Source organism: Rhinoderma darwinii, unplaced genomic scaffold (genome assembly GCF_050947455.1).
Source record: "Rhinoderma darwinii isolate aRhiDar2 unplaced genomic scaffold, aRhiDar2.hap1 Scaffold_705, whole genome shotgun sequence".
Classification (NCBI taxonomy): domain Eukaryota; kingdom Metazoa; phylum Chordata; class Amphibia; order Anura; family Rhinodermatidae; genus Rhinoderma; species Rhinoderma darwinii.
The window spans coordinates 102370-174458 of NW_027464266.1; the positions used below are offsets into that span (position 1 = coordinate 102370).

Genomic DNA, 72089 nt, shown 5'->3' on the forward strand with positions numbered 1-72089 from the left:
ACCTCTACTGGAAGAGCAGTCACACTATGGAACCTCTACTGTAAGAGCAGTCACACTATGGAGCCTCTACTGTAAGAGCAGTCACACTATGGAACCTCTACTGTAAGTGCAGTCACACTATGGAGCCTCTACTGTAAGAGCAGTCACACTATGGAACCTCTACTGTAAGAGCAGTCACACTATGGAGCCTCTACTGTAAGAGCAGTCACACTATGGAACCTCTACTGTAAGAGCAGTCACACTATGGACCCTCTACTGTAAGAGCAGTCACACTATGGACCCTCTACTGTAAGAGCAGTCACACTATGGACCCTCTACTGTAAGAGCAGTCACACTATGGAACCTCTACTGTAAGAGAGGTCACACTATGGATCCTCTACTGTAAGAGCAGTCACACTATGGACCCTCTACTGTAAGAGCGGTCACACTATGGAGCCTCTACTGTAAGAGCAGTCACACTATGGAACCTCTACTGTAAGATCAGTCACACTATGGAACCTCTACTGTAAGAGCAGTCACACTATGGAGCCTCTACTGTAAGAGCAGTCACACTATGGAGCCTCTACTGTAAGAGCAGTCACACTATGGAACCTCTACTGTAAGAGCAGTCACACTATGGAACCTCTACTGTAAGAGCGGTCACACTATGGACCCTCTACTATAAGAGCAGTCACACTATGGAACCTCTACTGTAAGAGCAGTCACACTATGGAGCCTCTACTGTAAGAGCAGCAACACTTTGGAACCTCTACTGTAAGATCAGTCACACTATGGAACCTCTACTGTAAGAGCAGTCACACTATGGAACCTCTACTGTAAGAGCAGTCACACTATGGAGCCTCTACTGTAAAAGCAGTCACACTATGGAGCCTCTACTGTAAGAGCAGTCACACTATGGAGCCTCTACTGTAAGAGCAGTCACACTATGGAACCTCTACTGTAAGAGCGGTCACACTATGGAACCTCTACTGTAAGATCAGTCACACTATGGAGTCTCTACTGTAAGATCAGTCACACTATGGAGCCTCTACTGTAAGAGCAGTCACACTATGGACCCTCTACTGTAAGAGCGGTCACACTATGGAGCCTCTACTGTAAGAGCGGTCACACTATGGAACCTCTACTGTAAGAGCAGTCACACTATGGAACCTCTACTGTAAGAGCGGTCACACTATGGAACTTCTACTGTAAGAGCGGTCACACTATGGAGCCTCTACTGTAAGAGCGGTCACACTATGGAGCCTCTACTGTAAGAGCGGTCACACTATGGAGCCTCTACTGTAAGAGCAGTCACACTACGGAACCTCTACTGTAAGAGCGGTCACACTACGGAGCCTCTACTGTAACAGCGGTCACACTATGGAGCCTCTACTGTAAGAGCGGTCACACTATGGAGCCTCTACTGTAAGAGCAGTCACACTACGGAACCTCTACTGTAAGAGCAGTCACACTACGGAGCCTCTACTGTAAGAGCAGCAACACTATGGAACCTCTACTGTAAGAGCAGCAACACTATGGAACCTCTACTGTAAGATCAGTCACACTATGGAACCTCTACTGTAAGAGCAGTCACACTATGGAGCCTCTACTGTAAGGGCAGTCACACTATGGAGCCTCTACTGTAAGAGCAGTCACACTATGGAGCCTCTACTGTAAGAGCAGTCACACTATGGAACCTCTACTGTAAGAGCGGTCACACTATGGAGCCTCTACTGTAAGAGCGGTCACACTATGGAGCCTCTACTGTAAGAGCAGTCACACTATGGAACCTCTACTGTAAGAGCGGTCACACTATGGAACCTCTACTGTAAGAGCCGTCACACTATGGAGCCTCTACTGTAAGAGCAGTCACACTATGGAGTCTCTACTGTAAGATCAGTCACACTATGGACCCTCTACTGTAAGAGCGGTCACACTATGGAGCCTCTACTGTAAGAGCGGTCACACTATGGAACCTCTACTGTAAGAGCAGTCACACTATGGAACCTCTACTGTAAGAGCGGTCACACTATGGAACTTCTACTGTAAGAGCGGTCACACTATGGAGCCTCTACTGTAAGAGCGGTCACACTACGGAACCTCTACTGTAAGAGCAGTCACACTACGGAGCCTCTACTGTAAGAGCGGTCACACTATGGAACCTCTACTGTAAGAGCAGTCACACTGTGGAGCCTCTACTGTAAGAGCGGTCACACTATGGAGCCTCTACTGTAAGAGCAGTCACACTATGGAACCTCTACTGTAAGAGCGGTCACACTATGGAGCCTCTACTGTAAGATCAGTCACACTATGGAACCTCTACTGCAAGAGCGGTCATACTATGGAACCTCTACTGCAAGAGCGGTCACACTATGGAACCTCTACTGTAAGATCAGTCACACTATGGAACCACTACTGTAAGAGCAGTCACACTATGGAACCTCTACTGTAAGATCAGTCACACTATGGAGCCTCTACTGTAAAAGCAGTCACACTATGGAGCCTCTACTGTAAGAGCAGTCACACTATGGAGCCTCTACTGTAAGAGCAGTCACACTATGGAACCTCTACTGTAAGAGCAGTCACACTATGGAGCCTCTTCTGTAAGAGCAGTCACACTATGGAGCCTCTACTGTAAGAGCAGTCACACTATGGAACCTCTACTGTAAGAGCAGTCACACTATGGAACCTCTACTGTAAGAGCAGTCACACTATGGACCCTCTACTGTAAGAGCAGTCACACTATGGAGCCTCTACTGTAAGAGCAGTCACACTATGGAACCTCTACTGTAAGATCAGTCACACTATGGAGCCTCTACTGTAAGATCAGTCACACTATGGAACCTCTACTGCAAGAGCGGTCATACTATGGAACCTCTACTGCAAGAGCGGTCACACTATGGAACCTCTACTGTAAGATCAGTCACACTATGGAACCACTACTGTAAGAGCAGTCACACTATGGAACCTCTACTGTAAGATCAGTCACACTATGGAGCCTCTACTGTAAAAGCAGTCACACTATGGAGCCTCTACTGTAAGAGCAGTCACACTATGGAGCCTCTACTGTAAGAGCAGTCACACTATGGAACCTCTACTGTAAGAGCAGTCACACTATGGAACCTCTACTGTAAGAGCAGTCACACTATGGAGCCTCTTCTGTAAGAGCAGTCACACTATGGAACCTCTACTGTAAGAGCAGTCACACTATGGAACCTCTTCTGTAAGAGCAGTCACACTATGGAACCTCTACTGTAAGAGCAGTCACAGTATGGAGCCTCTACTGTAAGAGCAGTCACACTATGGAGCCTCTACTGTAATAGCAGTCACACTATGGAACCTCTACTGTAAGATCAGTCACACTATGGACCCTCTACTGTAAGATCAGTCACACTATGGACCCTCTACTGTAAGAGCAGTCACACTATGGACCCTCTACTGTAAGATCAGTCAAACTATGGACCCTCTACTGTAAGATCAGTCACACTATGGAACTTCTACTGTAAGAGCGGTCACACTATGGAACCTCTACTGTAAGAGCGGTCACACTATGGAGCCTGTACTGTAAGAGCGGTCACACTATGGAGCCTCTACTGTAAGAGCGGTCACACTATGGAGCCTCTACTGTAAGAGCAGTCACACTATGGAACCTCTACTGTAAGAGCAGTCACACTATGGAACCTCTACTGCAAGAGCGGTCATACTATGGAACCTCTACTGTAAGAGCAGTCACACTATGGAACCTCTACTGTAAGATCAGTCACACTATGGAGCCTCTACTGTAAGATCAGTCACACTATGGAGCCTCTACTGTAAGAGCGGTCACACTATGGAACCTCTACTGTAAGATCAGTCACACTATGGAGCCTCTACTGTAAGATCAGTCACACTATGGAGTCTCTACTGTAAGAGCAGTCACACTATGGAGTCTCTACTGTAAGAGCAGCCACACTATGGAGCCTCTACTGTAAGATCAGTCACACTATGGAGCCTCTACTGTAAGAGCGGTCACACTATGGAACCTCTACTGTAAGATCAGTCACACTATGGAGCCTCTACTGTAAGATCAGTCACACTATGGAGCCTCTACTGTAAGAGCGGTCACACTATGGAGCCTCTACTGTAAGAGCAGTCACACTATGGAACCTCTGCTGTAAGAGCGGTCACACTATGGAACCTCTACTGTAAGATCAGTCACACTATGGAACCTCTACTGTAAGATCAGTCACACTATGGTCTCTACTGTAAGAGCAGTCACACTATGGAACCTCTACTGTAAGAGCGGTCACACTATGGAACCTCTACTGTAAGAGCAGTCACACTATGGAGCCTCTACTGTAAGAGCAGTCACACTATGGAGCCTCTACTGTAAGAGCAGTCACACTATGGAACCACTACTGTAAGAGCAGTCACACTATGGAACCTCTACTGTAAGAGCAGTCACACTATGGAGCCTCTACTGTAAGAGCAGTCACACTATGGAGCCTCTACTGTAAGAGCAGTCACACTATGGAACCTCTACTGTAAGAGCAGTCACACTATGGAACCACTACTGTAAGAGCAGTCACACTATGGAACCTCTACTGTAAGAGCAGTCACACTATGGAGCCTCTACTGTAAGAGCAGTCACACTATGGAGCCTCTACTGTAAGAGCAGTCACACTATGGAACCTCTACTGTAAGAGCAGTCACACTATGGAACCACTACTGTAAGAGCAGTCACACTATGGAACCTCTACTGTAAGATCAGTCACACTATGGAGCCTCTACTGTAAGAGCAGTCACACTATGGAGCCTCTACTGTAAGAGCAGTCACACTATGGAGCCTCTACTGTAAGAGCAGTCACACTATGGACCCTCTACTGTAAGAGCAGTCACACTATGGAGCCTCTACTGTAAGAGCGGTCACACTATGGACCCTCTACTATAAGGTCAGTCACACTATGGAACTTCTACTGTAAGAGCGGTCACACTATGGACCCTCTACTATAAGGTCAGTCACACTATGGAACCTCTACTGTAAGATCAGTCACACTATGGAACCTCTACTGTAAGAGCGGTCACACTATGGAGCCTCTACTGTAAGAGCGGTCACACTATGGAGCCTCTACTGTAAGAGCGGTCACACTATGGAACCTCTACTGTAAGAGCAGTCACACTATGGAACCTCTACTGCAAGAGCGGTCATACTATGGAACCTCTACTGTAAGAGCAGTCACACTATGGAACCTCTACTGTAAGATCAGACACACTATGGAACCTCTACTGTAAGATCAGTCACACTATGGTCTCTACTGTAAGAGCAGTCACACTATGGAACCTCTACTGTAAGAGCGGTCACACTATGGAACCTCTACTGTAAGATCAGTCACACTATGGAACCTCTACTGTAAGAGCAGTCACACTATGGAACCTCTACTGTAAGAGCAGTCACACTATGGAGCCACTACTGTAAGAGCAGTCACACTATGGAGCCTCTACTGTAAGAGCAGTCACACTATGGAACCTCTACTGTAAGAGCAGTCACACTATGGAGCCTCTACTGTAAGAGCGGTCACACTATGGAACCTCTACTGTAAGAGCGGTCACACTATGGAGCCTCTACTGTAAGAGCAGTCACACTATGGAGCCTCTACTGTAATAGCAGTCACACTATGGAACCTCTACTGTAAGAGCGGTCACACTATGGAACCTCTACTGTAAGATCAGTCACACTATGGACCCTCTACTGTAAGATCAGTCACACTATGGAACCTCTACTGTAAGAGCAGTCACACTATGGACCCTCTACTGTAAGAGCAGTCACACTATGGACCCTCTACTGTAAGAGCAGTCACACTATGGAGCCTCTACTGTAAGAGCAGCCACACTATGGAGCCTCTACTGTAAGATCAGTCACACTATGGAACCTCTACTGTAAGAGCAGTCACACTATGGAACCTCTACTGTAAGAGCAGTCACACTATGGAACCTCTACTGTAAGAGCAGCCACACTATGGAGCCTCTACTGTAAGAGCAGTCACACTATGGAGCCTCTACTGTAAGAGCAGCCACACTATGGAGCCTCTACTGTAAGAGCGGTCACACTATGGACCCTCTACTATAAGGTCAGTCACACTATGGAACCTCTACTGTAAGAGCGGTCACACTATGGAGCCTCTACTGTAAGAGCGGTCACACTATGGAGCCTCTACTGTAAGAGCGGTCACACTATGGAGCCTCTACTGTAAGAGCAGTCACACTATGGAACCTCTACTGTAAGAGCAGTCACACTATGGAACCTCTACTGCAAGAGCGGTCATACTATGGAACCTCTACTGTAAGAGCAGTCACACTATGGAACCTCTACTGTAAGATCGGTCACACTATGGAGCCTCTACTGTAAGATCAGTCACACTATGGAACCTCTGCTGTAAGAGCGGTCACACTATGGAACCTCTACTGTAAGATCAGTCACATTATGGAACCTCTACTGTAAGATCAGTCACACTATGGTCTCTACTGTAAGAGCAGTCACACTATGGAACCTTTACGGTAAGAGCGGTCACACTATGGAACCTCTACTGTAAGATCAGTCACACTATGGAACCACTACTGTAAGAGCAGTCACACTATGGAACCTCTACTGTAAGAGCAGTCACACTATGGAACCTCTACTGTAAGATCAGTCACACTATGGAACCTCTACTGTAAGAGCAGTCACACTATGGAACCTCTACTGTAAGAGCAGTCACACTATGGAACCTCTACTGTAAGATCAGTCACACTATGGACCCTCTACTGTAAGAGCAGTCACACTATGGAGCCTCTACTGTAAGAGCGGTCACACTATGGACCCTCTACTATAAGGTCAGTCACACTATGGAACTTCTACTGTAAGAGCGGTCACACTATGGAACCTCTACTGTAAGAGCGGTCACACTATGGAGCCTCTACTGTAAGAGCGGTCACACTATGGAGCCTCTACTGTAAGAGCGGTCACACTATGGAGCCTCTACTGTAAGAGCAGTCACACTATGGAACCTCTACTGTAAGAGCAGTCACACTATGGAACCTCTACTGCAAGAGCGGTCATACTATGGAACCTCTACTGTAAGAGCAGTCACACTATGGAACCTCTACTGTAAGATCAGTCACACTATGGAGCCTCTACTGTAAGATCAGTCACACTATGGAGCCTCTACTGTAAGAGCGGTCACACTATGGAACCTCTACTGTAAGATCAGTCACACTATGGAGCCTCTACTGTAAGATCAGTCACACTATGGAGCCTCTACTGTAAGAGCGGTCACACTATGGAGCCTCTACTGTAAGAGCAGTCACACTATGGAACCTCTGCTGTAAGAGCGGTCACACTATGGAACCTCTACTGTAAGATCAGTCACACTATGGAACCTCTACTGTAAGATCAGTCACACTATGGTCTCTACTGTAAGAGCAGTCACACTATGGAACCTCTACTGTAAGAGCGGTCACACTATGGAACCTCTACTGTAAGATCAGTCACACTATGGAACCACTACTGTAAGAGCAGTCACACTATGGAACCTCTACTGTAAGAGCAGTCACACTATGGAGCCTCTACTGTAAGAGCAGTCACACTATGGAGCCTCTACTGTAAGAGCAGTCACACTATGGACCCTCTACTGTAAGAGCAGTCACACTATGGAGCCTCTACTGTAAGAGCGGTCACACTATGGAGCCTCTACTGTAAGAGCGGTCACACTATGGAACTTCTACTGTAAGAGCGGTCACACTATGGACCCTCTACTATAAGGTCAGTCACACTATGGACCCTCTACTGTAAGAGCAGTCACACTATGGAGCCTCTACTGTAAGAGCGGTCACACTATGGAGCCTCTACTGTAAGAGCGGTCACACTATGGAGCCTCTACTGTAAGAGCGGTCACACTATGGAGCCTCTACTGTAAGAGCAGTCACACTATGGAACCTCTACTGTAAGAGCAGTCACACTATGGAGCCTCTACTGTAAGAGCAGTCACACTATGGAACCTCTACTGTAAGATCAGTCACACTATGGAACCTCTACTGTAAGATCAGTCACACTATGGAACCTCTACTGTAAGATCAGTCACACTATGGAACCTCTACTGTAAGAGCAGTCACACTATGGAGCCTCTACTGTAAGATCAGTCACACTATGGAACCTCTACTGTAAGATCAGTCACACTATGGAGCCTCTACTGTAAGATCAGTCACACTATGGAACCTCTACTGTAAGATCAGTCACACTATGGAGCCTCTACTGTAAAAGCAGTCACACTATGGAGTCTCTACTGCAAGAGCGGTCATACTATGGAACCTCTACTGCAAGAGCGGTCACTCTATGGAACCTCTACTGTAAGATCAGTCACACTATGGAACCACTACTGTAAGAGCAGTCACACTATGGAACCTCTACTGTAAGATCAGTCACACTATGGAGCCTCTACTGTAAAAGCAGTCACACTATGGAGCCTCTACTGTAAGAGCAGTCACACTATGGAGCCTCTACTGTAAGAGCAGTCACACTATGGAACCTCTACTGTAAGAGCAGTCACACTATGGAGCCTCTTCTGTAAGAGCAGTCACACTATGGAACCTCTACTGTAAGAGCAGTCACACTATGGAGCCTCTTCTGTAAGAGCAGTCACACTATGGAACCTCTACTGTAAGAGCAGTCACACTATGGAGCCTCTACTGTAAGAGCAGTCACACTATGGAACCTCTACTGTAAGAGCAGTCACACTATGGAACCTCTACTGTAAGAGCAGTCACACTATGGAGCCTCTACTGTAAGAGCGGTCACACTATGGAACCTCTACTGTAAGAGCAGTCACAGTATGGAGCCTCTACTGTAAGAGCAGTCACACTATGGAGCCTCTACTGTAATAGCAGTCACACTATGGAACCTCTACTGTAAGAGCGGTCACACTATGGAACCTCTACTGTAAGAGCGGTCACACTATGGAACCTCTACTGTAAGATCAGTCACACTATGGACCCTCTACTGTAAGATCAGTCACACTATGGACCCTCTACTGTAAGAGCAGTCACACTATGGACCCTCTACTGTAAGAGCAGTCACACTATGGAGCCTCTATTGTAAGAGCAGCCACACTATGGAGCCTCTACTGTAAGAGCGGCCACACTATGGAGCCTCTACTGTAAGAGCGGTCACACTATGGAACCTCTACTGTAAGAGCAGTCACACTATGGACCCTCTACTGTAAGATCAGTCACACTATGGACCCTCTACTGTAAGAGCAGTCACACTATGGACCCTCTACTGTAAGAGCAGTCACACTATGGAGCCTCTATTGTAAGAGCAGCCACACTATGGAGCCTCTACTGTAAGAGCAGCCACACTATGGAGCCTCTACTGTAAGAGCGGTCACACTATGGAACCTCTACTGTAAGAGCAGTCACACTATGGAACCTCTACTGTAAGTACGGTCACACTATGGACCCTCTACTGTAAGAGCAGTCACACTATGGAGCCTCTAGTGTAAGAGCAGTCACACTATGGAGCCTCTACTGTAAGAGCAGTCACACTATGGAACCTCTACTGTAAGAGCAGTCACACTATGGAGCCTCTACTGTAAGAGCAGTCACACTATGGAACCTCTACTGTAAGAGCAGTCACACTATGGAGCCTCTACTGTAAGATCAGTCACACTATGGAGCCTCTACTGTAAGATCAGTCACACTATGGAGCCTCTACTGTAAGAGCGGTCACACTATGGACCCTCTACTATAAGGTCAGTCACACTATGGAGCCTCTACTGTAAGATCAGTCACACTATGGAGCCTCTACTGTAAGAGCAGTCACACTATGGAACCTCTACTGTAAGAGCGGTCACACTATGGACCCTCTACTATAAGGTCAGTCACACTATGGAACCTCTACTGTAAGATCAGTCACACTATGGAACCTCTACTGTAAGAGCGGTCACACTATGGAACCTCTACTGTAAGAGCGGTCACACTATGGAGCCTCTACTGTAAGAGCGGTCACACTATGGAGCCTCTACTGTAAGAGCGGTCACACTATGGAGCCTCTACTGTAAGAGCAGTCACACTATGGAACCTCTACTGTAAGAGCGGTCACACTATGGACCCTCTACTATAAGGTCAGTCACACTATGGAACTTCTACTGTAAGAGCGGTCACACTATGGAACCTCTACTGTAAGAGCGGTCACACTATGGAGCCTGTACTGTAAGAGCGGTCACACTATGGAGCCTCTACTGTAAGAGCGGTCACACTATGGAGCCTCTACTGTAAGAGCAGTCACACTATGGAACCTCTACTGTAAGAGCAGTCACACTATGGAACCTCTACTGCAAGAGCGGTCATACTATGGAACCTCTACTGTAAGAGCAGTCACACTATGGAACCTCTACTGTAAGATCAGTCACACTATGGAGCCTCTACTGTAAGATCAGTCACACTATGGAGCCTCTACTGTAAGAGCGGTCACACTATGGAACCTCTACTGTAAGATCAGTCACACTATGGAGCCTCTACTGTAAGATCAGTCACACTATGGAGTCTCTACTGTAAGAGCAGTCACACTATGGAGTCTCTACTGTAAGAGCAGCCACACTATGGAGCCTCTACTGTAAGATCAGTCACACTATGGAGCCTCTACTGTAAGAGCGGTCACACTATGGAACCTCTACTGTAAGATCAGTCACACTATGGAGCCTCTACTGTAAGATCAGTCACACTATGGAGCCTCTACTGTAAGAGCGGTCACACTATGGAGCCTCTACTGTAAGAGCAGTCACACTATGGAACCTCTACTGTAAGAGCAGTCACACTATGGAACCTCTACTGTAAGAGCAGTCACACTATGGAACCTCTACTGTAAGAGCAGCCACACTATGGAGCCTCTACTGTAAGAGCAGTCACACTATGGAGCCTCTACTGTAAGAGCAGCCACACTATGGAGCCTCTACTGTAAGAGCGGTCACACTATGGAGCCTCTACTGTAAGAGCAGTCACACTACGGAACCTCTACTGTAAGATCAGTCACACTACGGAGCCTCTACTGTAAGATCAGTCACACTATGGACCCTCTACTGTAAGAGCAGTCACACTATGGAGCCTCTACTGTAAGAGCGGTCACACTATGGACCCTCTACTATAAGGTCAGTCACACTATGGAACCTCTACTGTAAGAGCGGTCACACTATGGAGCCTCTACTGTAAGAGCGGTCACACTATGGAGCCTCTACTGTAAGAGCGGTCACACTATGGAGCCTCTACTGTAAGAGCAGTCACACTATGGAACCTCTACTGTAAGAGCAGTCACACTATGGAACCTCTACTGCAAGAGCGGTCATACTATGGAACCTCTACTGTAAGAGCAGTCACACTATGGAACCTCTACTGTAAGATCAGTCACACTATGGAGCCTCTACTGTAAGATCAGTCACACTATGGAACCTCTGCTGTAAGAGCAGTCACACTATGGAACCTCTACTGTAAGAGCAGTCACACTATGGAACCTCTACTGTAAGAGCAGTCACACTATGGAACCTCTACTGTAAGATCAGTCACACTATGGAACCTCTGCTGTAAGAGCAGTCACACTATGGAACCTCTACTGTAAGAGCAGTCACACTATGGAACCTCTACTGTAAGAGCGGTCACACTATGGAACCTCTACTGTAAGATCAGTCACATTATGGAACCTCTACTGTAAGATCAGTCACACTATGGTCTCTACTGTAAGAGCAGTCACACTATGGAACCTTTACGGTAAGAGCGGTCACACTATGGAACCTCTACTGTAAGATCAGTCACACTATGGAACCACTACTGTAAGAGCAGTCACACTATGGAACCTCTACTGTAAGAGCAGTCACACTATGGAACCTCTACTGTAAGATCAGTCACACTATGGAACCTCTACTGTAAGAGCAGTCACACTATGGAACCTCTACTGTAAGATCAGTCACACTATGGACCCTCTACTGTAAGAGCAGTCACACTATGGAGCCTCTACTGTAAGAGCGGTCACACTATGGACCCTCTACTATAAGGTCAGTCACACTATGGAACTTCTACTGTAAGAGCGGTCACACTATGGAACCTCTACTGTAAGAGCGGTCACACTATGGAGCCTCTACTGTAAGAGCGGTCACACTATGGAGCCTCTACTGTAAGAGCGGTCACACTATGGAGCCTCTACTGTAAGAGCAGTCACACTATGGAACCTCTACTGTAAGAGCAGTCACACTATGGAACCTCTACTGCAAGAGCGGTCATACTATGGAACCTCTACTGTAAGAGCAGTCACACTATGGAACCTCTACTGTAAGATCAGTCACACTATGGAGCCTCTACTGTAAGATCAGTCACACTATGGAGCCTCTACTGTAAGAGCGGTCACACTATGGAACCTCTACTGTAAGATCAGTCACACTATGGAGCCTCTACTGTAAGATCAGTCACACTATGGAGCCTCTACTGTAAGAGCGGTCACACTATGGAGCCTCTACTGTAAGAGCAGTCACACTATGGAACCTCTGCTGTAAGAGCGGTCACACTATGGAACCTCTACTGTAAGATCAGTCACACTATGGAACCTCTACTGTAAGATCAGTCACACTATGGTCTCTACTGTAAGAGCAGTCACACTATGGAACCTCTACTGTAAGAGCGGTCACACTATGGAACCTCTACTGTAAGATCAGTCACACTATGGAACCACTACTGTAAGAGCAGTCACACTATGGAACCTCTACTGTAAGAGCAGTCACACTATGGAGCCTCTACTGTAAGAGCAGTCACACTATGGAGCCTCTACTGTAAGAGCAGTCACACTATGGACCCTCTACTGTAAGAGCAGTCACACTATGGAGCCTCTACTGTAAGAGCGGTCACACTATGGACCCTCTACTATAAGGTCAGTCACACTATGGAACTTCTACTGTAAGAGCAGTCACACTATGGACCCTCTACTATAAGGTCAGTCACACTATGGAACCTCTACTGTAAGATCAGTCACACTATGGAACCTCTACTGTAAGAGCGGTCACACTATGGAGCCTCTACTGTAAGAGCGGTCACACTATGGAGCCTCTACTGTAAGAGCGGTCACACTATGGAGCCTCTACTGTAAGAGCAGTCAAACTATGGAACCTCTACTGTAAGAGCAGTCACACTATGGAACCTCTACTGCAAGAGCGGTCACACTATGGAACCTCTACTGTAAGAGCAGTCACACTATGGAACCTCTACTGTAAGATCAGTCACACTATGGAGCCTCTACTGTAAGATCAGTCACACTATGGAACCTCTGCTGTAAGAGCAGTCACACTATGGAACCTCTACTGTAAGATCAGTCACACTATGGAACCTCTACTGTAAGATCAGTCACACTATGGTCTCTACTGTAAGAGCAGTCACACTATGGAACCTCTACTGTAAGAGCGGTCACACTATGGAACCTCTACTGTAAGATCAGTCACACTATGGAACCTCTACTGTAAGAGCAGTCACACTATGGAACCTCTACTGTAAGAGCAGTCACACTATGGAGCCTCTACTGTAAGAGCAGTCACACTATGGAGCCTCTACTGTAAGAGCAGTCACACTATGGAACCTCTACTGTAAGAGCAGTCACACTATGGAGCCTCTACTGTAAGAGCGGTCACACTATGGAACCTCTACTGTAAGAGCGGTCACACTATGGAGCCTCTACTGTAATAGCAGTCACACTATGGAACCTCTACTGTAAGAGCGGTCACACTATGGAACCTCTACTGTAAGATCAGTCACACTATGGACCCTCTACTGTAAGATCAGTCACACTATGGAACCTCTACTGTAAGAGCAGTCACACTATGGACCCTCTACTGTAAGAGCAGTCACACTATGGAGCCTCTACTGTAAGAGCAGCCACACTATGGAGCCTCTACTGTAAGAGCGGTCACACTATGGAACTTCTACTGTAAGAGCAGTCACACTACGGAACCTCTACTGTAAGAGCAGTCACACTACGGAGCCTCTACTGTAAGAGCAGTCACACTATGGAACCTCTACTGTAAGAGCAGTCACACTATGGAGCCTCTACTGTAAGAGCAGTCACACTATGGAGCCTCTACTGTAAGAGCAGTCACACTATGGAGCCTCTACTGTAAGATCAGTCACACTATGGAACCTCTACTGTAAGAGCAGTCACACTATGGAGCCTCTACTGTAAGAGCAGCCACACTATGGAGCCTCTACTGTAAGAGCGGTCACACTACGGAACTTCTACTGTAAGAGCGGTCACACTACGGAACCTCTACTGTAAGAGCAGTCACACTATGGAGCCTCTACTGTAAGAGCAGTCACACTATGGAGCCTCTACTGTAAGAGCAGTCACACTATGGAGCCTCTACTGTAAGATCAGTCACACTATGGAACCTCTACTGTAAGAGCAGTCACACTATGGAGCCTCTACTGTAAGAGCAGCCACACTATGGAGCCTCTACTGTAAGAGCGGTCACACTATGGAACTTCTACTGTAAGAGCAGTCACACTATGGAGCCTCTACTGTAAGAGCAGTCACACTATGGAACCTCTACTGTAAGAGCAGTCACACTATGGAGCCTCTACTGTAAGAGCAGTCACACTATGGAGCCTCTACTGTAAGAGCAGTCACACTATGGAGCCTCTACTGTAAGAGCAGTCACACTATGGAGCCTCTACTGTAAGAGCAGTCACACTATGGAGCCTCTACTGTAAGATCAGTCACACTATGGAACCTCTACTGTAAGATCAGTCACACTATGGAACCTCTACTGTAAGAGCGGTCACACTATGGAACCTCTACTGTAAGATCAGTTACACTATGGAGCCTCTACTGTAAGAGCAGTCACACTATGGAGCCTCTACTGTAAGAGCAGTCACACTATGGAACCTCTACTGTAAGAGCAGTCACACTATGGAACCTCTACTGTAAGAGCAGTCACACTATGGAACCTCTACTGTAAGAGCAGTCACACTATGGAACCTCTACTGTAAGAGCAGTCACACTATGGAGCCTCTACTGTAAGAGCAGTCACACTATGGAGCCTCTACTGTAAGAGGTCACACTATGGAGCCTCTACTGTAAGAGCAGTCACACTATGGAGCCTCTACTGTAAGATCAGTCACACTATGGAGCCTCTACTGTAAGAGCAGTCACACTATGGAACCTCTACTGTAAGATCAGTCACACTATGGAGCCTCTACTGTAAGAGCGGTCACACTATGTTCTCTGTACTAGATCGCTAAATATGAAGTCTGGGGGGGGGCGTGGCTTAGCAGCGCATGTGAAAGGAAGCATAAACCGGAGCTCCCGCTGCCGATATCCTACAGAACCATCCTAAAGACTCACTTCTCCTACCGGAGACATACCTGAGGAGAGAGGGGAAATCGTGGTGATCAGGGAGACAAAATTCTGGACGCATCGGAGGCTGTGATGACCCGATCCAGGACGGCAGAGGACGGTGAGCTGGGGGCGCAAGATGGCGCTGACATGTGCTCATATGCAGTGAACAGGGATGTGAGAGGGGCGGCGGCATCACGGCTGGAACGCTTTGCCAGAAAAACCCCTGTGAACAGTGATAAGAGGGAAAGGATGGCGGATGGAGGGAAGGAGCAGGCTGGCCGTTCTGGCTCTAGATTTGAACCGCTGCGAGCGCAAATGGAGGCAGAGGAGGAAGAGAATGGGGAGACTGTTGCAGATGACTTAGGAGGAGGATTGGATCGAGGTGTACAGACCCTGGACAAACCGGGCCCAACGCTGGCAGATGTTTTCTCGGCGGTAAGCCTGAGCAATAGCACGCTAGCTAAACTTACCTGCCAGGTGGGGGCAATTAAGGAAGATTTGTCCATAATACGGCATGATCTTCAAAAAGTGTCGGAACGCACGACAGCGGTGGAGGGTCGAGTCAGCGAAATAGAAGACAGTATGCTGCCTATGAGAAGAGACGTGAATGCTGTGGCGGTGGATGTTACGTATCTTTTAGCAAAAACCGATGACCTGGAGAACCGCTTGCGTCGAAATAACGTCAGGATGGTGGGCATCCCTGAAAAAGTTGAGGGGTCCAATCCAGATGCTTTCTTCGAAAAATGGCTACTGGAGGTTTTTGGCAAGGAATCGCTGACCCCACTGTTTGCGGTGGAAAGAGCTCATAGAGTGCCCACACGACCGGGCCCACCTGGGAGGCCACCGAGACCGGTGCTAGTGAAATTGCTTCATTATAAGGACAGAGATCTGATTCTTCGACAGGCTCGAGAAAGGCAAGATATAAGAGTGAACGGGGTGAAAGTGTCGTTCTATCCAGATTTCTCTGCGGAGATACAGAAACGGAGGATGCAATTTCTGGACATTAAAAGACGACTGAGGAATCTTCGAGTTCAGTACTCCATGTTGTATCCGGCTAAGCTCCGAGTGGCGGCATTAGGATCCGTACAGTTCTTTGAAAATCCGAAAGATGCGTTACGGTGGTTGGATAGTCACGAGGCTCGACTACGACATGATCCGGAGGAAGCGGCGGCGTGATCAACAAATGGATGGATGAAGTCGGGACTCTGCTATGGTGGAAGGAAGAGGACTTGCGCAAGAATATAAGGCATTATTTTCTGCATTTATATGTTGATTTTTGTTAAGATGATGTCTATATCTCATTGTTGGCGGGAGGAGAGGAAAGATGCTGTCAGTCTAAAGGCAGAATTGAATGTAGGAGTCATAAAAATGTTACTTGTTTATTGAGGAGAAGGTGGCGGGAGGTTCTTGGTTTTGGAGGTTAAATTGTGGAAACAGATGGATTTCTACAATGTGAAAGGGAAGCTGTATGGTCATGGTGGTGAAGTTTTCTTCATCAGCCCAGGCCCTCTGAGGAGGGTAGGTTTATGGAAAGTTGAGTGGGAGGGGGTGGGGGGAGGGGGGATGTTTGGGAGGGAAAGGGAGTTTGAAACGCAGTACGCTCTGATTGTCATTGGGAGTAATGGAAATAGCCACTGTCAAATGCAAAAAAGATTCAGATGGGGGGTAGGGTAAATCTTCTGTCCTGGAATGTGAGAGGTAACAAAAAGGCGAGCTATCTTTGAATACCTGAAAGGACAGTCTGCTGGAGTGATGGGTTTGCAGGAAACTCATCTTACTATTGACACGGTGCAGCAAGCGCATAGGGTTTGGATTCGACATAGTTTTCACTCCTTTCATTCTACATACTCAAGGGGGGTTAGCCTCCTGGTTCATAGGGATGTGCCTTTTAGCTGTATAGATTCCTTTAAAGATAGGGCAGGTAGATATGTTGGGGTGCACTGTAAACTGTTTAACTGGGAATGTATAATTGTGGTGTTGTATGTGCCTCCCCCGTACTCTGTGGGTCCGATGAGAGAGGTGCTGGAGAAACTGGCTGGGTGGCCTATGATACCGACTATATTGATGGGAGACTTCAACAACATAATGAATAAAGGGTGGGATAAATTTCCAAAAGGGGGAGGGGTGGGAGATATTGGCCTGACGAGATTCGGAAAGTACATGATGGAGGCTGGGTTTACAGATATTTGGCGGGCAAAATGGCCCTCTGCTACGCAGTATTCGTGTGTATCATCTACATATGGATCATTATCACGAATAGACCTAATGTTTAATAATGGAATGGGGATGGAATGTGTGGAAGGGGTGGAATACTTACCACGGGCACTGTCTGATCACTCCCCAATGTTACTTAAGCTCCGAACAAGCTCAGAGATGGGGGGGTTGAGAATGCACTGGAGGTTAAATCCGTTCTGGATACGGTTAGTGGGAGAGGAGATAATAAATATGAGTCTGCAAGAATACTTTGAATTTAATAAAGGTACGGTCCCTATGGATATTTTATGGGATGCTATGAAGGCGACTATAAGGGGAGTGTATATACGGGAGATCTCGCTCATTAAAACTAAGTCGCGACAAATGGGTCAACATTTGACAGATAGGGTCACAGTAACAGAGGAGAGGCACGTCACTAATAACACTGCGGAAACACTAGCCCAATGGAAGGCGGCTCAGAAATTGCTTAGGGAACATCAGCTGGAGCAAGCGGCTAATAAAAGACTATTCTTACAACAAAAATACTATGAGGAGGGTGAAATGGCGGGCAGACTGTTAGCAAATATGGCACGGCCGATGCGGGAAAGTGCGTTTATTCATCAGCTGCAGACAGTGCATGGGACTCTGGTTGGAGAAACAGGGGATATATTAGAGGTGTTAACATCATTTTACAAGGAACTGTATTGTACTAAGGTGGACTACTCGGAGGATCTGCTGTCAGAATATCTGGCAGAAATGACATGGGTTACCCTGGGGGAGGAGGAGAGAGAGGGATTGGAAGAGCCAATTACGCTAGAGGAAATACAGGAAGCGTTAATTTCTATGGCAAACGAAAAGGCTCCAGGGATAGATGGTATACCAACTGAATTGTATAAAGCATATGGGGAGACGGTTCTGCCGGAGTTATTGGAAGGGTTCCAGGATAGTTTCACCAGGGGGCGTTTACCGCAGACAATGTATGAAGCTGTTATAGTCGTAATCCCCAAGGAAGGGAAAGACCGGAAACAACCTGACTCATACAGACCGATATCTCTATTAACCACGGACATTAAAATTTTAGCGAAAGTACTGGCTAATAGGCTGTCGCGAGTAGTGACTAAAATTGTGGGGACAGATCAGTCGGGATTCATGCCATCGCGCTCTACGGCAGTTAATCTACGTAGACTTTTCCTGAATTTGCAGACAGATGCTCCGGATGCGCGGTGTAGAGCAGTGCTGTCTTTAGATGCCGCCAAGGCGTTTGATAGTGTGGAGTGGGGGTATCTGTGGGCTGTCTTGGAACGGATTGGCTTTGGAAAGAAATTTATAAAATGGATACAATTATTATATAAGGAGCCGGTAGCTAGGATAAGAGCAAATGGAAGGATGTCAGATTCCTTCAGACTGGAGAGGGGGACGCGACAGGGATGCCCACTTTCGCCACTACTATTTGCGTTGGCAATTGAACCCCTAGCCAATATGGTAAGACAGCATCCAGGGATAGAAGGGTTTCGGTGTGGGGAGCTGGAGGAGCGCATAGCATTATATGCGGACGATATCTTGATGTTCTTGGGGGAAATAAATTACTCATTGCCAGTAATAATGAATGTATTGGAGCGCTTCGGTAGATTTTCAGGACTAAAAATTAATTGGAATAAGTCGGTGTTGTTGCCACTCCAGCCAGTAGATACGCCGTTGGTGATTGGAGGAGTTGAGGTACCGTGCGTACAGAAATTTAAGTATCTGGGAATCATGATATCGGCGAGGGTGCAGGACTTTATTGAACTAAATGTGATACCATTGTTGAACAAACTCACGGATAAGACCAAAATATGGCTCGGGCTACCACTGTCAGCACTGGGTCGAGCAAATCTCATCAAAATGATTCTGATGCCCCAGATTCTTTATGTGGTGCACAATGCCCCAGTGTGGTTGCCTAAATACTGGTTCAGAAGAATCCACAACTTGTTTAGGGACTTGGTGTGGAAAAGGGGGATCCCCAGGATAAAACTGGATAAACTACAACTACCAGTGGAACAGGGAGGGTTAGCTATTCCGAATGCATGGATATATTATCTAGCGGCCCAATTACAACACTTTAAGGGCTGGAAGAATAGGGAGGAGTGGGATTCTAGTGGGAAACTGGTGTATTATATGGGTCAGAGAACGGATGTATTAGAGGCCATGGAATCTCATAAATTAAGGAGGGAGGCAAGAGGAAAGCCGACTTTACTATTAATACATAGAGTTTGGTGGGAAAGTAAGAAATTATTGGGGGCCACGGGATGCTCCAACTATATGCCTTTATGGGGCAATCCATACCTATGGGAATTTAATATGCTGGAAGGATTTCAAGACTGGGAACAGGCGGGGATTAGATATGTGTACCAGCTGTATGAGGGAGGTGTTCTTAAGCCCTTTGCTCGAATACAGGAGGAGTTTGGACTCCCACACCGACTGTTCTACCAATATCTTTAATTAAGGCATGCGGCGCAGGCTCAAGAGAGACTGGTGGATTTGAGCTGTTCCACCATGGGAGGGATGGAGCGGGTACTAGGGGCAAAGGACACTAAAGGGATTATCTCGGTGCTATATAATACGCTACTCTCTTGTTTTCTGGGAGACCTGTTGGTGGAAATCAGACGTAAATGGGAAGAGGATGTAGGACCCATAGGGGATGAAGACTGGGAGGAGATACTGGGATCATCTAAAAAACTCTCTATTAGTGTAACGCACAGGAGGTCACAACTTTTTCTATTACACAGGGTGTATAGGACGCCTAAGGTGCTATGGCAAATGCGCATTAGATCAACTAAGGAATGTCCCAGGTGTATGTTTGATGGGGCGGACATAAAACATATGTTTTGGAGCTGCCCGCTGCTAGAAGGCTATTGGAGGGAAGTTAAAAGTGTGGTGTCTAAAGTATATGGGAGAGATTTCCCAATAGAACCTAAAATATTCTTACTGGGCTGCATTGGGGAGGAAGGAGGGGATGGAATGGAGCTACTGTCTATTAAAAAGATTTTGTATCATGCTAGGAAACTAATCGCAAAATATTGGCTGCAGGCGGATCCCCCGGAGGTAGCTGAACTGGTTGGGTATGTTAACCACACGGTATCACTGGAACAGCGGATATATCTGAAAAGAGGGACAATTCAGAAATACGAGAAACAATGGGGTAAATGGGTACAAGCCTATGGCAATGCGGATCACTAGATAAGATTTGGAGGAGGGATGGCACATATACATGTTTAAGGTCTGGTGAAATATCGGTTTACTATGAAAGAGACACGGAGGAGGAGTGGTGGAAAAATCAGGGAAGAGAGGGAGTACTGCAAGGGAGGGGGGTAGTTCAGTTGGAGGGAGAAATAGGTGATGGTATAACCAAAGATGTTGTATACATGCCATAAAGTACTTGAAGAAATTTTGCACTACTTAAGTGATGTTATGTTAATTTTATATGTTTTCTGTAAAGTACTGTAAGAAATGTAAAGGCTGTATAACTGATGTTGTATTATCAATAAAAACTTGTTTGATTAAAAAAAAAATATGAAGTCTGGAAGGAATTTTGTTTCCCTATAATGAGGACACTTGGCTTCTATGGGATTTGTTTTTTCCCGCTGGGTGAACACTGCGGAATAATACCTTGAACTGAACTTGAGATTTTCTGTCTTTTTTTCGACATTACTGTGTTTCTATTTGTTACATTTTTCTGTTGTGAAGTTTTAGATGCAGCGATAGACGAGTGATCCCGGACAAAACAAAGAGAATGAAAACTGCGCACATGGAAATAATCTGAGCGCGTCCTGGTAATGACTTTATATGCACGTATAATACAATTTATACATGACATATATACAGAAAGCAAATATACCGATAAGATAATTGACATCTGGTCATGAAATATATTATTCTCTTTTAAGCTTCACGTCTCCAACACGAACATTTGCTCTAATAAAATTAAAAAAAAAAAAATAAATAAAAATGGGGTGATTCTAGCAGCACATGAAGAAGCAGTGAAAGCGGCAGCACAGGACATTACACAGCAGCGTATCGCTGTCAGTTCTCACAATGGGGCAATGGCGGGCGACTGCGTGACATGCAAGGACCGGACATAATCCACTGTATCAGGCACGGCTCCTCCCACAAAGCTGGGGCTCCTCCCACCAAGCTGGGGCTCCTCCCACCAAGCTGGGGCCCAAAAAGTTGTTTTTGTTATGAAACGCGTGGGGTTTGTCGATCCGTAAAATCCATGGCGTTTCTTGGTATCAATCTGAGATCCAAAAGTAGAGGAAGTGTTTGAGGCTCCGGGGCCGTGTTCTCCATAACATGAGGATTGGACAGGACGCAAGTGAGACGACCGCGGGAACGGCCCGCTCTGTGCTGCGTCACTTGAAATATCTTGTGATAAAATACTTAATGCAATTTCTGTAAACGTTTTTGGAATGATCCGACCCCGCGCCGTATGGTGACATCATCGGCCGTTCCTGATTTGTGGCGATTTTGATAGTTTTTTTAAATAAAATGCATGCGGAACTCAGACATCCTGCAGGAAAATCCCGGGCGATTAAAAAGTTCTGTAAAACACGTACGGTAACGGAGAACGGAAAGTAAACAACTCCCAACATCTCCTGTGCGCGAGGCTCGTCCTGGAAAAGTTGCCTCTAAGTTCATTGTCCGATTTCCCTTCTTTCCAAGAAAAAGTCTTTGCCCCGAAAATAAAAACAAATGAAATAAGTAAAATTTGGTCTCGTAGATGCGGAGCGGTGACCGGGGGCGGCCTCAGGGCGCGGCGGAGCTGTGGTACTTGACGAAGGCGATGGCAGCCAGTTCTTTACAGAATTCCTCGAGCACGATGACCCCCTCTAACAACGTCATGTGGTCAACACTGCGGAGAGAGGAGACAACCTTATGAGGATACGGGTATATTACAGCCCCAACCCAACTTACCCAGACCCCTGAACGGCAAATCTGCCCAGTTATGCAGCCATACAGAAGTGATTGATGCTTCAGTGAGTAGATTTGCTGTCCTGGACTCTAGTAAAGCTGAGCAGCATCCTCTTGTGTTGGCGGCCATATTGGTTGTTACCCAGCTTTCCCAGAGACAGATAATGATTACTGTAGGTTTTTTGTTTTGAGAACGTTATGAGGGGTGAAGCGTAAACTTACATCGGGCCGTCAGGCTCCAGTCCCAGCAACCTCTTCCGTACAAGCAGGAGTTTTGGGGTGAAGTCTGGGATTCGCTGAATTCTCACCATGAGATCTCCAACCACCTGGAAAGAGATCAGCGTTACAATGGATAAGCTGCCGCCACCTCTTCAGTTCTTACTGGATTATAAACCCGGGACCTGCATAGAACTAATATTTCCCCTTTAAAATATCACCAGACGGATATAAATCCATATGTGGAATGATTCGGGGGTCCCGGCTGCTCAGACCCCATCGATCATGGTAACAATCCCGACCCGTTCTGAATGGATAGTAGGGGGGGGGCTGTGTGTTCTGGGTCAGTAGAAGTTGGGGTGTATTCACACGTGGAGGTTTATATCACAGCAGAAAAAACACCCCTTATATATGCATTGCATTGGGACGTTATACAGGGGGTCCGATCCCCTTAGTTAGCCAGAGCTGGAGAGGCTCTGGGGGGCCCTGCATTACATTGACTACCATGGGCCCCCCAGCGATGACAGCCGGACCCCAGTAAACCTTCAGGACTGTCCTTAGTGAATCCTTGTCCCACAATGAACTATAATGTAATCATATAAATAAAGTTTATTGCAAGTGAATGGTAAAGAACTCACCCGGACGATGACTGAGAAGAGGGACCGGCACCCCGGGGCGAGGTTGACGTAGGGGTCCAAAAGGAATTCATGTATATGAGGGTGCGGGAAGAGGGAAAGCTTGGACAGCACGGACGTCACCTGTAAGTTCACATCGTACGGCTGTGGGAGAGAATCAGCGTCAACCGATACTCGGCACATGAATTATAATAACCCCGCCCCTTATTATCATGACCACGCCCCCAACTCAAGACAATGATGTGGTCATAACTGCCCAGAGCTGGCGATGCCCATGAGGATGCCCTCAGCAGACTGCCCCTGTATTAGGTCTCCAGAGTACCACAGTGCAGGTCCCATACAGTGGTAGTGTGAGCACAGTGACAACATAGCAGTGCCGAGAAGAATAATCCCATAGCTGAAGCCTCAGCGGAGTCACAGCTACAACAATATCCCTATAATACGACACATTGATCTCCTGCGCTGTCCTAACAGAACGTGAGCAGCCAATCAGCAGCCGCCCGCAACTAACCGCCTCTTCCTGAGCCAATCAACAATCAGAAACTGGAGATGTCACATGATCATGGTGTTGTCCCGGGCCTGTACCTGATCCAGTATCCGGCCCATTCTGTCAAAAAGAACCTTCAGGAAGTGGCCCTCAAAGAACGGAGCTTCCAGATTGCACTTCTCAATGGGTTTTGCAGCGACGAGCCAATCCCAGCGCAGGCAGATTGCACAGTAGTCCCGGAACTAGTGAAATGACAAGAAACGGTGAGACAATATCCGGGAGGATCGGGTCAGGAGCGATAGAAATAGATTCAGGATCAAGAATTAGAATTAACGAGCCGGTGTCCGGCCTTCTGTAAAAACTCATCATTATATGAGGAAAAGTTCTGCAGCTTTCTAAATTATTCGCCATTTTAAATATATCTGTTTGCTGTCAGTGAATGGAAATATCTCTGCTTGCATCCAGAGGCTGAAACCTAGATCTGTAAATTTGCTGATTACGATGGCGTACAGCTAGTAAACAAGTTGCGCTCTGCTTGAGCAGCACGGTCACAGGTTTTCAGTCTCTGGATGTAAGTATATTACCATTCACTGACAGCAAGCAGACATTTGGGAAATGGTGAGGAATTGAAACAGTCTTTTAGTCATTATATAATGATGACTTGACCAACCCTTTAAGTGCCAAGGATGATTGTAATATGAGATGAATTTACAGCATTGCCGCAGCTAGAATCGGAGGAGGACTTAGATCTTGGTATTAAATGAAAGCCCCGAATCTTAGCTCTGAAGTCGTACCAAAGATCTAGGTGTGATATTCAGGGCACGGCACTCTCTGAAGTCTGGGAAGAGGATGAAAGGTTTTACTTCCTGGTGCTGTGTCTGTGTGAGAGAGGGAGGGGGAGCTGCAAGTGAGAGCAGGAAGAAAGATCATCTCCCCCAGCACAGACTCCGGGACCGCAGGGACAGATCTCCGGTCCTTCATGTTCTCACTCTTCTAACCACTTAGAGGGGATTTGTTTTCTTCTATAGCAGGAGACGATGAGAAGTTACAAGCGATCGCCCCTCCACCTAATCAGGACATTTGTGGACTCTGTGACTGGGACCTGGAGATTTTTGGTCTGTTCAGTTCTGGTGCGCGTGCGACGTAAGTGACGTGTCTGGACTCTGCGCAGCCGGCACTTGTATTATTAGGAGATGTTGGGAGTCTCAGGATCCGCCGGGTCGGACCTTTCACCACAAACAGGACATTTTTTTATTTTTTACACCGTGTCACGTTTTGATGAAGGCGCCCTGAGCGTCACGTGCTGCGCGGTGTTTTTACATTTTGTAATGTGTTTACTTTCAGAAAATATATGGGGACGGGGGGGGGGGATATGTTTTATAATTCAGGTTTTGTGTCAAAAGTGTGAAAATGGTCGCAGCCGTGGAAGGGTTAATAGAGCGTAGATGTAGTTACGTGTCGGTGGGCGTCCCGGAGGTACGTGTCATAGCCGGTGCCTTCCACTTGATATGAAGATTTCGCTTCATCAGGAACCAGACAGAGAAAACTACAAAAACAACAAAAACAAAAGCGTCAGAGACGTTCAGTAAATCGTGATGAAGACTCGGCACCGCTCTAAGTGAAGAAGATCGTTGGAGTGATTTGCGCCAAATTTATTAATAGGCGCACACAATAAATTTGGTGCGTTTTGAAATCGTTCACAGTCAGAATATCCAATCTACTTATATCTTTCTAGATTTGCTCCGTTTTCACTCTTTGAACGCACTACGTTTCCTCGGAGGCTCCTCCCACTCTTCTCATCACTTTCCAAATTTGGTGACAACAAAAAGTAAAAAAATTTACGACAAAATTGTCGCACATTCCGGTTTTGAAGACAATGGTGTGAACTGCTGTAATGTGTCCGATGTCTCCTGTGCCAATGACCATGTACGACGAGGGAGAAGCGCAGGACCCGCCATCATTACGCTATTACCTCAGTAGTGTATTCATGTTGTGTAAATGCGTCACAGTGTATCAGTTAGGCTTCGTGCAGATGTAGCAGAAATTGTACAATTTCTTTTTTGTAAACAAAGTCAGTAGTGGTGTAAAACTATAGTAACACAAAGATTTTATCCTAGTTCTCCAATCGGCCGTAATCTGTGGGGAAACCCGGCAGTAAGTGTTCAGCTTCCCTGCAGCGCCACCACAGGAGAAATGAAGTATTACACAGTGTCCATTCATATCAATGTTTTGTCTGTGTAGTACAGGACAGGACGGGTCCTCTGGAGACGCTCTATGTAACCGCTCTCCACTCTGACCAAGAGATGAGGATCCTGAACCCCCGATATTATCGCTTTTCTAAACTGGACAATCCCTTTAAAGTAATGTGAAAAGATAACAGGGACGGCTGACACACTGCCACGCTTCCTCTCCTAGAAATGCCCCTAGTGATCATATGATCACCGGGAACCTGGTCCATAGAGGCACCTGCTGGACCCAGCGCAGCCCTAGCAGCGGCACACGGGGTTAATCCAACTGAATGAATGATCAGGCAGCTGAATGTTGAGTGCCCGGCTGTCAGAGGCTGTCAGAGGCTGCCAGCTGTCCAGGAGGCGAGACAGAGTAGGTTCTCACGCTTTGGTCTCCCCTGATTTCCAACACAGAGTGCTCAATAACGATGCGTACTGAATCCCAGTGGTCATGTGACTGATCATATGATCGCCGGGATCCCAGAACACAGAGGCAGCTGTGGGGGCTAACAGGACCCAGCACATGACTAGCAGTCACAATTGTCACTATAACAGGGCTGAATTCCCTTGTAACGGGGGAGTAAAAAATATTACATTTGAAAACAATTTCACAAAGAAATTTACAAACGGTTATAAAATTTATTATAAAATAAAATGCAAAAACTGCGCAAAAAAAAGACGACTAAAATGTGTCTGAAGGACCAAAATACGCTGGGACGGAAGCGGTTACGCTGGTCACTCGCGCACATTCTGCCTGGCGCTATTTCATCCAACTTCAACAGAACATGTTTATTTCTATATTTCTCTGTCCCCTCCAGTGGGAGCAAAGAATCAGGCACGGTGAAACCCAACATGTCCAATACCCCCTCCCCCTGACACGGGGGCAGGGGGGGCACTCAGGAAGCCTTAAGATCCCTCTCGCCTCCACCCCTCAGTGACGGGAATGCTGGGTAATGTATATGGTGGGTCTGATGGGCATCGATCTAGTTGATTTATAATAAGTCCATCGATCGGTTCCTCCTCGTATGTTACATTATATGGTTTACACGGGGGGGGGCACATACTTCTTTGACTGACCTGTTGACGATTTTGTGCACTTCAGTTTTGCCGTCGGTCCTCTGATGATCGGGGGTGATCGGGGGAGACGCGCTCAGCCATTCTTTAGACAGAGCGTTATCGGGAGAGATGTCTGTAAATATTGGATCTTCTTCCAGATCTCTGTATGAAGAGAGAGGAGTAAATCAGAAGGTGTAATAATCCCGGCAGAGAGGGGGCGCTCCGGCACCATACATACACTGCTCCCGGGATCTGCCCGTTCTCCACCACGTCCTTGTCCTCCGGGGACTTGTACTCCGTGTAGTTTCTCTCCTCCAGGTTTCGCAGGATGAGGTTATAAAGGATGTGCTCGTTGGGTTTCTGTAATAAATGCTCGAACAGCCGCAGCGTCATAATACTGATCTGTGGGGACAAGGGGCAGCTCATCAGTAGGGACAAGGGGCAGCTCATCAGCGGGGACAAGGGGCAGCTCATCAGCGGGGACAAGGGGCAGCTCATCAGCGGGGACAAGGGGGAGCTCATCAGCAGGGACAATGGGCAGCTCATCAGCAGGGACAAGGGGCAGCTTATCAGCAGGGACAAGGAGCAGCTCATCAGCAGGGACAATGGGCAGCTCATCAGCAGGGACAAGGGGCAGCTCATCAGCAGGGACAAGGGGCAGCTCATCAGCAGGGACAATGGGCAGCTCATCAGCAGGGACAAGGGGCAGCTCATCAGCAGGGACAATGGGCAGCTCATCAGCAGGGACAAGGGGCAGCTCATCAGCAGGGACAAGGGGCAGCTCATCAGCAGGGACAATGGGCAGCTCATCAGCAGGGACAATGGGCAGCTCATCAGCAGGGACAAGGGGCAGCTCATCAGCAGGGACAAGGGGCAGCTCATCAGCAGGGACAATGGGCAGCTCATCAGCAGGGACAAGGGGCAGCTCATCAGCAGGGACAATGGGCAGCTCATCAGCAGGGACAAGGGGCAGCTCATCAGCAGGGACAATGGGCAGCTCATCAGCAGGGACAAGGGGCAGCTCATCAGCAGGGACAAGGGGCAGCTCATCAGCAGGGACAATGGGCAGCTCATCAGCAGGGACAAGGGGCAGCTCATCAGCAGGGACAAGGGGCAGCTCATCAGCAGGGACAAGGGGCAGCTCATCAGCAGGGACAAGGGGCAGCTCATCAGCAGGGACAAGGGGCAGCTCATCAGCAGGGACAAGGGGCAGCTCATCAGCAGGGACAGGGGCAGCTCATCAGCAGGGACAAAAGGCAGCTCATCAGCAGGGACAATGGGCAGCTCATGAGCAGGGACAAGGGGCAGCTCATCAGCAGGGACAATGGGCAGCTCATCAGCAGGGACAAGGGGCAGCTCATCAGCAGGGACAAGGGGCAGCTCATCAGCAGGGACAAGGGGCAGCTCATCAGCAGGGACAAAAGGCAGCTCATCAGCGGGGACAAGGGGCAGCTCATCAGCGGGGACGCAGGGACCGGCTACACATTTGGTTTGTTGTAGTAAAGGAGAACGCTGCCGTAACGTGAAGAGCCGCACGCCTTATTACATCTGACGCATTCTGGACCGAGAGAAGCGGGAAATCAAATCTATGTCTGCGATGAGCGTCAGAAAATGCGCCATTTTACAGATATTCTGCTTAACAAAATGTGACTCGCCGTACGTCTTCTTGGAGACCACGCCCACTTGTCCGCATTACTTTACACATTTGGAGTGAAGGGAGAAATCAAACATTTTTTTGGGCAAATTTGTCACAATGTTTGGGGCATAAATTGCTTAGTAAAACGCAGGCCAAAATGTTTTACATTCTGATGATCACATTCAGCCATTGAATTTTTCAAAGCTGGAAATATGCAGCTAGATAAAAATAAAAAGCGCAGAAATCAGTGTGAATGAGGCCAAGAGGTCCAGGTTTTATGTAAAGACTTACAAAAAAAAAAAGGACATCTCCACATTCACAAACAATATTTTCATTGTCTAGTGTGTCTAAAATAAAAAATTAAGCAACTTTGTAAATAGTCATGATTAAAAATCTCCTCCCATTTGTGTCTACAGCTCCTATGCAGATCTGAGTGTCTCCATGGTAACAGACAAGAAAACCCTGGGTGGTCTGATCCTGGAATCACAAGGTGCCCGTCATGGGCCGTGTAAAGGAGCGCCGATCAATGAGACAGATCGGTGATCGGCGCTGGTTTGCTCCTGTCACACGGAGCTATGGATGGGGATGATCGCTCGTTACTCCAATCGCTCGTCCCCACACATTATTATCATGTCGGCAGCGCATCTCCCGGTTTACACACCAAGATGAGCTGCCGACAACCAGAATATTTTAGGCTACTTGAGAACTTGCTGAATGTAGGATAGTGACAAGTATGGGACAGATAAGAGATTATGACAGTAGGATCAGACTACACAGTCTTTGCTTGTTGTCTGTTACTATGGAGATGCATAAGTCCGCATAGCAGCTGTAGACGCAAAACGGGACAAGATCTCTGATCAAAACTATTAGCAACCAGTTGCTTTACTTTTCGTTTTAGACACAGCCTTAATCCTGCTACTTTTGAATCAATTCCTAAACAATTCTCAGCTGTTTCTCTGCAGGACGACCATTCAGTCAGTTACATGTAATGTTACATTTCCCCTGCAGTGGCCACTGCTTCCCCCGGCGATGGCAGCTGATCGCCAAGGGTGAGGGAAGCGGGACCAGTGGGCGATCACTTCATTTTGAGTGATGAACAAACAATAAATCTTAAAATCTATCACTTTAGTTTTTTAACAAATTCAATAGGTTGAGAATTCTGTGCGGATTAATGTCAATCTTTTTTTCCTATACAGAACTCCGAATCCTCTACTATCCATTGTAAAATTAAATGTTACAGTTTCAGCTGCCTGTAGTTACCACTAGGGGGAGCTCACTGCATAGATTTCTACAGCTCCCATTGAGCACAATAATACATTTGTATACAGTGAGCGCCCCCAAGTGGTTTAAATCTTTATAGGACACGTATGTCATTCGGTGATATTTCATCATGATCTCCAGTTCCACCAAAGTTGTTGTCCCTTTATGACTGAAGGCCAGACAGAAATATCACACGAATATCCGGAGGGGGTAATGGCCGGCCTCACCTCATCTGATATGTGGTTGCAATGTTCTATGAGGCGATGGCGTAATGGGAACCTCTGAATGCCACTCAGCGTCTCAGGCTCCCGCTGATCTCCCAGAAGGAAAAATACAATCTCCTCCAGCAGAGCTTCAGATGTGACTTGTCGCACAATCCTATGAAGAAGGGAGGTGGCCGTCAGGACCCCGATCTCAGACCTGGAAAAGGCAATAACCCGGGTAGTGAGGAGGGTGTGAGACGATCACACGACTTAACAAGGGCATCGGCCACCAAGAAAACCCCACAAAGCGCAGAAAATATTACAACTTTCTAATATACTTTGTGTTTCACCGTTTTCAAGATCTCAGCTTGCGGTCAGTGAATGTGAAAATCAATGGTTTACATACTTAAAACCCGTTCAGACCTAGTCCCGCTCACATCTAAGAGTCGTCTAGGCAACGCTCTGTGAGGTAAACCGGCCGATACATTTTACCTGCACTGACACATTGTATCACATCTGCCGCTTCTGTGTTCACAGAAGATTGCCTAGACTGGTTACAGCTGTAGCGCACCTCCTCCTGTGAGAGCAAGACTAGGTCAGGACAGGGTCTCAGCATTTCAATGTAAACAGGAATGATTCCATTTACTGACAGCAAGCAGAGAGCCAATGATTATTATGCAATAATTAAGCTGAATTTACATAAACTCTGAAAAGTCCTTTAATAATCAAAATCCATTCGAGAACGAGGCTTCAGAAACAGGAATAATCCACAAAAATTCCCTGTGAAAAAACAATTCTCTTGCATCTTTTCTTAGAACTCTGCATTGTGTCGTTCCTCTGTAATTCCTCCTAGAAATGTATAACTAAATTGACAACTGGCTATTACCAGTTGGGGTGTGTCCCTAGAGTTGGACACTGACCAATCATTGCTGACAGAGTGAGACTGTGCCGGGACACGCCTCTTCTTTTACAAGGTATACGGTAACACACAGTTGTCAATTTATTCATACATTTCCAGGAGGAATAACAGAGCAATCGCACAGTGAAGATATAAGAAAAGATGCTCCAGAATTGTTATTATACGGGGAATACAAGTATTTACATAAAACAGACGTGTCAGGGGGGGGTGAGATGTCCCCTTTAACGCCACAGACACTCACGTCTGCATGAGCTGCGGCTCCAACACGTTAACCAGAAATCTCTCCCGCACCGACCGGGCCATAGTGGTGTCCGCCATCTTGAGAGGCAAAGAGAAATGAACATTTTGTGTAACAATCCAATAGACATATAAAGTTTGATCAATTATGGATCTATTTGTCTATAAAGAATGGCGCTTGTGGACGTTGCGGTGAATTATTGCGCAGCCAACAGAGAAAGAGGAAAACAGTCCCGATCTGCACGAATATCACAAAGAGGATTTCCAGTGAATCGTTTTAACCACTTAAAGGGTTAAAGGGAAGGTGTCGCAGAATTATTATTTTTTTTATATCAATTTGCTTTTAGTGTTTTATTAAAATAAATTGTATTTATTTGTGTGTTTGTGTTTTACTTTTTTCTCTCTTTTTCTTCTCTATGGGGGCTGCCATTTTTTTTTTCATCTCTGTATGTGTCGATTAACGACACATATAGAGATGGAGTACGGCACACACATCCCCATAGAGAATGCGAACCGTTCCATTCACTGCAGCGTACGCCGTCTGTGTGGGAACCGCGCATGCGCCGCTCCCACACAGTCCAAATGGAAGGTCTTTGGCCGAGCGACATCCGGCGCCATTTTCTTGTGGACCGGAAGCCGCGGCCAGACAGTAAGATGACGACTTCCGGTCGCGGCTTCCGGACATGTGATTAGAAGCAAGGACTAGGAGCGGAGGGAGCGGCGGCGGCAGGAGCAGGTAAGTTAGGTCTGTGTTTGTTCGTGTTTTAGTGTGTGATTACCACTGTATGTAAACCTACTACACGGTGTATTCGCTCCAAAAAATGGCGGCACACAGTGTAGGAGGTTTGAACATTCAATCCCCTCCTTTCTCCTGCCACTAGCCAGGATAAAGGAGGGGGGGATTCTGAGAGCTCACTAGAGTGAGTGTCTTCTCAAATTTTGCAGCATAAAGCAATGTGGTTGCTTTACCACATGCAATGCTGCAATTTTGGGAATTGCTCCCTCTAGTGACCAGCACTGGGAAATGTTATAAATTAGAATCTAATTTATAATATTTCCTGACTCGTGAAAAAAAAATAAAAAATTAGAACAATCTCTAGTCATGTATATACTAACTGTTTAACTAAAAAAAAAAAAATTCTAGCGACAGATTCCCCTTAATCCCAGCTCCTGTGGATATGCAATAAATGTCTGAGATGGGAGTCAGGCTGGAGTCACACGAGCACATTACCTCCGTAATGGACGGAACGTATTTCGGCCCCAAGTCCTGGACTGAACTCAGTGCAGGGAGCCGGGCTCCTCCCATCATACTTATGTACGACGCTAGGAGTCCCTGCCTCGCTTCAGGACAACTGTCCCGTACTGTAATCATGTTTTCAGTACGGGACTGTAGTCCCACGGAGAGGCAGGGACTCCTAGCGTCGTACATCACTATGATGGGAGGGGCCCGGCTCCCTGCACTGAGTTCAGTCCGGGACTTGCGGCCGAAATACGTTCCGTCCTTTACGGACCGAACATGCTCGTGTGAATCCAGCCTAACCCTTTAAGGACCCCCCCCCCCCCTCTGTATATTTCTGTTGGGCGGCCCTGGTCCTTACACTTCTGTCCCTGCACATTTATACTTTACAGCACGGGTTTAATCAGACGCTGAATGTCGATGCTCGGATGTCAGAGCGCGCAGAATTCTCTATACAGAGCGCTTAATGTGTCATGTGACTGATCATGTGATCACTGGGATACTGGAACGCATTGGCAGCTCAGTGAAAAAGAGTCACAAGTGTCACTATAACAAGAATGACAAACCTGTAATGGGAAATCAGACTGTAAAAAAAAAATAAATTGTAAAATATTTAAAAAATACTCCAGTAGTTGTTTCCGATCTTTGGGGGGGACAAAAAAACCTCAGGTGATTGTAACTTTACCGCGTTGTCTCTGCAATTCTGTAGCGATTTTCAGGAGCTTCCTAATTGCTGTGAAGAGTAAATGGTAAAAACCGCATACGTTTTAACACGAATCCCCGCGGTTTTTAACCATATTCCTCACCTGTAATAACCGCGCAGCCGAGAGCTACATTGCAATTCGTGGTAAAACTCATGGGGTTTTTACTATTCGCTTTTCACATTAAGAAGAACATGAAACAAAACTGCAGCAAAAATGCAATCAAAACGCCCCGAGGAATCGCAGCCTCAGAAAACGATAAAGACCAAGATCAGACAATGTTTTACCGCAGCTCAACATAAACAAAGGTCAAAAGCGCAGCAAAACCGCAGCGCAGAGCCCCAGCCGAAGGCCTCCCGCAGACCGCCGCGTCCAGTCCGTGATTTACCGATCGCGTGTCGGCAGTATTTTCCAATCCGACCACATTTCAGGGAGCCGGACTCCTAGCATCATATATTACCGGACTCCTAGCACCATATATTACAGGACTCCTAGCACCATATATTACCGGACTCCTAGCACCATATATTACCGGACTCCTAGCACCATATATTACCGGACTCCTAGCACCATATATTACCGGACTCCTAGCACCATATATTACCGGACTCCTAGCACCATATATTACCGGACTCCTAGCACCATATATTACCGGACTCCTAGCACCATATATTACCGGACTCCTAGCACCATATATTACCGGACTCCTAGCACCATATATTACCGGACTCCTAGCACCATATATTACCGGACTCCTAGCACCATATATTACCGGACTCCTAGCATCATAGTTACCGGACTCCTAGCATCATAGTTACCGGACTCCTAGCATCATAGTTACCTGCCTCACCGCAAGAAGAACGTCCCGTCCTGAAAACATGATCACAGTACAGGACACTTCTCCCGCGGGGAGGCAGCTAAACCCGGCGTCATACAGAACTAGGAGCCCGGCGTCATACAGAACTAGGAGCCCGGCGGCTCCCTGCACTGGGGTCGGTCTTGGAAATGCGGCCGACATGTGGTCCATATATCACGGACCAAACTCGTGTGCATGAGGCCTCCGTATCGGCAACACCGAGACTTTTTGTAGCTACTGATTGATTTGAACTGGAGTGATCGCTGCAGTCCACAAGATCACCTGCAACTCCGTGTATTATTGGCCTGCAGCAGCTCAACAGTTCATATCAATCAGTGGAACGACACAAAGTCAAGGTGAAGCCCCGGCCAGAGGGGATAAAATAAGGGTCAGCAGGTGGGCCGATCACTCACCCTGTGCGCCGATCACTCACCCTGTGCGCCGATCACTCACCCTGTGCGCCTCCTTAATAAGCTGATCACAGTAATCAAACCAGGACAGGAACGAGATCAGAGCCCTTTTTCCAGGGAAGGCCGAGGCGTCCTCCTTAACACTGTACGAATCCAGTCTACAGAGAAAAGCCGACAATTCACAAGTAACATCCAAAATCACCCACAAATACAAAGAAACGGAGATAAAAGCTGCACAACCAGAAAAATGCAAATATATTTACTAAATCTCATATCTCTGATTGGAAATGATAAACTCCAGCGCAATAATCTCACGAGAACAGCGGATTATAGAAAACGGGAAAAACTTCTACTCTAAACACCATATTACAACTTATATATAGAAATAATCTACAGAAACAGCAAAGTCACTGTATACATCCGATCCAGAGATATATCCTGTATTATACTCCAGAGCTGCGCTCACTATTCTGCTGGTGGAGTCACTGTGTACATACATTACATTACTTATCCTGTACTGATCCTGAGTTATATCCTGTATTATACTCCAGAGCTGCACTCACTATTCTGCTGGTGGAGTCACTGTGTACATACATTACTTATCCTGTACTGATCCTGAGTTATATCCTGTATTATACTCCAGAGCTGCACTCACTATTCTGCTGGTGGAGTCACTGTGTACATACATTACATTACTTATCCTGCACTGATCCTGAGTTACATCCTGTATTATACTCCAGAGCTGCACTCACTATTCTGCTGGTGGAGTCACTGTGTACATACATTACATTACTTATCCTGCACTGATCCTGAGTTACATCCTGTATTATACTCCAGAGCTGCACTCACTATTCTGCTGGTGGAGTCACTGTGTACATACATTACATTACTTATCCTGCACTGATCCTGAGTTATATCCTGTATTATACTCCAGAGCTGTACTCACTATTCTGCTGGTGGAGTCACTGTGTACATACATTACTTATCCTGTACTGATCCTGAGTTACATCCTGTATTATACTCCAGAGCTGCACTCACTATTCTGCTGGTGGAGTCACTGTGTACATACATTACATTACTTATCCTGCACTGATCCTGAGTTATATCCTGTATTATACTCCAGAGCTGCACTCACTATTCTGCTGGTGGAGTCACTGTGTACATACATTACATTACTTATCCTGTACTGATCCTGAGTTACATCCTGTATTATACTCCAGAGCTGCACTCACTATTCTGCTGGTGGAGTCACTGTGTACATACATTACATTACTTATCCTGCACTGATCCTGAGTTATATCCTGTATTATACTCCAGAGCTGCACTCACTATTCTGCTGGTGGAGTCACTGTGTACATACATTACATTACTTATCCTGTGCTGATCCTGAGTTATATCCTGTATTATACTCCAGAGCTGCACTCACTAGTCTGCTGGTGGAGTCACTGTATACATACATTACTTATCCTGTACTGATCCTGAGTTACATCCTGTATTATACTCAAGAGCTGTACTCACTATTCTGCTGGTGGAGTCACTGTGTACATACATTACATTACTTATCCTGTACTGATCCTGAGTTATATCCTGTATTATACTCCAGAGCTGCACTCACTATTCTGCTGGTGGGGTCACTGTGTACATACATTACATTACTCATCCTGTACTGATCCTGAGTTATATCCTGTATTATACTCCAGAGCTGCACTCACTAGTCTGCTGGTGGAGTCACTGTATACATACATTACTTATCCTGTACTGATCCTGAGTTACATCCTGTATTATACTCAAGAGCTGTACTCACTATTCTGCTGGTGGAGTCACTGTGTACATACATTACATTACTTATCCTGTACTGATCCTGAGTTATATCCTGTATTATACTCCAGAGCTGCACTCACTATTCTGCTGGTGGAGTCACTGTGTACATACATTATATTACTTATCCTGTACTGATCCTGAGTTATATCCTGTATTATACTCCAGAGCTGCACTCACTATTCTGCTGGTGGAGTCACTGTGTACATACATTATGTTACTTATCCTGTACTGATCCTGAGTTACATCCTGTATTATACTCCAGAGCTGCACTCACTATTCTGCTGGTGGAGTCACTGTGTACATACATTACTTATCCTGTACTGATCCTGAGTTACATCCTGTATTATACTCCAGAGCTGCACTCACTATTCTGCTGGTGGAGTCACTGTGTACAAACATTACATTACTTATCCTGTACTGATCCTGAGTTATATCCTGTATTATACTCCAGAGCTGCACTCACTATTCTGCTGGTGGAGTCACTGTGTACATACATACATTACATTACTTATCCTGCACTGATCCTGAGTTATATCCTGTATTATACTCCAGAGCTGCACTCACTAGTCTGCTGGTGGAGTCACTGTGTACATACATTATATTACTTATCCTGTACTGATCCTGAGTTATATCCTGTATTATACTCCAGAGCTGCACTCACTATTCTGCTGGTGGGGTCACTGTGTACATACATTACATTACTTATCCTGTACTGATCCTGAGTTATATCCTGTATTATACTCCAGAGCTGCACTCACTATTCTGCTGGTGGAGTCACGGTGTACATACATTACATTACTTATCCTGTACTCATCCTGAGTTACATCCTGTATTATACCCCAGAGCTGCACTCACTATTCTGCTGGTGGAGTCACTGTGTACATACATACATTACTTATCCTGTACTGATCCTGAGTTACATCCTGCATTATACTCCAGAGCTGCACTCACTATTCTGCTGGTGGAGTCACTGTGTACATACATTACATTACTTATCCTGTACTGGTCCTGAGTTATATCCTGTATTATACTCCAGAGCTGCACTCACTATTCTGCTGGTGGAGTCACTGTGTACATACATACATTACTTATCCTGTACTGATCCTGAGTTACATCCTGCATTATACTCCAGAGCTGCACTCACTATTCTGCTGATGGAGTCACTGTGTACATACATACATTACTTATCCTGTACTGATCCTGAGTTATATCCTGTATTATACTCCAGGTTCTTACCCCCAGTTAATCCCGTCTACAGTTTCAATGTCCAGGGGGTCGATGGACTGCGGAAGAGCGCGGTAGAGGGAGGCGAGCCGGTCGGTCAGCAGTTCACACAGGGCGGTGTTCTGCGTAAGGCACTTGGCAGCAGCCAGCTCCGGCAGACTCACGATTAACATTAACCCTTCACAGGCTTTGACAGCTACCCGGCCGTCCTGGAAGAGATTATATATATTATACGCCTGCTCCATCACCTACACAGCATGGCCGGATCTGCAGAGATCACACACTCACCGGGCTCTTTGTCAGGTTTAATAAGGAATTGACCAGATTATAGTCTTGCAGGACGTGATTCGTAAATGGCGCAGGGGCAGCGCAGGCTTCCGGCAGGTCTGTGGGGGCAGCGCAGGCTGACAGGTCTGTGGGGGCAGCGCAGGCTTCCAGCAGGTCTGTGGGGGCAGCGCAGGCTTCCAGCAGGTCTGTGGGGGCAGTGATCGCAGGTCCTGCCCCTGGAGGCTGAGCCTGCCCTGTGTCATTAGCTATAACCTCCTCGGTGCTGCCCTTAGATACTGCTCCAAGATTACTGGAAGGTCCGGCCCTGTCAAATGTCTTCAATTTGCTCTAGGAAGATAAAAAAGCAGAAATTCAAAAGAGCAGAAATATATCTACAATGACAGAAAAACCACCAGAGGGTTTTATTTTACCAGATGAGGACGATTTTCACTATAAAGGGGTTTTCTCGGTCGATTATTGATTGTCTTTCCCTAAGATAGGCCATCATCAGTATGTGATCGGTAGGGCAGCATGAAGAGCAAATCATGGTTTACCCACAGTGCCATACATTTGGCTGTGGCTATGCCTGGTACTGCAACACAGGACCATTCAATGCTGTGAGCTGCTGTATCGCGTACAGGGAATGAAGGTGACACGACTCTGCAGCGAGTTTTTGTAGTTGATCTGCAGGGTGAGCGGTGGTGCGGTAGTAGGATATTAACCCCTTCCCGAACGCCCACTGCATTTTGACGGCAGGCGGTGCGGGTACCCAGTCTGCAGCGACCTCTGTTGGCATCATGCTATGTCAGAAGCTGCAGTACAGCCAGCTATGTACAGGAGCTGCAGATTCTACAGCAGGAAAATGGTAAAAAACAACTCCGCTCCTGCAGCGCCACAATTTACCTCTAGAAAGAAGTTGACGAGATACGGGTCTTGTTTCAGCTTAGAACAAACTATACACAAGAACTGGATCTCCTCATTCTCTGTCGGATTCGCTAGGACTTCTCCACAAAGCCGGATAAGTTTCTGTAGTGAAAACCAAATGAGAAAAAAAAAAGGTTAATGATAAAAGATTTCATGTAAGATTCAGCAGCTAAACTAATGATTTCTGACTGACGACTTCTGTTCTGAGCTCAGGATCAGTATAAGATAAGTAATGTAATGTATGTACACAGTGACCCCACCAGCAGAATAGTGAGTGCAGCTCTGGAGTATAATACAGGATATAACTCAGGATCAGTACAGGATAAGTAATGTATGTACACAGTGACACCTCCAGCAGAATAGTGAGTGCAGCTCTGGAGTATAATACAGGATGTAACTCAGGATCAGTACAGGATAAGTAATGTATGTACACAGTGACTCCACCAGCAGAATAGTGAGTGCAGCTCTGTAGTATAATACAGGATGTAACTCAGGATCAGTACAGGATAAGTAATGTAATGTATGTACACAGTGACTCCACCAGCAGAATAGTGAGTGCAGCTCTGGAGTATAATACAGGGTATAACTCAGGATCAGTACAGGATAAGTAATGTAATGTATGTACACAGTGACTCCACCAGCAGAATAGTGAGTACAGCTCTGGAGTATAATACAGGATGTAACTCAGGATCAGTACAGGATAAGTAATGTAATGTATGTACACAGTGACTCCACCAGCAGAATAGTGAGTGCAGCTCTGGAGTATAATACAGAATATAACTCAGGATCAGTACAGGATAAGTAATGTAATGTATGTACACAGTGACTCCACCAGCAGAATAGTGAGTACAGCTCTGGAGTATAATACAGGATATAACTCAGGATCAGTACAGGATAAGTAATGTAATGTATGTACACAGTGACTCCACCAGCAGAATAGTGAGTGCAGCTCTGGAGTATAATACAGGATATAACTCAGGATCAGTACAGGATAAGTAATGTAATGTATGTACACAGTGACTCCACCAGCAGAATAGTGAGTGCAGCTCTGGAGTATAATACAGGATATAACTCAGGGTCAGTACAGGATAAGTAATGTAATGTATGTACACAGTGACCCCACCAGCAGAATAGTGAGTGCAGCTCTGGAGTATAATACAGGATATAACTCAGGATCAGTACAGGATAAGTAATGTATGTACACAGTGACACCTCCAGCAGAATAGTGAGTGCAGCTCTGGAGTATAATACAGGATGTAACTCAGGATCAGTACAGGATAAGTAATGTATGTACACAGTGACTCCACCAGCAGAATAGTGAGTGCAGCTCTGTAGTATAATACAGGATGTAACTCAGGATCAGTACAGGATAAGTAATGTAATGTATGTACACAGTGACTCCACCAGCAGAATAGTGAGTGCAGCTCTGGAGTATAATACAGAATATAACTCAGGATCAGTACAGGATAAGTAATGTAATGTATGTACACAGTGACTCCACCAGCAGAATAGTGAGTACAGCTCTGGAGTATAATACAGGATATAACTCAGGATCAGTACAGGATAAGTAATGTAATGTATGTACACAGTGACTCCACCAGCAGAATAGTGAGTGCAGCTCTGGAGTATAATACAGGATATAACTCAGGATCAGTACAGGATAAGTAATGTATGTACACAGTGACACCTCCAGCAGAATAGTGAGTGCAGCTCTGGAGTATAATACAGGATGTAACTCAGGATCAGTACAGGATAAGTAATGTATGTACACAGTGACTCCACCAGCAGAATAGTGAGTGCAGCTCTGTAGTATAATACAGGATGTAACTCAGGATCAGTACAGGATAAGTAATGTAATGTATGTACACAGTGACTCCACCAGCAGAATAGTGAGTGCAGCTCTGGAGTATAATACAGAATATAACTCAGGATCAGTACAGGATAAGTAATGTAATGTATGTACACAGTGGCTCCACCAGCAGAATAGTGAGTACAGCTCTGGAGTATAATACAGGATATAACTCAGGATCAGTACAGGATAAGTAATGTATGTACACAGTGACTCCACCAGCAGAATAGTGAGTGCAGCTCTGGAGTATAATACAGGATATAACTCAGGATCAGTACAGGATAAGTAATGTAATGTATAGACACAGTGACTCCACCAGCAGAATAGTGAGTGCAGCTCTGGAGTATAATACAGGATATAACTCAGGATCAGTACAGGATAAGTAATGTAATGTATGTACACAGTGACTCCACCAGCAGAATAGTGAGTGCAGCTCTGGAGTATAATACAGGATGTAACTCAGGATCAGTACAGGATAAGTAATGTAATGTATGTACACAGTGACCCCACCAGCAGAATAGTGAGTACTGCTCTGGAGTATAATACAGGATGTAACTCAGGATCAGTACAGGATATGTAATGTAATGTATGTACACAGTGACCCCACCAGCAGAATAGTGAGTGCAGCTCTGGAGTATAATACAGGATATAACTCAGGATCAGTACAGGATAAGTAATGTAATGTATGTACACAGTGACTCCACCAGCAGAATAGTGAGTGCAGCTCTGGAATATAATACAGGATGTAACTCAGGATCAGTACAGGATAAGTAATGTAATGTATGTACACAGTGACCCCACCAGCAGAATAGTGAGTGCAGCTCTGGAGTATAATACAGGATATAACTCAGGATCAGTACAGGATAAGTAATGTAATGTATGTACACAGTGACCCCACCAGCAGAATAGTGACTGCAGCTCTGGAGTATAATACAGGATGTAACTCAGGATCAGTACAGGATAAGTAATGTAATGTATGTACACAGTGACTCCACCAGCAGAATAGTGAGTGCAGCTCTGGAGTATAATACAGGATATAACTCAGGATCAGTACAGGATAAGTAATGTAATGTATGTACACAGTGACTCCACCAGCAGAATAGTGAGTTCAGCTTTGGAGTATAATACAGGATGTAACTCAGGATCAGTATAGGATAAGTAATGTAATGTATGTACACAGTGACTCCACCAGCAGAATAGTGAGTGCAGCTCTGGAGTATAATACAGGATATAACTCAGGATCAGTACAGGATAAGTAATGTAATGTATGTGCACAGTGACTCCACCAGCAGAATAGTGAGTGCAGCTCTGGAGTATAATACAGGATGTAACTCAGGATCAGTACAGGATAAGTAATGTATGTACACAGTGACTCCACCAGCAGAATAGTGAGTGCAGCTCTGAAGTGTATGCTGCCATGGCGGTTATCTGAAGGTGCTGGGCATGACTTATTAACAGGAAGTTTGTACCCGAAAAAAGTGGACTGTCCCTTTAAATGCCACTTATGAATGGGAAAGGAGGAGACGGCACGGTGTACAGACAGAAATTCAGGCTAAAACAGCAGATGTACATGTGATGTATGATGAGGACGCGGCTCTGGTTACCTGGACGGGGCGGTGCACGTTGATATGGGGGAGCAGGGGCTGTTTAATCCTTCCTAAAAGCTTTGTATAAAAGACGAGCACCTGCTGCTTCATACCCGGAGGACACTGGGGAGACAGCACAAGACACGGTCACCAGAAAAACCATGAAAAACTAAAGCAGCTCATTAATATTCACGATGAGGAATCGCTGGGTTATTGCACCAAAACATTCAGTGTTAAACATTCTATACAATGGTCTGGAACATCCAAAGTCCCGGAGATGCCGGATCACCCCAATCTTACTTTCCAGAAGCCATAAAACGTGGCCCGGTGCCCACCAGCCCTCAGGGTAACGCCTCGTCCATTATAACGGGACACGTGGCGGAGCGGGACTCACATCTGCCTTCCCCAGCGTGTACAGGGTCTCCAGGACTTTATGATGCAGTAAATATTCCATACAGGGCCCCGTCTCTCCAGACTCGCGCTCATTCTCTTCTTGCACCAGAATATCCAGCATCTGCTCCAGGTGGGACGGGATGTTGGTGTCGGTCACAGGAGCTTTGTCATCTGATCCGGGGGACGAGACAGATTTATAGGTTACAGGGTTAATTCATGCCATAAACACCAGCAGCGCCACCTACAGGAGGCATATTAAAGGGGGTGTCCACTTCAGAAAGCCCATGTCATACACTACATAAGAGAATTCTGGGGTAATAGGGGGGGGGGGGGTCCTCTGTTCAGGATCCTCATCATTTACAAGGAGCGTCTCTCTCTCTGGAGGGCCCGTCCTGTACACAGACAATACATTGATATGATTGGACACTCTGTAATACTTCATTTCCCCGGTGGTGGCGCTGCAGGGAAACTGAACACTTACTGCCAGGTTTCCCCACAGATCACAGCTGATCGCTGGGGGTCCCAGCAGCGGGAGACTTTGTGATCAGGTTATTTTCAAGGGACCTTCCAACAAGTAGTGATTGTCCAAATCGGAGACCCCCTTTAGACGGGAGAACACTGATCCTAAAGACAGCAGGGTCGTAAAGCCGGCCATACACATTAGACAGCAGCAGGCTGACGGCTCTTCCTTCCTTCTCCCGCTATGAACGTGTTCTCAATAGGGTGAAGGGAATATTCTGCCGTCAGACTCCTCTGGAATCTTCTTACAAACAAAAAAATCAGACGTGTTAAAATCCAACAGCCCGATCCCCCTCTTCCCCGACACCTGCCGTCAGTGGAGCGTCGGGAGGGCACCGAGCACATTACACGGTCGGCTGGTGCCGCCAAAATCCAGCGCTTCGGCCAACACTCATCTAACGTGTATGTATCGCCACCTTAACGTTTTGTTTGTTGGGACCCAGGGGAGGGTGCAGAGGGCCCGTAGCAATAATCACAACGGGGCCACTGCCATGAGACGGTTTACACCACAGCATAACCCCCAGGGTCAGGGGGGCCGTCACCTACAGGAGAGGAGGCAGGAGGGGACCCGCGTGATCTGGTCTGAGAAGGATCATGTGACGGCGTCTGTGACTCCTGAGTCATGGGGTGTTAGGTCACATGATACTTTCCAGAGCTGCTGACTGGCTGAGAAGGATCATGTGATACAACACATGACTCCCCGGAACAAGGAAGTGCTTATTTTAAGACCCCATTTGGCTCATTGGGGGTCTGATTAGTGGGTGTACCACCCCCCCCCCCCTCAGTATAACGATTAGGGATCACACTGATGTACTTATTATAATCGGCCTGTCATAGTGATGGGTTCTCATTAAAGGGAGAAAAAAAAACATGTCTGCATTTTTCCAAAAACAGCGCCACACCTGTCCACAGGTTGTATGTGGTATTGCAGCTCAGCCCTATTCACTTCAATGGAGCTGCAATTCCTGACACAACCCATAGACAGGTGAGGCGCTGTTTTAGGAAGAAAGCAGCTTATATACTCTAACTCCGGACAACCCCTTTAAGAGGAGAATCAGGCAGAAAAAGCCGTGACTACTGGATGTCTGGTGTACGAACGTCCTCGGTGACGGGAAGGATTCTGCTTTATGGTCGTCTGACACTGACCGGAAAATAGGAGCCGGCACATACGAGAACCGCGCAATAAACACAACTATGAGGACGACAACAAGACAACATGGAGTCTGCGCGCGGAGCGTCACTCACCGGACGTCTCTATGTAATAATGGGTGATGGCTTTCCAGTGATACACAAAGTCTTCTTGTAACGGCAGAGAAGGAGCCAACTGCAGGGAAAGAACAAGACATTGATGTGAGCGACAGTCCTCTAATCCGGCACCCCGTAATCCAGAACCCCTGATCAGGCCCCAACTCCCCAATCTCAGCAGAGAGCGAATGACGAGACGTCACAGAAGTAGGAGCAGGTTTTATTGTCTCCCCACAACAACCCCAGTCCATATCCTCTATTATGGGAATATAGTTGTCATTGGCGTGGTCCGCCGCCTGGGACCCCCTGTATGTATTATAATGGGGGGCCGCTCTCACTCTGGTGCATTACATGGGCCACATTACAACACTATGATCAATGATGTAATGCACTTTACTGCCATAAATCACAACGCTGCAAAATGCCAGAAACACAGCAGGAAGCGGACAATTTCTCCCGTTTCTTTCGAGCTCACCATTATTTGGGCCATCACTTCTAGATCCGTATTTAAAGGGGTCGTCCGGGCACGGGGCAGCTTTTCATGCCCGGACAATGCGCACCGATCAGCTGTTCCGTCTGCCTGCGGATGTTGTGCCGTGTTCAGTGCCGGGAGTAGACGGCTCCGCACACCGTATAGCGGCCGTGCTGCGGCATTCACTGGAATAGGCGCAGAGCGGTGACCGGAGCCTCTTCTTCCGGCATGAACATCCGGTGCCCGGCAGCAGCCAGAACAGCCGGTGCGGGGTCCACGCGTCAGGCCCCGCCGATCATATACTGGTGACCTGTCCGGTGTAAACGTCATCCGTGTGAGAAACCGCTCCGCGCCCGACAACCCCTCAACTCACAATGCAATAAAGACCATCTTCCTAATTTATTCTATTCTCCAGATCTCTAGATGCCGCCTGCAGTGTAAAGAATGGTGGTTTTCATTCTTGACGTCTATAGTCGTCTCCTCTGGTCACAGTAAATGTTTTGTCTTCTTTTTGTTTCTCTTTAACCCCTTAGCACCCAGATACATTTTTTCCGGTTTTTCCTCTCTGCGTTGCAGCAGCCATAACTTTTTTCCGTTGATGTGACCGTACGAGATCTTGTTTTACGCTGGGGAAATTGTATTTTTTTTCCTGCGCAATTTGGAGGGTACAAACAAATAACTAATTTTTTTTTGCGGCGTGAATAGATACGGGAGCGACTTTGGGGATGACTTTTTTTGTATCTTTTTTCTCCCGTTCAGGTTTCACGATAAATAACCGGTTATATTAATTCTTCAGCCGTGGCGGTCGCCCAGATTCCGAATATTTGTCTTTTTTCTGTAATGTAGAGGCAATAAAATAGATTTTATACTAAATAATGCCTTTTTTATCTCATGAAGGGATCACGTTATTTTATACTTCTATAATGTATACAGGACTGCAGACGGATCGCGCCACTGTTTCCGTAGAGGGCGTCCTCTATGATCGTGCGATGGTCACAGAGCGCGGGGCGGGACTTTCCTCCGGCTTCGTTCAGGGGCTGCAGGTGACGTCTCCTGCTTATAGAACGAGCGCTCGTGACCTTTTATACATCAACGTCAAAAAACAGTCAGGAATGGGTTAAAGGGAATTTAAACCACATGCCGGAACTCTCTCTTTTTAGACGTCTGTTCTGATTTTCTGATTGTAGATTTCTCTGTTCTACTTTCTCTACATGATTATGGGGCGGCCATCTTGCCTGAGCTGCTGCTCTGCTCTTTGAACAGCAGTTCAGAGATTTGCTTTACAGCAGCCACAAAGAAAACTGAAAAGTCTGGAGTTGCCTTATTGAATTCTATGTGAGAATGTAGTGGGCATGCTTTCTGACCTTTGTAGAGGTCAATGTGCAGGGAGGCGAGGGACGTGAGCTGTTCTCATCTAATATTGACTTCTATGGGAGAATGTAGTGAGCATGCTTTGTGACTTGTGCAGGGAGAGGTGGGGGGCGAGCGGTCTCCATCTCATATTGTCAGTGATTCGATCCTATTTTATCTGCCTCCAGCTGTATAGTAGAAGCGTTACCTGTCAGTGTAATCATGCCAGGGATGATAATGAGATGATGCTAAGAAGCGATCACTACAGAACAGGAAGGGTCAGTCTATTATGAATGGTGGATCCTGTGTTATCTATATATATATGTGTTACCTGTCAGTGTAATCCTGCCAGGGATGATAATGAGAGGATGCGGAGAAGCGATCACTACAGAACAGGAAGGGTCAGTCTATTATGAATGGTGGATCCTGTGTTATCTATATATATATGTGTTACCTGTCAGTGTAATCCTGTCTGTGATGATAATGAGAGGATGCGGAGAAGCGATCACTACAGAACAGGAAGGGTCAGTCTATTATGAATGGTGGATCCTGTGTTATCTATATATAGGTGTTACCTGTCAGTGTAATCCTGTCTGTGATGATAATGAGAGGATGCGGAGAAGCGATCACTACAGAACAGGAAGGGTCAGTCTATTATGAATGGTGGATCCTGTGTTATCTATATATATATATATATATATATATATATATATATATATATAGGTGTTACCTGTCAGTGTAATCCTGCCAGGGATGATAATGAGAGGATGCGGAGAAGCGATCACTACAGAACAGGAAGGGTCAAAGTATTGTGAGGATCAGTGAGAAAACTGCAAGATGTCAGTCATTTTCATTTCTAATAGAAATATTGACATGGAAAATGAAAAAAACGAAATCACCAAATAATTATTATAAAAAATATGTTTAAGACAAAAACTTGATTTGAACAATAGACATCAATGTGTTGACGGCGCCGTCGTATGTTCCATGTCGTTATCTGCAGGGCGAAGGTTTCTATCTGTCTCCGAAGAAGCAAAATAAACTTCATATCCTCAATACAAAAAAATAAGTGGCACCCTCAAAAAATCAGATCCGTGTGACTAGAAACCCTCTGTACGTCTGTATACCTGTTCTGCAGGAGATATATATATACTTCTATTGTGCCCGTTCTTAGTAGGAGCCGTCACCTCTCCGGACTTGTCTGTTTTAGGAAATAACTGTTTTCCCTATGAAGTAACAATTCTGCAGTCTTCTTTCTTTTAGAATTTAATGTTGTTCTGTTCCTCTGTTAATCTTCCTAGAAATATATGAATAAATTGACAACTGGGTGATATTAGTTGGGGGTGTGTCCTTGCAGACTGACACTGTCCAATCAGGGCTGACACAACGAGACTGTAGGGACAACCCCCTTTAACACAGGAATTGGTTACACCCAGTTGTCAAATTATTCTTACATTTCTTAGAGGAATAACAGAGGAACGGCTGGAGGCAGAGTTATATCATGGGGAACACGTATAATTACTAAACTAGAGAGGGGACCGGTCCTCTGTAATATATACCTCAACTACATGGCCGTAAAGTGATGTGAGCGCGGCAAAAATCTATAGAACATCTGGGGCGTCACCATGACAACCAAAATAAACCCCCCATCATTTACACTGCAGGCTGCACTCAGAGAACGGGAAACGGGAGCAAAGAATTGGGGAATATTTTGCTAGTTCGTCAGATTTCTGGCATTGAAAGTCGAAAATGTACAACTTCGACATTTCTAAAAAGTGGGCAAAATGTATAAAAAAAAAGGGGCGACGCAGCCGACGGGTAAACAAATTCACTAGAATTTACTTCAAAAGTCGGCACAGATTTGACAGTTGCGCCAAAGATGCCGATCAAGGACGAGAGCGACTGAATGAACGCGGTGAAGATTCCGGACGGTTTCTATTCTGAGTGACCGAGGAAACGCCGTGAAATCCCCCAAAATAATAGAAACAGCGAGTGGGGGGGGGGGGGGGGGGCGGGTGGCGGCGGAGCGCGGACCAATTATCACCATTTACCAACACAAACTACAGACTCATAGTCACTCGTTACATTGCACTGTCCTGTATAGTGTTACATTGCGCTGTCCTGTATAGTGTTACATTGCGCTGTCCTGTATAGTGTTACATTGTGTTGTCTTGTATAGTGTTACATTGTGTTGTCTTGTATACAGTGTTACATTGCGCTGTCCTGTATAGTGTTACATTGTGTTGTCTTGTATACAGTGTTACATTGCGCTGTCCTGTATAGTGTTACATTGTGTTGTCTTGTATACAGTGTTACATTGCGCTGTCCTGTATAGTGTTACATTGCGCTGTCCTGTATAGTGTTACATTGCGCTGTCCTGTATAGTGTTACATTGTGTTGTCTTGTATAGTGTTACATTGTGTTGTCTTGTATAGTGTTACATTGTGTTGTCTTGTATACAGTGTTACATTGCGCTGTCCTGTATAGTGTTACATTGCGCTGTCCTGTATAGTGTTACATTGTGTTGTCTTGTATACAGTGTTACATTGCGCTGTCTTGTATACAGTGTTACATTGCGCTGTCCTGTATAGTGTTACATTGTGTTTTCTTGTATACAGTGTTACATTGCGCTGTCCTGTATAGTGTTACATTGCGCTGTCCTATATAGTGTTACATTGTGATGTCTTGTATAGTGTTACATTGCGCTGTCCTGTATAGTGTTACATTGTGTTGTCTTGTATAGTGTTACATTGCGCTGTCCTGTATACAGTGTTACATTGTGTTGTCTTGTATACAGTGTTACATTGCGCTGTCCTGTATAGTGTTACATTGCGCTGTCCTGTATAGTGTTACATTGCGCTGTCCTGTATAGTGTTACATTGTGTTGTCTTGTATACAGTGTTACATTGCGCTGTCCTGTATAGTGTTACATTGCGCTGTCCTGTATAGTGTTACATTGTGTTGTCTTGTATAGTGTTACATTGCGCTGTCCTGTATAGTGTTACATTGCGCTGTCCTGTATAGTGTTGCATTGCGCTGTCCTGTATAGTGTTACATTGCGCTGTCCTGTATAGTGTTACATTGCGCTGTCCTGTATAGTGTTACATTGCGCTGTCCTGTATAGTGTTACATTGTGATGTCTTGTATAGTGTTACATTGCGCTGTCCTGTATAGTGTTACATTGTGTTGTCTTGTATACAGTGTTACATTGCGCTGTCCTGTATAGTGTTACATTGTGTTGTCTTGTATACAGTGTTACATTGCGCTGTCCTGTATACAGTGTTACATTGCGCTGTCCTGTATAGTGTTACATTGCGCTGTCCTGTATAGTGTTACATTGCGCTGTCCTGTATAGTGTTACATTGCGCTGTCCTGTATAGTGTTACATTGCGCTGTCCTGTATAGTGTTACATTGTGATGTCTTGTATACAGTGTTACATTGTGTTGTCTTGTATACAGTGTTACATTGCGCTGTCCTGTATAGTGTTACATTGCGCTGTCCTGTATAGTGTTACATTGCGCTGTCCTGTATAGTGTTACATTGCGCTGTCCTGTATAGTGTTACATTGCGCTGTCCTGTATAGTGTTACATTGTGTTGTCTTGTATACAGTGTTACATTGCGCTGTCCTGTATAGTGTTACATTGCGCTGTCCTGTATAGTGTTACATTGCGCTGTCCTGTATAGTGTTACATTGTGTTGTCTTGTATAGTGTTACATTGTGTTGTCTTGTATACAGTGTTACATTGCGCTGTCCTGTATAGTGTTACATTGTGTTGTCTTGTATACAGTGTTACATTGCGCTGTCCTGTATAGTGTTACATTGCGCTGTCCTGTATAGTGTTACATTGCGCTGTCCTGTATAGTGTTACATTGTGATGTCTTGTATAGTGTTACATTGTGATGTCTTGTATAGTGTTACATTGCGCTGTCCTGTATAGTGTTACATTGCGCTGTCCTGTATAGTGTTACATTGTGTTGTCTTGTATACAGTGTTACATTGCGCTGTCCTGTATAGTGTTACATTGTGTTGTCTTGTATACAGTGTTACATTGCGCTGTCCTGTATACAGTGTTACATTGCGCTGTCCTGTATAGTGTTACATTGCGCTGTCCTGTATAGTGTTACATTGCGTTGTCTTGTATAGTGTTACATTGTGTTGTCTTGTATACAGTGTTACATTGCGCTGTCTTGTATAGTGTTACATTGTGTTGTCTTGTATACAGTGTTACATTGCGCTGTCCTGTATAGTGTTACATTGCGCTGTCCTGTATAGTGTTACATTGCGCTGTCCTGTATAGTGTTACATTGCGCTGTCCTGTATAGTGTTACATTGTGATGTCTTGTATAGTGTTACATTGCGCTGTCCTGTATAGTGTTACATTGTGTTGTCTTGTATACAGTGTTACATTGCGCTGTCCTGTATAGTGTTACATTGTGTTGTCTTGTATACAGTGTTACATTGCGCTGTCCTGTATACAGTGTTACATTGCGCTGTCCTGTATAGTGTTACATTGCGCTGTCCTGTATAGTGTTACATTGCGCTGTCCTGTATAGTGTTACATTGCGCTGTCCTGTATAGTGTTACATTGCGCTGTCCTGTATAGTGTTACATTGCGCTGTCCTGTATAGTGTTACATTGCGCTGTCCTGTATAGTGTTACATTGCGCTGTCCTGTATAGTGTTACATTGCGCTGTCCTGTATAGTGTTACATTGCGCTGTCCTGTATAGTGTTACATTGCGCTGTCCTGTATAGTGTTACATTGCGCTGTCCTGTATAGTGTTACATTGCGCTGTCCTGTATAGTGTTACATTGTGATGTCTTGTATACAGTGTTACATTGTGTTGTCTTGTATACAGTGTTACATTGCGCTGTCCTGTATAGTGTTACATTGCGCTGTCCTGTATAGTGTTACATTGCGCTGTCCTGTATAGTGTTACATTGCGCTGTCCTGTATAGTGTTACATTGCGCTGTCCTGTATAGTGTTACATTGTGTTGTCTTGTATACAGTGTTACATTGCGCTGTCCTGTATAGTGTTACATTGCGCTGTCCTGTATAGTGTTACATTGCGCTGTCCTGTATAGTGTTACATTGTGTTGTCTTGTATAGTGTTACATTGTGTTGTCTTGTATACAGTGTTACATTGCGCTGTCCTGTATAGTGTTACATTGTGTTGTCTTGTATACAGTGTTACATTGCGCTGTCCTGTATAGTGTTACATTGCGCTGTCCTGTATAGTGTTACATTGCGCTGTCCTGTATAGTGTTACATTGTGATGTCTTGTATAGTGTTACATTGTGATGTCTTGTATAGTGTTACATTGCGCTGTCCTGTATAGTGTTACATTGCGCTGTCCTGTATAGTGTTACATTGTGTTGTCTTGTATACAGTGTTACATTGCGCTGTCCTGTATAGTGTTACATTGTGTTGTCTTGTATACAGTGTTACATTGCGCTGTCCTGTATACAGTGTTACATTGCGCTGTCCTGTATAGTGTTACATTGCGCTGTCCTGTATAGTGTTACATTGCGTTGTCTTGTATAGTGTTACATTGTGTTGTCTTGTATACAGTGTTACATTGCGCTGTCCTGTATAGTGTTACATTGTGTTGTCTTGTATACAGTGTTACATTGCGCTGTCCTGTATAGTGTTACATTGCGTTGTCTTGTATAGTGTTACATTGTGTTGTCTTGTATACAGTGTTACATTGCGCTGTCCTGTATAGTGTTACATTGTGTTGTCTTGTATACAGTGTTACATTGCGCTGTCCTGTATAGTGTTACATTGTGTTGTCTTGTATACAGTGTTACATTGTGTTGTCTTGTATACAGTGTTACATTGCGCTGTCCTGTATAGTGTTACATTGCGTTGTCTTGTATAGTGTTACATTGTGTTGTCTTGTATACAGTGTTACATTGCGCTGTCCTGTATAGTGTTACATTGTGTTGTCTTGTATACAGTGTTACATTGCGCTGTCCTGTATAGTGTTACATTGCGCTGTCCTGTATAGTGTTACATTGCGCTGTCCTGTATAGTGTTACATTGTGATGTCCTGTATAGTGTTACATTGCGCTGTCCTGTATAGTGTTACATTGCGCTGTCCTGTATAGTGTTACATTGTGATGTCTTGTATAGTGTTACATTGCGCTGTCCTGTATAGTGTTACATTGTGATGTCTTGTATAGTGTTGCATTGCGCTGTCCTGTATAGTGTTACATTGTGTTGTCTTGTATACAGTGTTACATTGCGCTGTCCTGTATAGTGTTACATTGTGTTGTCTTGTATACAGTGTTACATTGTGTTGTCTTGTATACAGTGTTACATTGTGTTGTATACAGTGTTACATTGCGCTGTCCTGTATAGTGTTACATTGTGTTGTCTTGTATACAGTGTTACATTGTGTTGTCTTGTATACAATGTTACATTGTGTTGTCTTGTATACAGTGTTACATTGTGTTGTCTTGTATACAGTGTTACATTGTGTTGTCTTGTATACAGTGTTACATTGTGTTGTCTTGTATACAATGTTACATTGTGTTGTCCTGTATAGTGTTACATTGTGTTGTCCTGTATACAGTGTTACATTGTGCTGTCCTGTATAGTGTTACATTGTGTTGTCTTGTATACAGTGTTGCATTGTGTTGTCTTGTATACAGTGTTACATTGTGTTGTCCTGTATAGTGTTACATTGCGCTGTCCTGTATACAGTGTTACATTGTGTTGCCTTGTATACAGTGTTAGATTGTGTTGTGTGGGACACGGTGTATCTTTGTATAGTGATCGCTGTTTACAGGGAGTGAATAGGAAGCAGCTGCCATTGGCTCCGGCCTCAGTTCCGGCCACATCATCCCTCAGTGTCGCCCCTTCAGCGTCTCCTTCATCTCCGGGATCCTGTTCTGATCCCCGGGCCCACCCACAGGAGAGTCCCCGGCCTGCGGCCTAGCTGCTTGGAGGCCATTGCTCGGTCCCCGGGCTGAAGTTCTGGGCGCCGGTCACTCACCGCCTCCACTGCCTGCTGCAGGATAGACGTGAACTTCGAGAACATCTTCTCCCGCTGCTGCAGCAGCTTCTCCCGGGAAGACCTGGAGAAATCCGAGATCTTCTGCCGCCGCCGCTCCAGAGTGTAAACTACACAAACACACACACACAGCTACACTACACCGACACACAACACACACAGCAGAGCCGACACACACAAATACACTACACCGACACACAGCGATCACACTGCTGCCCCCTGCCGGCCACTCATACAACTACACCGACACACAGGGATCACACTGCTGCCCCCTGCGGCCACACATACAACTACACCGACACAAAGGGATCACACTGCTGCCCCCTGCGGCCACACATACAACTACACCGACACACAGCGATCACACTGCTGCCCCCTGCCGGCAACACATACAACCACACAGCGATCACACTGCTGCCCCCTGCCGGCCACACATACAACTACACCGACACACAGCGATCACACTGCTGCCCCCTGCCGGCCACACATACAACTACACCGACACACAGCGGTCACACTGCTGCCCCCTGCCGGCCACACATACAACTACACCGACACACAGCGGTCACACTGCTGCCCCCTGCCGGCCACACATACAACTACACCGACACACAGCGATCACACTGCTGCCCCCTGCCGGCCACACATACAACTACACCGACACACAGCGATCACACTGCTGCCCCCTGCCGGCCACACATACAACTACACCGACACACAGCGATCACACTGCTGCCCCCTGCCGGCCACACATACAACTACACCGACACACAGCGATCACACTGCTGCCCCCTGCCGGCCACACATACAACTACACCGACACACAGCGATCACCCTGCTGCCCCCTGCCGGCCACACATACAACTACACCGACACACAGCGATCACACTGCTGCCCCCTGCCGGCCACACATACAACTACACCGACACACAGCGATCACACTGCTGCCCCCTGCGGCCACACATACAACTACACCGACACACAGCGATCACACTGCTGCCCCCTGCCGACCACACATACAACTACACCGACACACAGCGATCACCCTGCTGCCCCCTGCCGGCCATACATACAACTACACCGACACACAGCGATCACCCTGCTGCCCCCTGCCTGCCACACATACAACTACACCGACACAGCTATCACCCTGCTGCCCCCTGCCGACCATACATACAACTACACCGACACACAGCGATCACCCTGCTGCCCCCTGCCGGCCACACATACAACTACACCGACACCCACGATCACACTGCTGCCCCCTGCCGGCCACACATACAACTACACCGACACACAGCGATCACACTGCTGCCCCCTGCCGGCAACACATACAACTACACCGACACACAGCGATCACACTGCTGCCCCCTGCCGGCCACACATACAACTACACCGACACATAGCGATCACACTGCTGCCCCCTGCCGGCCACACATACAACTACACCGACACACAGCGGTCACACTGCTGCCCCCGCCGGCCACACATACAACTACACCGACACACAGCGATCACACTGCTGCCCCCTGCCGGCCACACATACAACTACACCAACACACAGCGATCACCCTGTTGCCCCCTGCCGGCCATACATACAACTACACCGACACACAGCGATCACACTGCTGCCCCCTGCCGGCCACACATACAACTACACCGATACACAGCGATCACACTGCTGCCCCCTGCCGGCAACACATACAACTACACCGACACACAGCGATCACCCTGCTGCCCCCTGCCGGCCATACATACAACTACACCGACACACAGCGATCACCCTGCTGCCCCCTGCCGGCCATACATACAACTACACCGACACACAGCGATCACCCTGCTGCCCCCTGCCTGCCACACATACAACTACACCGACACAGCTATCACCCTGCTGCCCCCTGCCGACCATACATACAACTACACCGACACACAGCGATCACCCTGCTGCCCCCTGCCGGCCACACATACAACTACACCGACACCCACGATCACACTGCTGCCCCCTGCCGGCCACACATACAACTACACCGACACACAGCGATCACACTGCTGCCCCCTGCCGGCAACACATACAACTACACCGACACACAGCGATCACACTGCTGCCCCCTGCCGGCCACACATACAACTACACCGACACATAGCGATCACACTGCTGCCCCCTGCCGGCCACACATACAACTACACCGACACACAGCGGTCACACTGCTGCCCCCTGCCGGCCACACATACAACTACACCGACACACAGCGATCACACTGCTGCCCCCTGCCGGCCACACATACAACCACACCGACACACAGCGATCACACTGCTGCCCCCTGCCGGCCACGCATACAACTACAACGACACACAGCGATCACACTGCTGCCCCCTGCCGGCCACACATACAACTACACCGACACACACCGATCACACTGCTGCCCCCTGCCGGCCACACATACAACTACACCGACACACAGGGATCACACTGCTGCCCCCTGCGGCCACACATACAACTACACCGACACACAGCGATCACACTGCTGCCCCCTGCCGGCCACACATACAACCACACAGCGATCACACTGCTGCCCCCTGCCGGCCACACATACAACTACACCGACACACAGCGATCACAATGCTGCCCCCTGCCGGCCACACATACAACTACACCGACACACAGCGATCACACTGCTGCCCCCTGCGGCCACACATACAACTACACCGACACACAGCGATCACTCTGCTGCCCCCTGCCGACCACACATACAACTACACCGACACACAGCGATCACACTGCTGCCCCCTGCCGGGCATACATACAAGTACACCGACACACAGCGATCACACTGCTGCCCCCTGCCGGCCACACATACAACTACACCGACACACAGCGGTCACACTGCTGCCCCCTGCCGGCCACACATACAACTACACCGACACACAGCGATCACACTGCTGCCCCCTGCCGGCCACACATACAACTACACCGACACACAGCGATCACACTGCTGCCCCCTGCCGGCCACACATACAACTACACCGACACACAGGGATCACACTGCTGCCCCCTGCGGCCACACATACAACTACACCGACACACAGCGATCACACTGCTGCCCCCTGCCGGCCACACATACAACTACACCGACACACAGGGATCACACTGCTGCCCCCTGCGGCCACACATACAACTACACCGACACACAGCGATCACACTGCTGCCCCCTGCCGGCCACACATACAACTACACCGACACACAGCGATCACACTGCTGCCCCCTGCGGCCACACATACAACTACACCGACACACAGCGATCACACTGCTGCCCCCTGCCGGCCACACATACAACTACACTGACACACAGCGATTACACTGCTGCCCCCTGCCGGCCACACATACAACTACACCGACACACAGCGATCACACTGCTGCCCCCTGCCGGCCACACATACAACTACACCGACACACAGCGATCACACTGCTGCCCCCTGCCGACCACACATACAACTACACCGACACACAGCGATCACCCTGCTGCCCCCTGCCGGCCATACATACAACTACACCGACACACAGCGATCACACTGCTGCCCCCTGCCGGCCACACATACAACTACACCGATACACAGCGATCACACTGCTGCCCCCTGCCGGCCACACATAAAACTACACCGATACACAGCGATCACACTGCTGCCCCCTGCCGACCACACATACAACTACACCGATACACAGCGATCACCCTGCTGCCCCCTGTCGGCCACACATACAACCACACAGCGATCACACTGCTGCCCCCTGCCGGCCACACATACAACTACACCGACACACAGCGATCACACTGCTGCCCCCTGCCGGCCACACATACAACTACACCGACACACAGCGATCACACTGCTGCCCCCTGCGGCCACACATACAACTACACCGACACACAGCGATCACCCTGCTGCCCCCTGCCGACCACACATACAACTACACCGACACACAGCGATCACACTGCTGCCCCCTGCCGGGCATACATACAAGTACACCGACACACAGCGATCACCCTGCTGCCCCCTGCCGGCCACACATACAACTACACCGACACACAGCGATCACACTGCTGCCCCCTGCCGGCCACACATACAACTACACCGACACACAGCGGTCACACTGCTGCCCCCTGCCGGCCACACATACAACTACACCGACACACAGCGATCACACTGCTGCCCCCTGCCGGCCACACATACAACTACACCGACACACAGCGATCACACTGCTGCCCCCTGCCGGCCACACATACAACTACACCGACACACAGCGATCACACTGCTGCCCCCTGCCGGCCACACATACAACTACACCGACACACAGCGATCACACTGCTGCCCCCTGCCGGCCACACATACAACTACACCGACACACAGGGATCACACTGCTGCCCCCTGCGGCCACACATACAACTACACCGACACACAGCGATCACACTGCTGCCCCCTGCCGGCCACACATACAACCACACAGCGATCACACTGCTGCCCCCTGCCGGCCACACATACAACTACACCGACACACAGCGATCACACTGCTGCCCCCTGCCGGCCACACATACAACTACACCGACACACAGCGATCACACTGCTGCCCCCTGCGGCCACACATACAACTACACCGACACACAGGGATCACACTGCTGCCCCCTGCGGCCACACATACAACTACACTGACACACAGCGATCACACTGCTGCCCCCTGTGGCCACACATACAACTAAACCGACACACAGCGATCACCCTGCTGCCCCCTGCCGACCACATATACAACTACACCGACACACAGCGATCACACTGCTGCCCCCTGCCGGCACACATACAACTACACCGACACACAGCGGTCACACTGCTGCCCCCTGCCGGCCACACATACAACTACACCGACACACAGCGGTCACACTGCTGCCCCCTGCCGGCCACACATACAACTACACCGACACACAGCGATCACACTGCTGCCCCCTGCCGGCCACACATACAACTACACCGACACACAGCGATCACACTGCTGCCCCCTGCCGGCCACACATACAACTACACCGACAGACAGCGATCACACTGCTGCCCCCTGCCGGCCACACATACAACTACACCGACACACAGCGGTCACACTGCTGCCCCCTGCCGGCGACACATACAACTACACCGACACACAGCGATCACACTGCTGCCCCCTGCCGGCCACACATACAACTACACCGACACACAGCGATCACACTGCTGCCCCCTGCCGGCCACACATACAACTACACCGACACACAGCGATCACACTGCTGCCCCCTGCCGGCCACACATACAACTACACCGACACACAGCGATCACACTGCTGCCCCCTGCCGGCCACACATACAACTACACCGACACACAGGGATCACACTGCTGCCCCCTGCGGCCACACATACAACTACACCGACACACAGGGATCACACTGCTGCCCCCTGCGGCCACACATACAACTACACCGACACACAGCGATCACACTGCTGCCCCCTGCCGGCCACACATACAACCACACAGCGATCACACTGCTGCCCCCTGCCGGCCACACATACAACTACACCGACACACAGCGATCACACTGCTGCCCCCTGCCGGCCACACATACAACTACACCGACACACAGCGATCACACTGCTGCCCCCTGCCGGCCATACATACAAGTACACCTACACACAGCGATCACCCTGCTGCCCCCTGCCAGCCACACATACAACTACACCGACACACAGCGATCACACTGCTGCCCCCTGCCGGCCACACATACAACTACACCGACACACAGCGATCACACTGCTGCCCCCTGCCGGCACACATACAACTACACCGACACACAGCGGTCACACTGCTGCCCCCTGCCGGCCACACATACAACTACACCGACACACAGCGGTCACACTGCTGCCCCCTGCCGGCCACACATACAACTACACCGACACACAGCGATCACACTGCTGCCCCCTGCCGGCCACACATACAACTACACCGACACACAGCGATCACACTGCTGCCCCCTGCCGGCCACACATACAACTACACCGACACACAGCGATCACCCTGCTGCCCCCTGCCGGCCACACATACAACTACACCGACACACAGGGATCACACTGCTGCCCCCTGCGGCCACACATACAACTACACCGACACACAGCGGTCACACTGCTGCCCCCTGCCGGCCACACATACAACTACACCGACACACAGCGATCACACTGCTGCCCCCTGCCGGCCACACATAAAACTACACCGACACACAGCGGTCACACTGCTGCCCCCTGCCGGCCACACATACAACTACACCAACACACAGCGGTCACACTGCTGCCCCCTGCCGGCCACACATACAACTACACCGACACACAGCGATCACACTGCTGCCCCCTGCCGGCCACACATACAACTACACCGACACACAGCGATCACACTGCTGCCCCCTGCCGGCCACACATACAACTACACCGACACACAGCGATCACACTGCTGCCCCCTACGGCCACACATACAACTACACCGACACACAGCGATCACACTGCTGCCCCCTGCCGGCCACACATACAACCACACAGCGATCACACTGCTGCCCCCTGCCGGCCACACATACAACTACACCAACACACAGGGATCACACTGCTGCCCCCTGCGGCCACACATACAACTACACCGACACACAGCGATCACACTGCTGCCCCCTGCCGGCCACACATACAACCACACAGCGATCACACTGCTGCCCCCTGCCGGCCACACATACAACTACACCGACACACAGCGATCACACTGCTGCCCCCTGCCGGCCACACATACAACTACACTGACACACAGCGATCACACTGCTGCCCCCTGTGGCCACACATACAACTACACCGACACACAGCGATCACCCTGCTGCCCCCTGCCGACCACACATACAACTACACCGACACACAGCGATCACACTGCTGCCCCCTGCCGGCCATACATACTAGTACACCGACACACAGCGATCACACTGCTGCCCCCTGCCGGCCACACATACAACTACACCGACACACAGCGATCACACTGCTGCCCCCTGCCGGCCACACATACAACTACACCGACACACAGCGGTCACACTGCTGCCCCCTGCCGGCCACACATACAACTACACCGACACACAGCGGTCACACTGCTGCCCCCTGCCGGCCACACATACAACTACACCGACACACAGCGATCACACTGCGGCCCCCTGCGGCCACACATACAACTACACCGACACACAGCGATCACCCTGCTGCCCCCTGCCGACCATACATACAACTACACCGACACACAGCGATCACACTGCTGCACCCTGCCGGGCATACATACAAGTACACCGACACACAGCGATCACCCTGCTGCCCCCTGCCGGCCACTCATACAACTACACCGACACACAGCGATCACACTGCTGCCCCCTGCCGGCCACACATACAACTACACCGACACACAGCGGTCACACTGCTGCCCCCTGCCGGCGACACATACAACTACACCGACACACAGCGATCACACTGCTGCCCCCTGCCGGCCACACATACAACTACACCGACACACAGCGATCACACTGCTGCCCCCTGCCGGCCACACATACAACTACACCGACACACAGGGATCACACTGCTGCCCCCTGCGGCCACACATACAACTACACCGACACACAGGGATCACACTGCTGCCCCCTGCGGCCACACATACAACTACACCGACACACAGCGATCACACTGCTGCCCCCTGCCGGCCACACATACAACTACACCGACACACAGCGATCACCCTGCTGCCCCCTGCCGGCCACACATACAACTACACCGACACACAGCGATCACACTGCTGCCCCCTGCCGGCCACACATACAACTACACCGACACACAGCGATCACACTGCTGCCCCCTGCGGCCACACATACAACTACACCGACACACAGCGATCACACTGCTGCCCCCTGCCGGCCACACATACAACTACACTGACACACAGCGATCACACTGCTGCCCCCTGTGGCCACACATACAACTACACCGACACACAGCGATCACCCTGCTGCCCCCTCCCGACCACACATACAACTACACCGACACACAGCGATCACACTGCTGCCCCCTGCCGGCACACATACAACTACACCGACACACAGCGGTCACACTGCTGCCCCCTGCCGGCCACACATACAACTACACCGACACACAGCGGTCACACTGCTGCCCCCTGCCGGCCACACATACAACTACACCGACACACAGCGATCACACTGCTGCCCCCTGCCGGCCACACATACAACTACACCGACACACAGCGATCACACTGCTGCCCCCTGCCGGCCACACATACAACTACACCGACACACAGGGATCACACTGCTGCCCCCTGCGGCCACACATACAACTACACCGACACACAGCGGTCACACTGCTGCCCCCTGCCGGCCACACATACAACTACACCGACACACAGCGATCACACTGCTGCCCCCTGCCGGCCACACATAAAACTACACCGACACACAGCGGTCACACTGCTGCCCCCTGCCGGCCACACATACAACTACACCAACACACAGCGGTCACACTGCTGCCCCCTGCCGGCCACACATACAACTACACCGACACACAGCGATCACACTGCTGCCCCCTGCCGGCCACACATACAACTACACCGACACACAGCGATCACACTGCTGCCCCCTGCCGGCCACACATACAACTACACCGACACACAGCGATCACACTGCTGCCCCCTGCCGGCCACACATACAACTACACCGACACACAGCGATCACACTGCTGCCCCCTGCCGGCCACACATACAACTACACCGACACACAGCGGTCACACTGCTGCCCCCTGCCGGCGACACATACAACTACACCGACACACAGCGATCACACTGCTGCCCCCTGCCGGCCACACATACAACTACACCGACACACAGCGATCACACTGCTGCCCCCTGCCGGCCACACATACAACTACACCGACACACAGCGATCACACTGCTGCCCCCTGCCGGCCACACATACAACTACACCGACACACAGGGATCACACTGCTGCCCCCTGCGGCCACACATACAACTACACCGACACACAGCGATCACACTGCTGCCCCCTGCCGGCCACACATACAACCACACAGCGATCACACTGCTGCCCCCTGCCGGCCACACATACAACTACACCGACACACAGGGATCACACTGCTGCCCCCTGCGGCCACACATACAACTACACCGACACACAGCGATCACACTGCTGCCCCCTGCCGGCCACACATACAACCACACAGCGATCACACTGCTGCCCCCTGCCGGCCACACATACAACTACACCGACACACAGTGATCACACTGCTGCCCCCTGCCGGCCACACATACAACTACACTGACACACAGCGATCACACTGCTGCCCCCTGTGGCCACACATACAACTACACCGACACACAGCGATCACCCTGCTGCCCCCTGCCGACCACACATACAACTACACCGACACACAGCGATCACACTGCTGCCCCCTGCCGGCCATACATACTAGTACACCGACACACAGCGATCACACTGCTGCCCCCTGCGGCCACACATACAACTACACCGACACACAGCGATCACACTGCTGCCCCCTGCCGGCCACACATACAACTACACCGACACACAGCGATCACACTGCTGCCCCCTGCCGGCCACACATACAACTACACCGACACACAGCGGTCACACTGCTGCCCCCTGCCGGCCACACATACAACTACACCGACACACAGCGGTCACACTGCTGCCCCCTGCCGGCCACACATACAACTACACCGACACACAGCGATCACACTGCGGCCCCCTGCCGGCCACACATACAACTACACCGACACACAGCGATCACACTGCTGCCCCCTGCCGGCCACACATACAACTACACCGACACACAGCGATCACACTGCTGCCCCCTGACGGCCACACATACAACTACACCGACACACAGCTTTCACACTGCTGCCCCCTGCCGGCCACACATACAACTACACCGACAAACAGCGATCACCCTGCTGCCCCCTGCCGGCCACACATACAACTACACCGACACAAAGCGATCACCCTGCTGCCCCCTGCCGGCCACACATACAACTACACCGACACACAGCGATCACACTGCTGCCCCCTGCCGGCCACACATACAACTACACCGACACACAGCGATCACACTGCTGCCCCCTGCGGCCACACATACAACTACACCGACACACAGCGATCACACTGCTGCCCCCTGCCGACCACACATACAACTACACCGACACACAGCGGTCACACTGCTGCCCCCTGCCGGCCACTCATACAACTACACCGACACACAGCGATCACACTGCTGTCCCCTGCCGACCACACATACAACTACACCGACACACAGCGATCACCCTGCTGACCCTGCCGGCCACACATACAACTACACCGACACACAGCGATCACCCTGCTGCCCCCTGCCGGCCACACATACAACTACACCGACACACAGCGATCACACTGCTGCCCCCTGCCGGCCATAAATACAACTACACCGACACAGCGATCACCCTGCTGCCCCCTGCGGCCACACATACAACTACACCGACTCACAGCGATCACACTGCTGCCCCTGCCGGCCACACATACAACTTCATCGACACACAGCGATCACACTGCTGCCCCCTGCCGACCACACATACAACTACACCGACACAGCGATCACCCTGCTGCCCCCTGCCGGCCACACATACAACTACACCGACACACAGCGATCAGACTGCTGCCCCCTGCCGACCATACATACAACTACACCGACACACAGTGATCACCCTGCTGCCCCCTGCCGGCCACACATACAACTACACCGACACACAGCGATCACCCTGCTGCCCCCTGCCGGCCATACATACAACTACACTGACACACAGCGATCACCTTGCTGCCCCCTGCCGACCATACATACAACTACACCGACACACAGCGATCACCCTGCTGCCCCCTGCCGGCCACACATACAACTACACCGACACACAGCGATCACCCTGCTGCCCCCTGCCGGCCACTCATACAACTACACCGACACACAGCGATCACACTGCTGCCCCCTGCCGGCCACACATACAACTACACCGACACACAGCGGTCACACTGCTGCCCCCTGCCGGCGACACATACAACTACACCGACACACAGCGATCACACTGCTGCCCCCTGCCGGCCACACATACAACTACACCGACACACAGCGATCACACTGCTGCCCCCTGCCGGCCACACATACAACTACACCGACACACAGGGATCACACTGCTGCCCCCTGCGGCCACACATACAACTACACCGACACACAGGGATCACACTGCTGCCCCCTGCGGCCACACATACAACTACACCGACACACAGCGATCACACTGCTGCCCCCTGCCGGCCACACATACAACTACACCGACACACAGCGATCACCCTGCTGCCCCCTGCCGGCCACACATACAACTACACCGACACACAGCGATCACACTGCTGCCCCCTGCCGGCCACACATACAACTACACCGACACACAGCGATCACACTGCTGCCCCCTGCGGCCACACATACAACTACACCGACACACAGCGATCACACTGCTGCCCCCTGCCGGCCACACATACAACTACACTGACACACAGCGATCACACTGCTGCCCCCTGTGGCCACACATACAACTACACCGACACACAGCGATCACCCTGCTGCCCCCTGCCGACCACACATACAACTACACCGACACACAGCGATCACACTGCTGCCCCCTGCCGGCACACATACAACTACACCGACACACAGCGGTCACACTGCTGCCCCCTGCCGGCCACACATACAACTACACCGACACACAGCGGTCACACTGCTGCCCCCTGCCGGCCACACATACAACTACACCGACACACAGCGATCACACTGCTGCCCCCTGCCGGCCACACATACAACTACACCGACACACAGCGATCACACTGCTGCCCCCTGCCGGCCACACATACAACTACACCGACACACAGGGATCACACTGCTGCCCCCTGCGGCCACACATACAACTACACCGACACACAGCGGTCACACTGCTGCCCCCTGCCGGCCACACATACAACTACACCGACACACAGCGATCACACTGCTGCCCCCTGCCGGCCACACATAAAACTACACCGACACACAGCGGTCACACTGCTGCCCCCTGCCGGCCACACATACAACTACACCAACACACAGCAGTCACACTGCTGCCCCCTGCCGGCCACACATACAACTACACCGACACACAGCGATCACACTGCTGCCCCCTGCCGGCCACACATACAACTACACCGACACACAGCGATCACACTGCTGCCCCCTGCCGGCCACACATACAACTACACCGACACACAGCGATCACACTGCTGCCCCCTGCCGGCCACACATACAACTACACCGACACACAGCGATCACACTGCTGCCCCCTGCCGGCCACACATACAACTACACCGACACACAGCGGTCACACTGCTGCCCCCTGCCGGCGACACATACAACTACACCGACACACAGCGATCACACTGCTGCCCCCTGCCGGCCACACATACAACTACACCGACACACAGCGATCACACTGCTGCCCCCTGCCGGCCACACATACAACTACACCGACACACAGCGATCACACTGCTGCCCCCTGCCGGCCACACATACAACTACACCGACACACAGGGATCACACTGCTGCCCCCTGCGGCCACACATACAACTACACCGACACACAGCGATCACACTGCTGCCCCCTGCCGGCCACACATACAACCACACAGCGATCACACTGCTGCCCCCTGCCGGCCACACATACAACTACACCGACACACAGGGATCACACTGCTGCCCCCTGCGGCCACACATACAACTACACCGACACACAGCGATCACACTGCTGCCCCCTGCCGGCCACACATACAACCACACAGCGATCACACTGCTGCCCCCTGCCGGCCACACATACAACTACACCGACACACAGTGATCACACTGCTGCCCCCTGCCGGCCACACATACAACTACACTGACACACAGCGATCACACTGCTGCCCCCTGTGGCCACACATACAACTACACCGACACACAGCGATCACCCTGCTGCCCCCTGCCGACCACACATACAACTACACCGACACACAGCGATCACACTGCTGCCCCCTGCCGGCCATACATACTAGTACACCGACACACAGCGATCACACTGCTGCCCCCTGCGGCCACACATACAACTACACCGACACACAGCGATCACACTGCTGCCCCCTGCCGGCCACACATACAACTACACCGACACACAGCGATCACACTGCTGCCCCCTGCCGGCCACACATACAACTACACCGACACACAGCGGTCACACTGCTGCCCCCTGCCGGCCACACATACAACTACACCGACACACAGCGGTCACACTGCTGCCCCCTGCCGGCCACACATACAACTACACCGACACACAGCGATCACACTGCGGCCCCCTGCCGGCCACACATACAACTACACCGACACACAGCGATCACACTGCTGCCCCCTGCCGGCCACACATACAACTACACCGACACACAGCGATCACACTGCTGCCCCCTGACGGCCACACATACAACTACACCGACACACAGCTTTCACACTGCTGCCCCCTGCCGGCCACACATACAACTACACCGACAAACAGCGATCACCCTGCTGCCCCCTGCCGGCCACACATACAACTACACCGACACAAAGCGATCACCCTGCTGCCCCCTGCCGGCCACACATACAACTACACCGACACACAGCGATCACACTGCTGCCCCCTGCCGGCCACACATACAACTACACCGACACACAGCGATCACACTGCTGCCCCCTGCGGCCACACATACAACTACACCGACACACAGCGATCACACTGCTGCCCCCTGCCGACCACACATACAACTACACCGACACACAGCGGTCACACTGCTGCCCCCTGCCGGCCACTCATACAACTACACCGACACACAGCGATCACACTGCTGTCCCCTGCCGACCACACATACAACTACACCGACACACAGCGATCACCCTGCTGACCCTGCCGGCCACACATACAACTACACCGACACACAGCGATCACCCTGCTGCCCCCTGCCGGCCACACATACAACTACACCGACACACAGCGATCACACTGCTGCCCCCTGCCGGCCATAAATACAACTACACCGACACAGCGATCACCCTGCTGCCCCCTGCGGCCACACATACAACTACACCGACTCACAGCGATCACACTGCTGCCCCTGCCGGCCACACATACAACTTCATCGACACACAGCGATCACACTGCTGCCCCCTGCCGACCACACATACAACTACACCGACACAGCGATCACCCTGCTGCCCCCTGCCGGCCACACATACAACTACACCGACACACAGCGATCAGACTGCTGCCCCCTGCCGACCATACATACAACTACACCGACACACAGTGATCACCCTGCTGCCCCCTGCCGGCCACACATACAACTACACCGACACACAGCGATCACCCTGCTGCCCCCTGCCGGCCATACATACAACTACACTGACACACAGCGATCACCTTGCTGCCCCCTGCCGACCATACATACAACTACACCGACACACAGCGATCACCCTGCTGCCCCCTGCCGGCCACACATACAACTACACCGACACACAGCGATCACCCTGCTGCCCCCTGCCGGCCACACATACAACTACACCGACACACAGCGATCACCCTGCTGCCCCCTGCCGGCCATACATACAACTACACTGACACACAGCGATCACCCTGCTGCCCCCTGCCGGCCATACATACAACTACACTGACACACAACGATCACCCTGCTGCCCCCTGCCGACCACACATACAACTACACCGACACACAGCGGTCACCCTGCTGCCCCCTGCCGGCCACACATACAACTACACCGACACACAGCGGTCACCCTGCTGCCCCCTGCCGGCCACACATACAACTACACCGACACACAGCGGTCACACTGCTGCCCCCTGCCGGCCACACATACAACTACACCGACACACAGCGATCACACTGCGGCCCCCTGCCGGCCACACATACAACTACACCGACACACAGCGATCACACTGCTGCCCCCTGCCGGCCACACATACAACTACACCGACACACAGCGATCACACTGCTGCCCCCTGACGGCCACACATACAACTACACCGACACACAGCTTTCACACTGCTGCCCCCTGCCGGCCACACATACAACTACACCGACACACAGCGATCACCCTGCTGCCCCCTGCCGGCCACACATACAACTACACCGACACAAAGCGATCACCCTGCTGCCCCCTGCCGGCCACACATACAACTACACCGACACACAGCGATCACACTGCTGCCCCCTGCCGGCCACACATACAACTACACCGACACACAGCGATCACACTGCTGCCCCCTGCGGCCACACATACAACTACACCGACACACAGCGATCACACTGCTGCCCCCTGCCGACCACACATACAACTACACCGACACACAGCGGTCACACTGCTGCCCCCTGCCGGCCACTCATACAACTACACCGACACACAGCGATCACACTGCTGTCCCCTGCCGACCACACATACAACTACACCGACACACAGCGATCACCCTGCTGCCCCCTGCCGGCCACACATACAACTACACCGACACACAGCGATCACCCTGCTGCCCCCTGCCGGCCACACATACAACTACACCGACACACAGCGATCACACTGCTGCCCCCTGCCGGCCACACATACAACTACACCGACACACAGCGATCACACTGCTGCCCCCTGCCGGCCATAAATACAACTACACCGACACAGCGATCACCCTGCTGCCCCCTGCGGCCACACATACAACTACACCGACACACAGCGATCACACTGCTGCCCCTGCCGGCCACACATACAACTTCATCGACACACAGCGATCACACTGCTGCCCCCTGCCGACCACACATACAACTACACCGACACAGCGATCACCCTGCTGCCCCCTGCCGGCCACACATACAACTACACCGACACACAGCGATCAGACTGCTGCCCCCTGCCGACCATACATACAACTACACCGACACACAGCGATCACCCTGCTGCCCCCTGCCGGCCACACATACAACTACACCGACACACAGCGATCACACTGCTGCCCCCTGCCGGCCATACATACAACTACACTGACACACAGCGATCACCCTGCTGCCCCCTGCCGACCATACATACAACTACACCGACACACAGCGATCACCCTGCTGCCCCCTGCCGGCCACACATACAACTACACCGACACACAGCGATCACCCTGCTGCCCCCTGCCGGCCACACATACAACTACACCGACACACAGCGATCACCCTGCTGCCCCCTGCCGGCCATACATACAACTACACTGACACACAACGATCACCCTGCTGCCCCCTGCCGACCACACATACAACTACACCGACACACAGCGGTCACCCTGCTGCCCCCTGCCGGCCACACATACAACTACACCGACACACAGCGGTCACCCTGCTGCCCTCTGCCGGCCACACATACAACTACACCGACACACAGCGATCACCCTGCTGCCCCCTGCCGGCCACACATACAACTACACCGACACACAGCGATCACACTGCTGCCCCCTGCGGCCACACATACAACTACACCGACACACAGCGATCACACTGCTGCCCCCTGCCGACCGCACATAACTACACTGACACACAGCGATCACACTGCTGCCCCCTGCCGGCCATAAATACAACTACACCGACACAGCGATCACCCTGCTGCCCCCTGCCGACCACACATACAACTACACCGACACACAGCGATCACCCTGCTGCCCCCTGCCGGCCACACATACAACTACACCGAAACACAGCGATCACCCTGCTGCCCCCTGCCGGCCACACATACAACTACACCGACACAGCGATCACCCTGCTGCCCCCTGCCGACCATACATACAACTACACCGACACACAGCGATCACCATGCTGCCGGCCACACATACAACTACACCGACACACAGCGATCACCCTGCTGCCCCCTGCCGGCCACACATACAACTACACCGATACACAGCGATCACCCTGCTGCCCCCTGCCGACCATACATACAACTACACCAAAACACAGCGATCACACTGGTGCCCCCTGCCGACCACACATACAACTACACCGACACACAGCGATCACCCTGCTGCCCCCTGCCGGCCACACATACAACTACACCGACACACAGCGATCACCCTGCTGCCCCCTGCCGGCCACACATACAACTACACCGACACACAGCGATCACACTGCTGCCCCCTGCCGGCCACACAAACAACTACATCGACACACAGCGATCACACTGCTGCCCCCTGCCGACCATACATACAACTACACCGACACACAGCGATCACACTGCTGCCCCCTGCCGGCCACACATACAACTACACCGACACACAGCGATCACCCTGCTGCCCCCTGCCGGCCACACATACAACTACACCGACACACAGCGATCACACTGCTGCCCCCTGCCGGCCACACATACAACTACATCGACACACAGCGATCACCCTGCTGCCCCCTGCCGACCACACATACAACTACACCGACACACAGCGATCACACTGCTGCCCCCTGCCGACCATACATACAACTACACCGACAAACAGCGATCACACTGCTGCCCCCTGCCGACCGCACATAACTACACCGACACACAGCGATGACACTGCTGCCCCCTGCCGGCCATAAATACAACTACACTGACACAGCGATCACCCTGCTGCCCCCTGCCGACCACACATACAACTACACCGACACACAGCGATCACCCTGCTGCCCCCTGCCGGCCACACATACAACTACACCGACACACAGCGATCACACTGCTGCCCCCTGCCGGCCACACATACAACTACACCGACACACAGCGATCACCCTGCTGCCCCCTGCCGGCCACACATACAACTACACCGACACACAGCGATCACACTCCTGCCCCCTGCTGGCCACACCTACAACTACACCGACACACAGCGATCACACTGCTGCCCCCTGCCGGCCACACATACAACTACACCGACACACAGCGATCACAATGCTGGCCCCTGCCGACCACACATACAACTAAACCGACACACAGCGATCACACTGCTGCCCCCTGCCGGCCACACATACAACTACACCGACACACAGCGATCACACTGCTGCCCCCTGCCGGCCACACATACAACTACACCGACACACAGCGGTCACACTGCTGCCCCCTGCCGGCCACACATACAACTACACCGACACACAGCGGTCACACTGCTGCCCCTGCCGGCCACACATACAACTACACCGACACACTGCGATCACACTGCTGCCCCCTGCCGGCCACACATACAACTACACCGACACACATCGATCACACTGCTGCCCCCTGCGGCCACACATACAACTACACCGACACACAGCGATCACACTGCTGCCCCCTGCCGGCCACACATACAACTACACCGACACACAGCGATCACACTGCTGCCCCCTGCCGGCCACACATACAACTACACCGACACACAGCGATCACACTGCTGCCCCCTGCCGGCCACACATACAACTACACTGACACACAGCGATCACACTGCTGCCCCCTGCCGGCTACACATACAACTACACCGACACAGCGATCACACTGCTGCCCCCTGCCGGCCACACATACAACTACACCGACACACAGCGATCACACTGCTGCCCCATGCCGGCTACACATACAACTACACCGACACAGCGATCACCCTGCT

The 72089-nt window shown here is 49.5% G+C and overlaps 1 protein-coding gene across 1 annotated transcript; it reads right to left on the bottom strand.

The window, feature by feature from the left end:
- Window positions 1-21326: 21326 nt before the first annotated feature.
- On the bottom strand, window positions 21327-53473 carry FHIP2A (FHF complex subunit HOOK interacting protein 2A). The gene is made up of 17 exons (XM_075849206.1): window positions 53227-53473; window positions 44402-44480; window positions 42639-42808; window positions 42263-42367; window positions 38789-38911; window positions 37907-38233; window positions 37631-37827; window positions 34617-34731; window positions 31374-31450; window positions 30238-30430; window positions 27353-27516; window positions 27136-27276; window positions 25286-25376; window positions 23929-24072; window positions 23347-23487; window positions 22715-22818; window positions 21327-22433 (listed from the first exon to the last, which is right to left on the bottom strand). The coding sequence occupies exons 1-17, from the start codon at window positions 53269-53271 to the stop codon at window positions 22328-22330; spliced, it is 2322 nt and encodes a 773-aa protein (XP_075705321.1). The 5' UTR covers window positions 53272-53473; the 3' UTR covers window positions 21327-22327.
- Window positions 53474-72089: the final 18616 nt, after the last annotated feature.

Coding starts and splice junctions, on each gene's coding strand:
- FHIP2A (XM_075849206.1), bottom strand. CDS start 53,271: ATGTTCTCGAAGTTCACGTCTATCCTGCAGCAGGCAGTGGAGGCG. Junction 42,809..44,401: donor TTATTACATAGAGACGTCCG/GTGAGTGACGCT, acceptor CCCCCGGATCAG/ATGACAAAGCTCCTGTGACC. Junction 30,431..31,373: donor GAGCCGCAGCTCATGCAGAC/GTGAGTGTCTGT, acceptor TGCCTTTTCCAG/GTCTGAGATCGGGGTCCTGA.